General features: G+C 43.3%; 1 protein-coding gene across 1 annotated transcript; it reads right to left on the reverse strand.

The window, feature by feature from the left end:
- Positions 1-26,130: 26,130 nt before the first annotated feature.
- Positions 26,131-46,221, reverse strand: LOC115090119 (cytochrome c oxidase subunit 7A-related protein, mitochondrial-like). Its single transcript, XM_029598838.1, has 3 exons — positions 46,052-46,221; positions 30,361-30,510; positions 26,131-29,159 (listed from the first exon to the last, which is right to left on the reverse strand). The coding sequence occupies exons 1-3, from the start codon at positions 46,217-46,219 to the stop codon at positions 29,019-29,021; spliced, it is 459 nt and encodes a 152-aa protein (XP_029454698.1). The 5' UTR covers positions 46,220-46,221; the 3' UTR covers positions 26,131-29,018.
- Between the last annotated feature and the right edge of the window lie 25,868 nt (positions 46,222-72,089).

Below are 72,089 nucleotides of genomic sequence, written 5' to 3' on the forward strand. Positions count from 1 at the left end.
CCTTTATTATATGATCAGTATCACACCCTAGCGTCACTGCTATTTCTCTTTCCAAAAAGCCTGTCTATTTTGAACAGTGGTATCTTTATTATTCACCACTATTTCCAAATACCTATTTACCACAGTCTCCTTTCTAACCTCAAATTATTTGAATCAAATTCTCTACCATTTGGGGTTAAAAAAAAAAAAAGCTTGTCCTAGTTTTTGTTGAATTTAAAAAATACCCTTCTTCCTATAAATACAGTTTAAAAAAGATGTGTTACAAAAAAATGTGCAGCAGCTTTCCAAATTCTGTGACTAGCAAGACAAGAAATTTCTAATTTTTTTACTATGGTGTTCTAAACTCATCAACAAAATGTTTAACATTACACAAATACATTCTAATTCTAATGATCAGAATTAAGGATTGGATAATATTACCATGAATTAGAAATGTAATCTTGGAAATGGCTCGTGTACTAGTTTTTTGAGAAAATAAAAATAAATCTGAATCTTGATGCTGTTCCAGAAATTGCTACTTCTACTTAACCTGAGAGAAGATACTACCTGTACATGATGACTTTTTTGCCTTGAAGGCAAAAAAGTGCACACTCAAAAGACGTCAAGTATTGTTTCAGAGGTGATCAAAACAAACACAAACATAGCAACAAGATGCAGGAAATGTCAAGAAAAAATACACAACAGTTTCAGATGCAAGACAAGGAATGTGAAGTAGGAAAAGCTCAAGAAAATACCATGCCAAGAGATCAATTTAATATCTAAAGACATAGCTTGGTCTGAATTTGACGAAGTATCTGTTAATGAAGTGTTAACTTTAATCAACAATTTAAACCCTGCTCAGCATCCGAATGATGCAATACCAATTACAGCTTTAAAACAAATTTCTACTTTACTTGCTCCTTTTTTAGCAGATATAATCAATACTTCTCTAGTTGAAGGCAAGCTTCCAGATCAATTAAAACTAGGCATTATTAAACCAATTTTGAAAAAAATATCCCTTGATCCAACAGTGTTAAACAACTTTCGACCAATTTCCAACCTTTCAATTATTGCTAAGCTTATTGAGGTGGTACTTAAACAATTTATGGATCATATTGAAAATAATGATGTATTACACACAACACAATTTGAGTTCTGCAAACATTTTAGTACAGAAATGCTTTTTTCAGATACGGTTTCAAAAGGTTTCAAATATTTATTTATTTATTTAGATTTATATTCCGCTTTTTGCACTTTTTTTTTCAGCACTTCAAAGTGGATTATATTGAGGTACTGTAGGTATTTCCCTATCCCCAGAGGGCAACATTATCTATTAGTGCTTCTTGATTTGTCAGCAGCGTTGACACTGTAGACCATAATATCCTCATTACACGACTTACTGAAATTAGCCTTACAGAAAAAACTTTGAAATGGTTTTGCTCTTACCTTAATAACCATTCATATTGGGTCTACATCAATAATACTTTTTCTGAAAGATTTCCATTAGAAACTGGAGTCCCCCAAGGTTCATCACTTTCCGCCACTTTGTTTAATATCTATATGTTGCCACTTTGCCATTTATTATCTGGCCTACAGCTTAATTACTACATATATGCAGATGACATTCAGCTCATCATTCCAATAAATGATTCAATAGATAAAACACTTAAAATTATCAGTATGTATCTAAATATCATAAGGCAATTACTAACGCAAATGAGCTTAGTTTAAATGTAGAAAAAACTGAAATTTTGTTACTCGAACGCAAACTATCACCTACTAACCAAATGCAAATCCCTTACATTTGAAAATTTAACACTCGTATTAGGAAATAAAGTAAGAGATTTAGGAATATGGCTTGATCCGGAATTCAGTTTAAAAAAACATATCTCCATTAAAATTCAAGAAGGATATTATAAATTGTTAATACTTAGACGCTTGAAACCTCTTTTAAATCTGAATGAATTTAGAACAGTTGTGCAAGCTCTAATCTTTACAAACATTGACTACTGCAACTCATTATATCTCGGACTGCCACAAACATCGATTAGACCCCATCAAATACTGCAGAATTCTACCGCTAGAATTCTTACAGGAACAAATAGAAAAGATCATATAACTCCCATTCTGACTGCACTCCACTGGTTGCTGGTGGAATATAGACTTAAGTACAAAACTCTTTGTTTAATACATAAAGCCATTTATGCTGAACATGTTCATTGGATGAACGTAGCCATATGCATTCATACACCACAAAGAAACTTACAGTCAACCAACAAAGGCTTACTATCAATCCCATCTGTTGCATTGGCTAAACTTACTTCGATCAGAGAAAGACCTATTTCAATAGCTAAGCCAAAGTTATGGAACACTTTACCTGTTGAGCTAAGACTCCAGAAAGATTTGAAACTTTTTAAAAAAGCACTGAAAACGTGGCTTTTTGAACAAGCATTTGGAACAGTTGCTAGCCAGTGATTATTTTTTGAATTATATTTTGTTTTTTATTCTTAATTATTGCCCTATGTATTATGATTTGCATTTTATTCAGTAATTAATTTTATTTTAATTAATGGGTAATCATACTGGGGTAGATTTTAAAAGTATGCACGTAACCCTTTCAAAACCCCCGTGCGCACGCTGAGCCTATATTGCATAGGCTCGGTGGCGAGCGCAAGCCCCGGGACGCGTGTAAGTCCCGGGGCTTTGCTAGGGGGGCATGTCGGTTGGTGTGTTGGGGGGCGGTGCGACGTTCGGGGCGTTCTGGGGAGCATGTCGGGGTGTGGTGCCGGCCCGGGGGCATTTCATGGGCATGGCCAAGGCCTCCGAAATCACTCCCGGGGCGGGGAATTGCGCGGCAGCAGCCGATCAGCGCGCGCGAGTTATGCCTGCCTGGGGCAGATGTAACTTTCACGATAAAGGTAGGGGGGATGTAGATAGGGCTGGGGGATGGGTTAGGGAGGGGAAGGGAGGGGAAGGTGGGGGGAGGCCAAAGGAAAGTTCCCTCCAAGGCCGCTCTGATTTCAGAGCGGCCTCGGAGGGAACGGGCAGCTTGCGCAGGGCTCGGTGCGTGCAAGGTGCACAAATGTGCACCCCCTTGCATGCACCGACCCCGGATTTTATAAGATATGCACGGCTATGCGCGTATCTTATAAAATCCGGCGTACTTTTGTTTGCGCCTGGTGCACGAACAAAAGTACGCACGGGCGTAGATTTATAAAATCTACCCCACTGTTTCTAATTATTAAGTTATTCTTTTGTAGTTTTATTGTTTGTTTTATTTTGATATTAGAATATGAGTATTTTTATATTTGTATGATTGTAATTTGTTTTTTTACAAAGAAACCGTAAACCGGTGTGAAGGTCAATACCAAACGACGGTATATAAACCTTGTTAAATAAATAAATAAATAAATACGTTACACTTTCTGAAACCTTCTGTTTGAGACCATATCTTTTCTTTAATCATGGTCATTTTAATGGTATAAATTCAGTTGTCCATACTTAATTTTGTAGTATACAGGAGGTTTCAATACAGTGTATTTCATGTAGAAATGTCTTTTACAAAATTGCCAGCCCAATATGCAGGTAAACATACGTGCATCTGTCATATTTGTACGCAAGACAACTGAATGGAGGCATTCCTGGGGATAGGGTTTGGGAAGAGTTTGGACTTATTTGCATACTTTTGGATTTTCAGAAGTATGTGCATAGATTTTCAAGAAAAAAGTCTGCACTCATTTTAGCAAGTGTATGTAAATGCGGGTGGGATAACTTTTAAAGAGAATTTATGTTCAGAAGTTCACTGAAAGTTGGTGTAACTTGTGCGAATTAGCCAGCTTATGTAAGTGCAGAAAAAAAAATTAACCCTTAATGTTTTAATAACTTTTTGTAACAGTCTAGGTATGTTGTCAGCACCCTGAAGATTACAGACATTTAAATGCACTACTATGACAATCAGATCCTGCTTCAATAGCCTACAAGCATCTTAGGAGTCATAATAAAGCTCCTTTGATTTATTCTCTATTTCTGACCAATCCCTGATTTTTTGATAAGAAAAAAAGGTAAAAACACCTAGAATTTTTATCATGTGATTAAATTTATATAAATGTAAGTGAGAAATTTTGAGAGAATTACATTTTATTATATCAGTAATTTATTGTGGACATTAAATACCATTATACATTTATACTTTTCCCCTAGTTCACTATTACTGGGGAACAATAATGCACAGCCTAGAAGGCTTTGATGTGATAGTAGTCAGAAGTAAAAATGACTGATTTTTTTTAGGTTCACTTCTGGTTCATGATAAATACAGTTACTGAAAAACAAAGGATTAAAAATATTCCGCAAGATAAATTACCATTAGTTTTGTACCTGAAGGCAAACTATGAGTGAAAACCAATGAGATCACTACTGCTGGTTTCACATTGTTAGCATATTTGTTGAGGACTGAAATACCTGAAATAAAATCACATGACTTTTTTCCTCCTCACTGCTAACCTTCACTAACAATAAACCATTTACCTTCTACATTATACAAACATATAAATTAAAAAATTGTTGCAAAACAAGTCCCCAAAATTCTAAATATTTTTAGGAGTTTACAGCAATCATGTTCTGGGGATGAACAAGTTTCTATGGTTTTATAGCAAAATCTGTGATCACTTCTGGATGAAAAAGTGGATCATTTCTGGCTTTTTCTTTAGGTAAACAATTAAGTGTATCACTTTAGCTACGATAGTAATGGGGCTGTCACAGCACTCTTTGTATCTGGGTCCATGTCCACTACTGGTCTATAACTTTTATAAAGGTCTGTAATAATCCCTGTTGCAGAAGACTGGTGGGAACTTGTGCCTGGACTGGGTATCGGGGATGAATTGACAGACAAAACAAATCAATTGTGAAATACTCATTGATCAACAAATTTAAAAGAATTGTGCCTTTTTCAATAAGACTTAGTATAGGCACAACTTGCATTCACATAGTTTGGGATCTTCTTGAGGGCCTTTACTGAATCCAATCCAAGTGGATTGAAGATCTGCATTAAGTCTTCTTTACTCACCTTATCTGGATAGTAAGAGGAAAGGGAAACCAAGACTAGATCATCCTGCATGTGGGCCTCCCAAACTCCAGGGGCTCAATAACATTTTAATCATGTCAGCATGGAAACTTGAGGAATCCTGCCACATGGCGTGGTTACCAGAGGTGGTACTTGGTCATGGAGAGCTCTTCTCTGAGTACAACTACCAACAAATGATTCAGAAACAGGGTGCTACAGGAACAAATACATGCTTATTTTGACTCTACAGTCTTAAAATTAACTTGTATGATATAAAGTACTTTGACAGTAGAGTAAGCAATGAAGACGGCACTAGTCTGGGATCAAGGTAGCAGCCTGCTGCTATCCGGGCAGAAGATTCAGTATTTTAAAGGTATTAGGTGGTTGGGATAGTTAAGGTTGGGGTGGGGGTGTGTGGGGAGAATAGGGGAGGCACAGGAGTCCTGGATCTCCTAAATGTTGGTGGAATCGATGAGTGGGGGGAGGAGGGAGCTGGGCTCAGACCCCTCCTGCTCATCGATTGTGTACAAATTGATATCAGATGGGTTTAGTGGGATGGATGGGGGAGACTGATTCAGGCTGCTAGGCCCGTGAGATAATTTTCTTTTTAAATTAGGATGGCACTTAACTGGCTATATTCTTTTGAATATATTCTTTTGAATTGAATTGAATATATTCTTTTGAATATAGCTAGTTAAGTCTAAAGTTAGCCAGCCACAAGAGGCCAGATAACTTTAATTTAAGCAGCTGTATTCAAAAGGTAGCCGGTTAGGTTTAAAGTTATCTGGTAAAAAGTAGCTGAATAACTTTAATCAGTGATACTCAGCAGGACATTTATCCCACTGAGTATCTAGGACTAACTTTCTGGCTAACTTTAGCCGGATAACTTGTCCACTTGTTGGTTTATTAAATATTGCCCTCAACGTGTTAGATCATGGTTCTGGAAAGTGCAAGATACACCCTGAGTGCAGGATGATGAGAATGTTAAAATGTGTTTTCATTTTGTTATTCTGACTAATGGAATATAATCAATGACTTGCAACTGTTAACTCGCATGAGCAATAAGGATTCAGCATTGTCACCCAATCTAACAATTGCTAAATGTCTTGAAACGCTAATTTTAGATGATGTTTCAGCATGCACATCTTTGACATTCAGCCAACTGAAAGCATTTGGAGTAACAATTTGTCGATACTGCCTGCAGTATTTTTTCAGACTCACACGCAACACTCAGGTGTATATTTATTTTTATTTTTTAAATTCAACAAAGAAAGATAATCAGAGAAGAATCTGAAACTGGTACATTCCCCCCATCTGGTAAAAGAATGCAAACCAGGGAAGTAATAATAGTGCTCACTGTACAACACCTATAAAGTATACATATAGGGAGGGTAATTTTCAAAGCGATTTCTGGGGTTACAGTAGTGCTTTATCTAAAGAAACAGCCCTTTAGAAAATTGTGCAATCAATATGCAGTAGGGGCTGCCTGGGCCAAGCCAGGGTCCCTCCCACTCCCAGGAACATTCATTCATTCATTTAAAATCACTTATAGCCTGTACCCTCCAAGGTTTGGAGTGGGTTACATAAAAGCATTCACAATAACAACATATGTTGGGGCCAGGGTCTGCCTTCCTCTGCTCCCATTTAACCTCTAATTGCTGATCCAGCTAAAATAATAGCATGGGCCACAGCAAAGCTCACTTGCTTGGCTCTGGTGCCTGAATATTTAAAATGGTGATGGTCACCTAGAGGATGCTGGTGAAGTGACATTACTTTGGTGGCTGTCTCCTGTGTAGCCAGCACCATTATGCTGTATGGGCAGGGTAGGAACTTACACACTTGCTTTATGATTTTAAAAAGTGCTTAAACTGCCTTGGCAAAATTATGCGCACCAAATAGCAGGTATAATTGTATGCACATAAGTTTTGCCAGGATAATTTTCTAAGCAAATATAGTGTGAAGGCTCACCGCCCGTGCTGCCCTGAGTGTCGCATTACTGCTTCCGGTTCAGGCCCCTCGCGAGTCCCGGATATCCCTGGAGTTCGTCAGTCACACAGGACTCCCTGGGTTCAGGTCTCCGCAGGCCCTGGTTTTGCTGGGCTTCTGGGTTCTCCTTGTATGGAGTGGGGTTGAAGGAGTCCCCCAGCCCCCCAAAGATAACACGGAGAGAGACAGATTCCTCAAAGCATTTTTTATAAAGCAAAATAGCTGAATCTATTACATTTGCTCCATCACCTCAGGAGCTGAACCAATGACCCTGCCCCCGCTCTCCAGCACTCTAACCCCTTGACACACGTGCTGGAGCAAAGGTACTGTTTGAGCCCCCCCCCCCCCTCCCCCGGCTCTCCAATGTGTTACATTTGCTCCGTCACCTCAGAAGCTGAACAAATGACCCTGCCCCGCTCTCCAGCACTCTAACCCCTTGACACACGTGCTGGAGCAAAGGTACTGTTTGAGGCCCCCCCGGCTCTCCAGTTCACCAGCAAACACCCCTGCCCTAACTTCCCTTAGGGTACAGGTTATATGTTTCCCTTTTCAGTCTAGGCTGTATCCATGAGAGAGCTGGAGGATTCCTCTCCCCCGGAACCTACCTCCATTTCCTTCTCCCCTCTTGCTTCCTGGCACTGGCTTTTTTCTGGCCATTGCCACCACCTAGGCACGCCCTCTTCCTCTAGCTCCTTAGGTTTACCTGTGTCTGACTCATTAGGGTCTAAGTCTGCCACTTGCTCGCCTCCAGGCTCTCCCTACAGGTCAGGTGATGGTTCTAGGAACCTGGGATTTGTAGTTTCTCGCCTTCACCTGCTCCCTCTGCTGTCTGGTTTTCTGCGCACCCTGTGGGATGCAGGGGCGCACTAGTTGTTTTTCTTCATTCTGAAGGGAGGATGGCTCTCGCCTTCCCCCCAGTTCTATTTCGTTCTAGGCTGAAATAGGCCCCTGCTGTCTGGCTCTAGTATTACTTGCTGCCTTATGGTGACTTGCCTGTTCCTGCCCCTGACAGTGCTGCACTGCATCACACACCCTCCCCCTTAAAAAGTCTCTGTGCGAGATATGCAGTGTTTCCCCTTTGAACACAAAAACTACTCTTGGAGAAGAGAGTATACTATCCCTTCCTCCACTTCTCATAAAATGTTACAGTGCAGAGACTCACCTTTGGTTCAAATCACCACAATAGATACATATTTTTGTTTTGAAAATGAATGTAAACTTTCCATCTTCAAAGCTCAATTGAACAGATAAGTTCTGCAGACTCACCTCAAGTTCTGTGAATTACCTTAGCAGATGATTTTCAAACTGTCCACATTAGAACGAAGTCTGCAGGTAGTTTTTACCCATAGACATTGAAATTGTTGGCTCAGTGTGCTGCAGCAGTCAAAAAAGCAAACAGAATGTTAGGAATTATTAGGAAGGGAATGGCGAATACAATGGAAAATGTCATAATGCCTCTGTATCGCTCCTTGGTGAGACCGTGCCTTGAATACTGTGTACAATTCTGGTCATCGCATCTCAAAAAAGATATAGTTGCGATGGAAAAGGTACAGAGAAGGACGACCAAAATGATAAAGGGGATAGAAGAGCTCCCCTATGAGGAAAGACTAAAGAGGTTAACTTAGGACTGTTCAGCTTGGAGAAGAGACGGCTGAGGGAGGATATAATAGAAGTGTTTAAAATCATGAGAGGTCTAGAATGGGTAAATGTGAATCGGTTATTTACTCTTTCAGATAAAAGAAGGACTAGGGAACACTCCATGAAGTTAGCATGTAGCACATTTAAAACTAATTGGAGAAGTTCTTTTTCTCTCAACGCACAATTAAACTCTAGAATTTGTTGCCAGGGGATATGGTTAGTGCAGTTATTTATTTATTTATTTATTTATTTAAATCTTTTTCTATACCGTCGTTAAGGTGGGTACCGTCACAACGGTTTACAATAAGGCACAAAAGTAATGCTATTAAAATCTATCAGTTTACACAGGTGCCATACGGTTCGGTAACATAGTTTTTAGTTAATGCTAATTGATAAATGAGTGTGATCACTATCATGTCCAGGTCAATTCTATAGCAGTTTTGAGTCTAGGACTCATTCTATAGATGTAACTTATCCTTAGTGATGAATTCAGTTAAAATCTACACCCTTAGTGATTTCTGTTTGTGTGGATGTTTCGTATCTTGCTCTTCCCTGTTTTGAACCTTGCAGTTCCCTGGATTCTATTCCCCTTTCTCTTTTTGAAAGGCTTGTTTAAATAGCCAAGTTTTTAGATTTTTTCTAAATGTTTTGTTTTCTCTTTGTAGTCTTAATTCCAAGGGCATGGAATTCCATAGTATGGGTCCCGCTAAGGATAATGCCCTCTCTCTTACCTGGGTTAGTCTTGCTGTTTTGACTGATGGAATAGTTAGAAGTGCTTTGTTGGCTGATCTTAGATTTCTGTTGGGGATGTGTACGCGGAGGGCTGTGTTAAGCCAGTCTGCGTTTTCGTTGTGTATTAATTTGTGTATGGTGCATAGTGTTTTGTACTGTATTCTTTGTTCAATGGGTAGCCAGTGCAACTCAGCCAGTGTTTCTGTAATGTGGTCTCTTTTCCTTTTTCCAGTTAATACTCTTGCAGCCGTGTTCTGCAGTATTTGTAGTGGTCTTATGGAGGTGTAAGGTAAACCTAGTAGAAGGGTGTTGCAATAATCAGTGCTTGCAAATATTAGTGCTTGTAGTACTGCTCGGAAGTTTGCGGTTGTTAGAAGTGGTTTAAGTTTTCTGAGGACCATGAGTTTGGCGTATCCTTCCTTTACTTTTATGGATATATGTTGCTTTAAGCTTAGTTCTGTGTTGATTATTACTCCTAGATTTCGTACTTTCTCTGCCAGTATTATTTGTTTGTTGTTATTGAGTGTGATTGGGTTGTGTGAGATTTCCATGTTTTTTCTTTCTAAATGAAGGAATTCTGTCTTCTCTATATTGATTACTAGCTCCATTTGGTTTAATAGTTTTTGATAATGTCTAGATACATGTTCGCTATGTTTAGTGTTTTCTCAATTGTATCATCAATGGGTAATATGAATTGAATATCGTCTGCGTATATGTAGTGTGTGATTCCCAGGCCGGCTAGCAGGTAGCATAATGGCAGCATGTATATGTTGAAAAGTGTAGCAGACAGGGCAGATCCCTGTGGTACTCCTGTTTGAAGGTCTATTTTTTTTGACATAGAATCTTTGATTTGAACTTGAAAATATCTGTTGCTTAGATATGATCTAAACCAGCTAATTATTTTGTTGCCTAATCCTATTTTTTCCAGTCTATTTAAAAGTATGTTGTGATTTACAGTATCAAAAGCTGCTGAGAGGTCTAGCATCACTAGAATGTAATGTTTACCGTTAACGAATCCCCTCATGAGGTTGTCTGTCAGTGCCAGTAGGAGTGTCTCTGTGCTATAGTGTTTTCGAAATCCATGTTGTGAGGGATATAGAATGTTATTGTTATCTAGGTGTTCCGCTAGTTGCTTTTGTATAGTTTTTTCTATTAATTTTGCAATTAAGGGTAGGTTTGAAACAGGTCTGTAGTTGCTCAGGTTGAGTGGGTCGCTGTTTTTCTTCTTTAAAATAGGTTTTACGATTGCTCCTTTCAATGTATCTGGCATGGATCCTTCCTCTAAGGACAGATTAATGATCTTTGCCAGTGTCGGTGATACAGTGTTGGCTACTTTCTTTATATCTGTGGTTGTTATTGTGTCACAAGCATGTGGGGAGGGGTTTAGTTTTTTTAGCATAGCTTCGATTTCCAATTCTGATACTTCATAGAATGTTGACCATTGTTTAATTTCTCTTTTTTTCATTTTAATTTCTTGTTTTGTTGTATTTGGGATTTTAGTTTTTAGGTTCTTAATTTTGTCATTAAAAAAGTGTAGCTGGGTTTAAAAAAGGTTGGATAATTACCTGCTATTAATCAAGTTGACTTAGAAAATAACCACTGCTATTACTAGCATCAGTAGCATGGGATATTCTTAGTTTTTGGGTACTTGACAGGTACTCATAGCCTGGATTGGCCACTGTTGGAAACAGGATGCTGGGCTTGATGGACCCTTGGTCTGACCCAGTATGCAATGTTCTTATAGTATGCACCGATTTTCAAAGCAAAACTATACATAGAAATGTGGCAGTAGAAAAAGTAAAGACCATATGGCCTACCTAATCTGCCCATTCAAACTAATTCAGGTTACAATTCCTTTTACTCCTATATCTCCCTATCAGGCCTTTTCTCTAGGGTATACATATTTAGACTTTTAAGTCTGTCCCCATATGCTTTATAACAAGGACCATTGACCCTTTTAGTAATCACCTTCTCGAATGATTTTATCCAGTTTATATCCTTATGAAGGTGTGGTCTCCAGAATACAGTATGCCAAATGAGGTCTCATGAGGGACATATACAGGGGCAATATCACTTCCTTTTTTTCTGCTTACCATCCTCTCCCTATGCCCAAAAGCATCTTGCTAGCTTTTGCCATTTCTTTATGCACCTCTTTGGCCATCTTAAGATCATCAGAGGCAATCACCTCCAAATCTACTCTTGTTTCATGTTTAGAAGAATTTCACCCCATACTGTACTATTCCCATGGGGATTTGCCACCGAAATGCATGACCATTAAATCTTAGCAACCAGATTCTAGACCATTCCTCAAGCTCACTAGATCCCTCATCAGGTTTTCCACACTTTCCTGAGTGTTTACCCTCCTGCAGATTTTGGTATTAGCTTCAAAAAGAATAATAGTTTTTCCACAATATCGCTTATTTAAATGTTAAAAAGCACATGTGCAAGGACCGATTCCTGTGGCACACCACTAGTAATACCTTTCTCCTTAGGGTGAACTCCTTTTACCACAACCCTTTGATGCTTCCCACTCAAGTAGTTTCAAATTCAGGGCCTTATTTTCCAGATGGATCGCACGCGATAAGGGATGTTTCATACGAAAAGTCCCTTATCGCGTGCGATACCAAGATGGGGATGGAGTTGACCCTGAAAGAGAAGGAGTCAGGGCATCACCGGGGCCTACTCCGCGAAGACGCCGCGGATGTCCTAGTTCGCACCCAATAGCTACACCTTCTATGGTGGCGCTATTGGGTGCGAAACCGGCAGTGATTGCACCGCGGCGGTGCGATCGCTGCCGGCTAGCACAGGACCGCCCCCCGCCCCTTATTACCTAAAGTATCGCAGGCCTGCGATACTTTAGAAAATGAGGCCCTCAGTCAGTTACTTTAGGGCTATTACCAGAGGTGCTCATTTATTTATAAGTTGCCTATGTGGTGTGATGTCAAAACCCTTACTGAAGTCTAATTACTCTTCATCAGAGGCTTTTCCCTGACACAACTCTCTGATCATCTAGTCAAAGAAATGGATCAAATTTGGCCGACAAGACCTTCCACAGATAAAATCATACTCTCTTGGATCTTGTAATTCATTAAATTCCAGAAACTTCACTATTCTCTATTTTAAAAGCAATTCTATTAATTCACTCAAACACAGAGGTTAGACTAAGCAGCAGAAATTCCCAGCCTTCTCTTTCTACCAGTTTTGTGAAGAACAACCACATCCACTTGTCTCCAGTCTTTTGGAACTACTCCCAACTCGAAAGAAGCATTGAAAAGGTCAGCCAGTAGAGTTTCTAGAACTTCTCTAAGTTCCCTTAATGTCTACAGATGTATCCATTCTGGTCCCATTGCTTTATTTACTTTTAATTAAGTTAGTTCCTCACAAACAGAGGCTCATCTACATATCCTACCCAGCAGTCTCAGGCAGTGGCGTAGCTAGACAATTTGGCACCCGGGGCAAGAGACTTCTTCGGCGCCCCCTCCCTCCATCAATGATTTGCATCTTGCGTAAAAATTGACGGTAACATTGCAAGTCAAGGGGGTGCAGGGGGAGGAGAAGGGGCAGGGAGCTATGTATCACCCCTCCGGAACCTGCCAGGTCTGAGCCGGTACCAGACATCTTGCCGGGCTTCGCTTTTGGCGCTGTTTCCAGGGGCGCGCCTCGCCGTCGGGGCCGCGCACGGGCTTTGTGTGGAGAAAGACGCAGCTGGAGTCTCACCTACCTCATCCAGCTTTCCTCGGGCTCTCGCCTCTTCTCCTCTCCCAGCGGGAGGGCACCGCTCCCTCACTTCTGCCCGCGCTCACGCCTGGGAAGAATAGGGAAAGTCCTGAGAGAAAGGAAACGAGTAACGCAGCCACCACCGCAACCGCCGCTTCCCGCCTACTCTGAGCAGCCACGCCCCTCGCCGCCTCGCTCCAGCCTCTCCACACAGGCCCCGCCCCTGCCGCTCATTCTCTCTGCACAGGCACCGCCCCCTATCATCTCACTGCAGCCCCGCCCCCTGGTGCCTCGATCCGGCCTCTCAGCAGAGGCGCCGCCCCTTACCGCCTCGCTCCTGCCTCTCCACACAGGCCCCGCCCCTGCCGCTCGTTCTCTCCGGCCTCTCCGCACAGGCCCCGCCCCCTCTCACACCTAGTCCCCGCCCCCGAGCCCTGTTCCTTCCCGTGGCACAGCAGAGGGTAGGGGTGTGAGTGGTTCTGCGGTACCGGGGGGAAAGGAAGGCATGGCGGATCCGGGCACGTTCCTCAGCGGGGAGGGCAAATTAGCATACACATTTTATTTTATCAGGCGTTTTGGCGCCCCCTTAGACCCGGCGCCTGGGGTGCTGCCCACCCCGCCCACCCCTCACTACGCCACTGGCCTCAGGAAAGGACTCCAGAGGTCACCATGAGTGAATCCAGACTTCAGGCTCCACAGCCCCAGCTTCCAGAGGCCCTGTATACCTTGCAGAAGAAGAGCACTGGAAGGCTCAACTGCACATCCTATCCAGCAGCCCCTGGAAGAGGTCTCCAGAGGTCACCACGTGAATCCAGTCTTCAGGCTCTACAGCTCCAGCTTCCAGAAGCCCACACCCCTTGCAGCAAATATGGACTGGAAGAGAGTGCCTAAGCTCACAACTCCTTATTGTCAATTTACTACAAGTTGTAGTAAAAAAGAATTTAATTCAAAACAAAAGTCAATACGTTTTTTCTCATTTCTTTCAACAGGTACCAGAAGCTACCAGCAAATGCATGATGGCCGGGAAACATCGTATCGCCAAACCTGTTGCTGCTGTTACCAGTTCTACTACTGTCCAGACAGATTTATTTATTTATTTATTTATTTATTTACTTACAGTTTTTTTAATCTACTGACATTCGTAGGTACATCATGCCAGTTTACAAGTAACAAGGTTAACCAGAAAAAATAGTTACAAAAAACTGGAACTGTGGTAACAAGAGTTAAAGGAGGTTAAGGATTTCACGGGAAAGAGTAAATACAGAAAATTAACAGAAGGGGACAAGGCTATAACAAAAACACTGGGGAGTAAATTAACAGAATGAGAATAAGGCGATAAACAATGTGGAGAGGGGAAAGCCAGATGTGTGGTTGCAAAATCGAATATGCAAGTTTGGGAGGGAGGGGCACACGCAATGGAGGTAATATATGCAGGATGAGAACTGAGAGGGGGGTGGGATGAGTTAAGGGTAGGCTTGTTGGAAAAGCCAGGTTTTGAGTTTTTTCTTAAATTTCTGTGTATACGCTTGTCTGAGATCAAGCGGCATGGAGTTCCAGGTTGAAGGGCCTGCGATGGAAAAGGCATGTTCCTTTGTGGTATTGAGATGATAAAGCTTAGGTGGGGGAATGCATAAAATGCCTTTGTAGGAAGATCTGGTTGGTCTGTTGGAGGTGTGGAATTGTATGGTGTCATTTAACCATCGCATGTTCTGGTTGTACAGGGTTTTATGTAAGATGGTGAGGGTTTTATAGATGATACAGGAGGAGATGGGGAGCCAGTGAAGATCTTTGAGGATGGGTGTGATGTGGTCTTTTTTGCGGGTGTTAGTGAGTATCCTGGCAGCGGAGTTTTGTAGCATTTGTAGGGGCTTAATAGATGCTTTGGGGAGACCAATAAGTGAGGAGTTACAATAATCTAGTTTAGAGAGTATGGTGGCTTAGAGTACAGTGCGGAAGTCATTTTGGTGGAGGAATGGTCCGAGTTTCTTAAGGGTATTAAGTTTAAAATAAAATTCTTTCATCTTGGCTCCAATGTATTTTTTTAAGTTGAGGTGGTTATCTAGAGTGATACCGAGGTCTCACACTTGCTGTGAGAAAGTAATTGCTTGGGGCAGGATACTTGTGGGGTTATTGGGTGGCGAGATGATCATGAGTTCCGTTTTAGAGGTGTTGAGGGCCAGATTGAGGCTGGTGAGGAGGCTATTGATGTCCTGATCCACAGTGAGAAACCAGTTCAGTGTGAAAGATGTCTGCAGATCGACTCCTTCAGGAAAGAGGTGGCAGAACTGAAAGAGGAGGTGGTGAGACTGTGAAGTATCTGGGAGAATTAGGACCACATTGATGAAATGCTTATCAAAGCATCTAAGATAGAGAACTCAAGCAGAACAGAAGGTAAAATGGTCCATGAGATGAGAGCTAGACCCAGATTACTACGGCTACTAGCTACTATACCACGGCTCTGATTTCCCTTGAATTGAAGAACCGCTATACAGGTCAGGAAGAGGACGAGATGTCATCCCATGATGTGGAGGATCCAAGACATAAAAACCCCAAAGCTTTGGGCCCAGCAACCATTGCACCTAGGAGGCAAAGGGTAGTGGTTGTTGGTGACTCACTTCTGAGCGGAATGGAGGCATCCATTTGCTGACCAGACATGTTATCTCGGGAAGAGCGTTATCTTCCGGGTGCCAAAATCCAAACCATTATGAAGATTGCCAAGAATCCTTAAGCCTACTTAACACTATGCAATGCTGCTCATACATGTTGGCATGAATGATACTGCGAGGTACCACACAGATTGTAGGGGAGTGCATTCGTTTCCTACGTATTGGTAATCCGCAATGTATAGGGCCATATTCGTTGTATTCATGGGGAAGCGAAACATATCGCGATTCCCCACGAATACAACAAATCTTCGCCAAATTATTCAGCCATCTAAAGGAGCGAATTTAAACAAAACCCCCACCCTTCTGACACCAAGACTTACAAAAACTCCCTGGTGGTCCAGCGGGGGGTCCGGGAGCCATCTTTTGCACTCACACCCTCAGCTGCCAATATTCAAAATGGCGCCGATAGCCTTTGACCTTACTATGTCACAGGGGCTACCAGAGCCATTGGTCGGCCTGTCACATGGTAGGAGCAATGGATGGCCGGCGCCATCTTGTGCTACGTCGGTCCCTGTGACATAGTGAGGGCAAAGGCTATCGGCGCCATTTTGAATACTGGCAGCCAACGGCCCGAGTGCAGGAGGTCGCTCGGCTGCCAGTATTCAAAATGGCGCCGATAGCCTTTGCCCTCACTATGTCACATGGGCTATGTCAGCCCCTTTGACATAGTGAGGGCAAAGGCTAGCGGCGCCATTTTGAATACTGCCAGCCGACGGCCCGAGTGCAGGAGGTTGCTCCCGGAATTTTGGCAAGTCTTTTGGGGGTCAGGAGGGTACCCCAAGACTTGCCAAAAGTCGCTGGTGGTCCAGCAGAGGTCCAGGAGCGATCTTCTGCACTCGGGCATCAGTTGCCAGTAATCAAAATGGCACCGATAGCCTTTGCCCTTACTATGTCTCAGGGGCTACTGGTGCCATTGGTCGGCCCCTGTCACATGGTAGGAGCACAAGATGGCGCCGGCCATCCATTGCTCCTACCATGTGACAGGGGACGACCAATGGCACCAGTAGCCCCTGTGACATAGTAAGGTCAAAGGCTATCGGCACCATTTTGAATACCAGCAGCTGAGGGTGTGAGTGCAGGAGATGGCTACTGGACCCCCCGCTGGACCACCAGGGAGTATTGGTAAGTCTTGGGGGAGTCAGGAGGGTGGGGGGTTGTAGTTAATTCAATTTATGCCAGGATACAAATAAGAATTAATGCATGAACGTATCGGGGGCCCCCCTTGCTGAATGCAATGTATCTGCCCCCCGACAAATATGAATCCCGAATGCAACATATGGTATCCCTCTGCACATCCCTAACAGATTGTATCAAAAATTACTTCATGGCTCTGGGAGAGAGGGTACAGCAGATAGGTGCGCAGGTGGTAGTCTTGTCAATCCTTCCAGTTAAGGATAAAGGCTCAGGCAGGGAAGCTGAGAGAAGTGTTCATGTTGCAGAGAATCCAGGATCTCCTTGCTTCTAGAAAATGCATGGCCATGCCTTTCACTTGCTTGTAATATTGTTTATTAAAGATAAAGAATTTGTCTTTCAATGCTATGCTTGCCAGTTGTACCACAAATTCACTGAGAACAGGGGAGTAGTTGTGACTTAATAATGTATGCTATATGATTGAAAATGCTGCATTCTGGGGAATATTGGTGTAAAGGAAGGTAATATCAACCATAACTAAAAGCCATGGTTCTTCTCAAATCTGACTATTCTGAAGTATCTGTATAAATTGTGAAGAATCCCTGATGTAAGATTGATTTTCAGGTGCTATTGGATGTAAAAAGGAATCAACATATTTGGAAAGCAGTTCAAGTAGTTACCCTATGCCTGAAACAATTGGACATCTAGGAGGTAAAATGAGAGATTTGTATATCTTTGGAACTAATAAAAAACAGGTGTGTTAGGATATGCTTCAAATAAATAATCATATTGTGATTAGTTTATTTTTTAGCCCTTCATTCAAAGTCTCCTTAATGCGGAACTGTAGATCTGAATTTGGATTCTACTGTAGAGGCATGTAGAAGCTGGTATCAAATAAGTGGACAGATGGACAGACTGGATGGGCCAAATGGTCTTTTTCTGCTATCATGTTTCTGAAAATCATTTGAGATTTACCTCACTTCCAATTCAATTTGTTTATGTTTTCTGTTAAATTCTACCACTTTTACATTGTCAGCCTCCACATATTCCTCTCCTTCAATTCTGAATTTCACAATGCCAGTTTTGCACCCTTCCTATCACTAACATATCTAAAATAAAAGTCTTGTCCCCCCCCCCCCCCGTTTTACCATATTAGCTACTTTTCTCCATTTGCATCTTTGCTCTCATGACTACTTTCCCAGCTTCTCTTATTTTCTTCAGATATAGTCTGCCTTCTTTTTCCTGAAATTTTTTGTATTTCATCAATACTAATATTTTTGTCCTTAACTTTTCAGCTATTTCTTCAGAAAACCATAGTGGCCTCTTTCCCCTCTTACCTTTATTACTTTATTTACTTTACTAACAAAAAGATTAGTTGCCCTTACAATATCTTCTTTTAGTTTTGCCCACTGCTCTTCTACTTCCCCTAGATTTTCGCATCCACCTATCAACTCCTTTAGATAATCCCTTATTTTAACAAAGTTAGGGGGTCATTTATCAAATGCTATAAGGCGTTTTCGCATATGTTAAGGGCTTATTGCATGCGAAAAGTGCCGTTAACGCATGCGATGCAAATCTGAAAAAGAGGAGGAATTAGGGGTGGGCTTACCATTTTGTGAAGTCCTATTGCATGGCTTTAATGCCAATTTTAGCTACACCTTTTTCAGTAGTGTTAAGGCTTGATTGCATTCTCAAAGGCCAGTTTGATGAGAGAATGAGAGAGAGAAACTAACCATAATGCCCTCACCCTAGATAGGTATTTATATCTCTATGGGAGACCCACCTAGTAACTCGAGGTGAGGTTTAGGTATTAGTGTAGGGGATTAGGGGCCACTTTGACATTCAATGTGAGACATACGAACATAACAGTGCTCTCTTGTGAATATTTGATGACCCTCGGAGTGAGGAAACTCACCCAAAGATGAGATTTGTGCAATGTTCTCGCAACCTAGCTTGATATTACCCAGGTAGAGAGTCCATCAAGCTAGGATGAGATAACATTGCACAAATCTCATCTTTGGGTGAGTTTCCTCACTCTGAGAGTCATCAAATCTTCACGAGAGCACTGTTCTGTTCGTACGTCTCTCATTGAATGTCAAAGTGGCCCCTAACCCCCTGCACTAATACCTAAACCTCACCTCGAGTTACTAGGTGGGCCTCCCATAGAGATATAAATACCTATCTAGGGTGAAAGTTATCACAATTTGCAGGTGTGCAATAAACTGCCTATTACCATAAAACACACCCTTTTTTCTATTGCATGCGGTATTTAGTGCATTTTGATAAATCCAGGCCTTAGTTTCCTGAATTCTAGGACCCTCACCTTTGAATGTTCCATCACCACCTGCATTTTCATAATGAATCACACCATTCAACGATCATTGGATCCCAGATGATCATCCACTATAACATCAGAAACATTCTCCCCATTGGTAAGCATGAGGTCTAGTACTGGCCCCTCCCATTTGGGTTCTGTTACCAGTTGATGGAACAGTTCTCCTTGTATAGAATCCAGGATCTCCCTGCTTCTAGAAGACACTACAGCCAGGATGTCCCAATTAACATCCAGCACAATGAAATTACCTATAGTACTTCCCCTTTCATAGCTTTCTTGTGAATATCCTATACTCCTGGGGGAATTCTGCACTACCGCGGAACACAGAATTTGCACAGGCTGCGCGCGCGCATGTTATAAAATCGGGAGTAGTTTGTGCGCGCTGGGTTGCATGCACAAATCTTCGCCCGCGTGTAGCTACTAAAATCTGGCCCACAGCGCACATTTTATAATGCGCCCAGCCACGCGTGTAAACCTCGGTATCCGCACAAATGCTGGGGCTTGAAAAAGAGGCGGGCTGGGGACTGTGATCTGGGTGGGGAAGGGCAGGGCAGGACAGAGGCCAGACGAGACAGCGGCCATTAGCCACTGTTCGGGGGAAGCACACGCCGGCCGGCTGCCAGTGCACTTAACTTGCTTCTGCTCCGGAGGAGCAGTAAGTAATAAAATAAAAAATTTAGGGAAAGGTAGGTTAAGTTTAGGGGGTGGAGAGGAGAGGGGAAGAGGGAGGAAGTGTAGGTAGGGGGGGAGGGTAGGGAACTGGGAAGGCCCGATTATGTCACTGTGCATTTTACAAAAATTTGCCCCCCATGCATGCACTGCCTGCACTTGCACGTGTGGGTTTTAAAATCCGGCGCGCATCTGTGCGTGGCCATTTGATTTTATAACAAGTGCCTGCCGGTGTATTGTAAAATCAGCATGTCCTTGTGCGTTCCCTAGGAACCACACCCACATGGACGTGTGCATTGCTTTGAAAATCTGCCCCATAATACATTATATATATTTTTTGTATATATTATATACTTGTTCCTATCCTATTCTGGTCTCTTATGTTCCTAACTCCTTTTCACGTTTGAAATATACAGTTGTTACATTTTGCTTCTGTTTTTGTTAAGACACAGTCTCCCAATTTGTTACGATGTAATTTCCCTCTCTTCCTTCCTGAGTTTTACTGTAAACCGATGTGATGTACCATACGAATGTCGGTATATAAAAGTGTTAAATAAATAAAATAAATTAATATATTAAAGTTCCAATTCAATAGAGGAACATATATAGGAGAAAATGGGTAGATAGTTCTATCTCATGATTTTGTGCATTATAATCTTTTATTTTTAATGTTTTATTTTTTTTACATTTTACTCTGAAAATTATTTTTAACCAGCTTTTTAACTGAGAAAATGTGTGGACATTTTCTAGAAGTCTGTAAAAGACAATGAACTATTATTTAATTTAATCTTGTAAAATAAATTTGTAAATGAAATTTAATATCACCTTTCTGGACCACAAGCTCACTCAAGGCAGAGCACAATCTATAATATTCTACTGTGACAAGTGAAAATACACTAAGCACAGAGATGTACTGGAAGCAGCTCCCAAGAAGTCCTTGTCAAATATTTTTATGAAAACCAAGAGCATTTTTCACCCAGCAAAGCAGAGTTGTTAAAAGCTCTTTAATAAAATCTGTTAACACATCACTGTTATAGAAAGTTTTGTTTTATACTGTAATAAAGAAACCACACCAAGAAATAAAGTAAAATATTTTATTCCTAAAGCCTTCTAAATCAATGAAGAACAAACCACAGTCCTCTATCTACCCTGATGGATCCCACTGTTTAAACCAAGTTGTGAAGAAACTTGATAATTATGGGCACCAATGTAATAAGCTATTCGTTCAGAGAGTGCACTGAAATTTAGCATACGGTTTTACATACACGCTAAAAAAGTTTTTACTCTATGTAGTAAGCAAAGGGTATGCTAATGCATGGGTGTTTAAACCACTCTGTAGGTTAGTCTTGAGAACCATATGGTCATGAGACAAACAGGATTGTTTTCATTAACATTATCAAAGGCCAGTCAAAAGAATGTTGTTGATATGTTCCATGTGGTTTGCCACATGAAGTAGTGCCCCATGCAATTGTGACCTATGACATGGGAAAATGTCCTAAGTGAGAATCTTGTAGGTTCTTTATTATAAGATAACATCTCTTGTGCAAGACAATTTTTAGATGAGTATTACCACTTACAAACACATCTTATGTTCTAATCATCATGCTCAAACTTATGCAAAGTAAGACCCTTATTTCATAAATATTGCACAAAGTATTTCTTATTAACTCAGAAGCAGGAACTTTGGTTTACATTCTTTGTCACAATATCATATGCAAAGTCTTGAGTACAAAAAGCATTCAGAGGAAGATACTGTCTAGGGAAATGAGAATATGTTAAAAAGAAAAGAAATCCTAGCATTTCTGCTTTGATTCTCTCTTGTTGACTTTCTGTGTAACCTTGGATAAGTCAATTTATTTCTTTGCACTTCAGTCCTCCAACTGTAACTGAGTAAATTTAATAATAAATATACATATATAGGGGCAGAATTTATAAATCTGCGCACACGCCTACTTTTGTTCGCGCACCAGGCGCAAACAAGAGTACGCGGGATTTCAATAGATACGCGCGTATCCATTAAAATCTGGGGGTCGGCGCATGCAAGGCTGCCCAAAATCGGCAGCCTGTGCGCGCCGAGCCGCGCAGCCTGCCTCCGTTCCCTCCGCCCTCCCCCCACCTTCCCCTACCTAAGCCCCCCCCCCGGCCCTATCTAAACCTCCCCCCTACCTCTATCACAAAAGTTACGCCTGCTCGAAGCAGGCGTAACTTTGCGCGCTCCGGGCCGGCTGCCGCGCTCCATGTTCTGGTCCGGGGGCTGGTCCAGGGGCCGCTGTCACGCCCCCAGAATGCCCCTGGGCCGGAACCACGCCCCGGACACGCCCCCGAAATGCCGCATCACTCCCGGCATGCCCCCGAAATGCCACGTCTCTCCTGGCATGCCCCCCGACATGCCCCTCCATGCAAGCCCCGGGACTTGCGCACGCCGCCGAGCCTATACAAAATAGGCTCGGCGCGCGCAGGGGGGGGGGTTGGGGTAGGTTTTCGGGGGGTACGCGCGTACCCCTTTGAAAATCTACCCCAGATTGTTTCTACTTTGTGCTGTTTGAAAACAGTCAATGTAGTTCAGTTACCAGAATGTTCCAGACCATCTAACCCAGAAGAGAATTTCAAATATAGACTGGTATCCATTACTATAGTATTTATCCAAATTAAAATTCATGAACTAGCCTAATCATGATCCCTAAGCCTATCAGATTCTAAAAGAGTGGTGTTAGAGAGCAAAGCACTAAAGAGTAGAGCCTGCTTTCCTTAATAGCCTGTTACATCTTTAGCCTATGACAATGAACTTTGAGGTCTACTTGAAAGATGTAATATGATTCAAGTAAGCAAAATAACATCCTTCATAATTTTTGTGTTCAACAGAAATATTCTTGCCAGAAGAATAGCCTATTTCTTAGAGCAGTAAACTAAGAACCAGGGAAGTAAGGGTTTCGAACCCCACTTCTCCCACCGACACTCCTTGTGATGCTGGGGCAAGTCACTTCACTCTCCATTTAATCAGATACAAATTTAGGGCCTCATTTACTAAGCTGCCATATTTTTCTTTGAGGTGAAAATACTGCAGGGTTTACTAAATTGTGGTACACAGGACTGTAGCTTAATAAACCCTACGGAATTTTCCCGGCCAGTAAAATACCACTAGAGAAAATATAACCACCCAGCTGCTCTTGCAAATTTCAAATGATGGCGGCCCCAGACTGTGGGGACACTGTGCCTTAAAAAGGTTGATCAGCCCTAAGTAACACTCCCCTCCCAAGCATGGTATGATCTTGGGGGTCTAAGTAGACCCGTGTCCCATCCTCCCTCCCACTCAGGGAAGTGACCTAAGTTGCCAAATGAAAGTTTTCTTTTTTGTGTTCAGTCTTTTTATTGAGAATCATACATTAATAACATAAAAACAAGAACCACAAAGGAGGATTCAAATCATAAAGAGATAGTAAAGTGATACATATTAGCATAAAATAATCAAAATAATCTCTATATAGCCAAGAAATCACCTACTGGTTTCCAAATAGCATAAAGTTTGGCCCTCCACCCAAGTTTTCCAATAGTTAGCGATTCATATTTGAGAAACCAAGCAAGCAGTATTCCATCAAAAAATAACATTCAGGAGACTATAATCTTTCCAATTACATAATACAGTGTGTAGGGCTAGAGGTAGAAGAATGTCAAGCAGCTTCCAGGAGGAAACTGTAAGGGGCTATTGTATTGCTTGAGATCGAAAGACAATTTGAAAAGAGATAGGAATCTGTAAGGAAGAATTTTACAATATAATCCCGTACTTGGACCCAAAAGGGATTACAGTGAAAAAGTACATCATCCAAAGTACCTTCCTGGCCATCACTGTGCCAGCATTTGCTGGAAGCCCGTAGCCCCACCTTATACATTTTTATAGGTGTTCAGGTAACTATATGCATGAAAAAGTACAGGGATTGAGTGAGACTTGAGAGAGAGGTTTTCATTACAGCTAATCAGATTTCATGCCAAGGAAAAGTATCAGAGGCAATAGATAAATCTTTCTCCCAGACTTTTTCCAGTCCCAGGCATCTGAAGGAAGAAAGCTTACATTACTATTTGTAAAGTAAGGAGGCTTCATGGCACAAGGTATAGAATTTGGAGATTCCAGAAGATGCTCCAGTCAAATCTTACTGTGTTCCCATGTTTTAGTTGGATCCATCTATAGCACTGAGAGGGAGGCAACTCATATTAGATGCAATTACATGAAAAGGAAGCAATTTTCCAGCCTCCGTAATGCCTTAATGTCCAAGGCATTAAGGCATGTTAAGTCAGCCAAAATGTCCAGTTAATAACTGAGGGGCCGATGCAATAGTGTGCCATGCGTGCGTTAAAAAAGTGGGCGCTGAAAAGTCAGCGCCCACTTTCAGCGCATATAATTGCATCAGCCCCTGAGTGATTCATCTGTAATTGAGGGCTATGCTATAAGGAGGCATACATATTAGAATTCCAGCTGTTTTGGAGCAGACCATCAAACCAACATAAAGCTTTGTGAGTATGCACTATCGTCAACATGGATCCCATGGACTGAGGGAGTTTCATTCCTGGTAGTTCATTCAGTACTAGAGGGGAGGCCATTTCACATTCAAAAAGCATCCATTGTGGAGTGAAGCTTAATTCCTCAGCTGGGACAATGCATCAAATGCCCTAGCAAATGTAAAACGCATTGTGCTATACATAAAAATTCAGGAAACCCAACCCCATCTTGCTCCTTTTCCATTTTCAATGTATTCATTGCAATACGAGCTGACCTTCCTTTCCATAAAAAGTTAGCCAATTTTCTATCTAGATGCGTATAGAACACTTTAGGGAAAAGGGAAGGAGACATGCTTAGAAGATTGTTCACCTGCGGGGCTAGATTTATTTTAATGGAATCAGGTTTCCCCCACCAAGAAAGAAAGAGTGGGGATCACGTTTAGTTGCATCATCTACCAGTTTCAAATGCGGTTCATAAGATCCTCAGACATTAAATATGTACCAGGGAAAAGAAAATTCCCAGCTACTTGAAACTGCCTGGTTTCCATTTACAATCTAACCCAGAGACAATAGTTTGTAAACAGTAATTATTCAATGGCAGAACTTCTGTTTTATCCCAATTTACTTTATATCCTGAAAAAGTAGAAGAAAATACTTTTAACTTCAAAAGGCTGGGGGAGAGGATTTTGCCATAGTCTCAAAATGGAAAAAAATATCCTCATAATACTGGAGTAAAGCATGTCTCCTAACAGAAGTTCTCACCGGGATTGTGCGAACGGTTTGATAATGACTAGAACCAGGTACATTTTAGGGATATGCTCTCATTTAAAAATGACATTAAAATACTAACATTTGTTGTTTCATTTTGTGTTGTTTCTCACTCATGATGAGATGTCATTGCTGTCATTTAGCAAGACTAGTGGCACTAAGAACCCACTAGGGATGTGGTATCATTTGAAATGAAATTTCCTGGGTTGTTTGTTGTTTTTTGTTGTTGTTTCATTTTCATTAGTAATGAACCCCAGCCAAAAATCATTTGTACCTCCAAATTTGAAAAATTCAAGCCCCCTCATGGGCCTGTCCATATGGCCCCTACCCCAAACCTGAATGTATCTTACCCCCATCCATGGGGCTGCCAAAATCCAAATGGAACAGGAGCACTCTGCCCATCTGGATCCCAATTTTAAAATGTGCTGGCTGGTCCTGAGCCAGTCACTGCTATTTTGAAATAGGGACCTGGTGGACTAGCCCATAACCAGAGGACAGTGCCATTTTGCTGTATCTCTGGCATCATTTTGAAATAGGGGACCCGGCAGGCAAGAGCAACTGGGGATTGATCCTGCCCCATTTCAGTGCCTCATGAGAATGGGAAATATACCTCTATAGTGGTGGGGCATGTGCAGGCAGGCCGGTACGGGCTTGAATTATTTAAATTTTGTGGTGCTAGGGTTTTTCTGCAGGAGGAAGAAGGGCCCACGACCCAAATAAATTCCGTAAAATGCTAAAAACCTGGCTTTTCCACCAAGCCTTTCCTGACTAACCTTGCTCCTATCCTCCTCTCTCCCTGTGTCCCCTGTAACCTTTTTGCCCCCCCCCTTGTAAATAGTATCCCTCCTATACCCCCCACCCCACCCTGTGTATATAGCTCCCGCCTTACACCCCCCCTTCCCTGTGTATATAGCTCCCTCCCTACACCCCCCCTCCCCCCCCATTTTTTAACTATTGCCTCGGGCTCCCTGTTAGAGCCCTCCTAACTCTTGTTTATGCTGTTATGCTGTTGTTATCCACTCCCACATCCCTGTTCTATGTATTTTCTACCTGCTGTTATAATGTAAACCGATATGATGTGTATTTTAATGTCGGTATAGAAAATCTGTTAAATAAATAAATATAGTGCTGCATTTGTACAATCTTTGTCCCACAATGCGCTCTATCAAAGAGGTCTCGTATGTTCCATCAATGCTCATGGCACGCCTGGCTGAGACCAGAAAAAGGGCATTTTTTGTGCCTGCATCAATATTTTGGAATGCCCTATTAGCTGATTTGCACCTTACAACTTATGCAAACATTTTTAAGACCATGCTAAAGATGGACCTTTATCATGAGGCTTTTGAAAAATAAGGGCCTGTTACAGACTTGATTGTGTCATATTTTGTGGCTTATTTTAATTTGTAAAGGCTTTTTTATTTTTATCAACTTTTTTTTTTTTTATTATGAATGTATACTTTGTGAGTTACCAAGAACTGGCACCAGGAAACTAATAAATAAATAAATAATGCAAGCTGATGAGTCAACTGTCCAAAAAGGGATGAACCAATATCACTTGCAGATAGTTGTTGCCACTACCGTCATGACCTTGGTAAAGGGCAGTTGAGAACCCAAAGGAAAAAGCCTGAAATTGAAAGTGATGGCCTAAGACACAAAAATGAAGACTTTGAAAAGAAGGTCTAATGGAAATAGGGAGGTAGGCCTTTGCCAGGTTCAATGATGCCAGAAAGTCTCTTTTCTTACTGTCATCATGTCTGAGCGGAGGGTCTCCATTCTTAAATGGGGTACCCTCAAGCACTTGTGGAGCCCTTTTAGATCTAGGACAGGATGAAAGGTGCTGTCCTTCTTTGGCACTACAAAATAAATTGAATTTGCTCCTTGCCCCCTCTCCTGGAAAGTGCTATAGTCTTTGTAGGGTTCCTATTACTACATCTCTTTTGATTTGTGACATGCAAGGGGAAATCATAAATATATTTGGCACTGGGGAGACAGTCTCAGGTACGCATCCCCTCAAAATTATATCCAGTGTCTCTCCAGAGTCAAATGTATTTATGATTTCCCCTTGCATGTAGCTACAGTCCCATTCCAGAAGAGGGACAAGGAGAGAAAACAGGAAAGCATGGGGGTAGGAGGAGTGAAGAAAGGAAATAAAGAGAGATGAACCTCAAGGTTTCCTTTTATTATTTTTAAAGGGCTGGGTCCTCTCGGATCCCCTATCCTTAGATTTGGAATCCCATTAGGAGGGATCTGCAGCTACCTAAGGAGGCACGGATCAGCTCTTAGGCGCCTCTACAGAGTCCTTCCCAGTAAGCAGCTCCACTGATGGGAATCTTCTCTGAGAGGCTGTTGCCACAGAAGCTAAGGGCTCAACCAGGCCAGGCTGAACTCCTAATCTGTCTACAGGTTGTTCACAACTGCACGTGACATAGTCCCTTGGCAAGGGTCTACAGCCATTCTCCTTTTATAGATGAAAAGGAGGTCATAAAGGGGGTGTTCCGGCAGTTGAGGAGTGGGGAAATCCCAAGCATAATGGACTGGTCCAGCAGGAAGAAAAGAGGTATTCTAGAAGGAGGAATTAGGGCGAAGAATCTGAACACATACTTTCAATTTTTGAAAATATTTGCACAAATCTACAGGCACACATTTACACTTGCTACGAAGCAGGTATAAATGTGTACGTGTAAGCCACGGAAAGTGCACATCTGCTAATTTGTGGACTTATATGCATAAATCCATTTTGAAAATTTGGGCTAACGATTGCATGTATTTTCTACATGCCGACTTTGGCCGAACACAGGCTGCATAAAATTATCCTACATGCAGAAAACATTTTGTTGGAACAGAAATATTTTATGCATAGAAAGTATTGCTTGTGCACCAAAATCATGTTTTCTGCATACGATTTGTGCACACAAAAATTTTTTGTGCAAAAAACATTTTGGAAGTAATTTTCAAAGGAGTTATGTGCCTAAAAATAGCACATTATAGCAATTTTCAAAATCCTATTTGTGTGTGTAAAACATTTTGGCAATTCAGCCCTATGGAATATATTTTCAAAGGAGTTGCACTTATAAAAGTAACACTTTTCAAAAACTCATTTGTGTGTGCAAGTCCTTTTGAAAATTACCTTTGTATGCATATAAATCATATTTTATGTGCAGAAAATATGATGTGCATAAATCATGATTTTTATGAGACTTAAAACATGAATTAGCATACCATTAGCTTACATCATCAGAAGTAACTTTTTTTTTTTAGCACATGAGTCAAGAAAATATGTATTGAAATTCAGCACATTTTTTTACTCATGGTTTATTACATTAGGCCTACGGTCGGCTGTTGTAGCCCTGGTGCAGCAAATGAGAAGAAAGAAGACAAACAGCAAACAGTGATACATTGATTTTAGGGGAATAATAAATTACAAAAATTGATATTTTTTAATTGTAGAATAAAATATTTATTTCAATTTATATATTCATCATAAAAGAATTATAGTATGATCTAAAGTTTTCAAAACTTTCAAAGACCCTTTAGCCTTCTCCTCTTTTCAATACTTATTGTTCATTTCCTTATTGTAACTAAATTTTCCTGAAAATGTTTTAATTCATTTTACATGTCCTTAATAGTACATCTTTGATTACTTTCCATCTGCATGCCAACAAAACATACACAATAAAATCTGTTTGACACCTAATTTTAGAAAAAAACATTAGAAATTGTTATACCTGGTTTCACGGTTGCTTGACAAGGGTATAAATTAAAAAGTGGTTGAACATGATTTAATTCATTGTACCATTTGCACACCAAGTGAAAATGTGGTTACAGAAGAAGAAGAAATGTCCTCTTCCTATTTCTTGTGAGGCAGAGCTGCTATGAAGAGAGCAACCACAGAATAGATGGCACCTCCAATTGTCAATGCCATGGTAATCCGGTAGAGTAATCTATCCGAGTAGCCTCCTTTCAGGTGAACTGGCATCCCATCTGGTCTCTAAAATTAAGAACAGCCATCAACCACAGGGGTCATTTTAAAGGCCAGAAGTACTAAAAGGCCTTTGTGTCCATGAAAAAGATACTTAGTACATCTGGTCTTAAGGGTCCTATTTTCTCCCATGCTATCCCTATGTCTAAAAAAGGAACTCAAACTAAGGCCTGGATTTATCAAAATGCGGTAAGTACCGCATGCGATAGCAAAAGGGGCGTGTTTAATGCTAATATAGTATTTATCGCAATTTGCGCTAATTACCTGTGCGAAGAGCTAAGTTAGTGCAAATTGCGATACCATTTCAGATTCTGTGATAAGTGCCAGACCTGTTGTATTTCCTGCGTTCAACCACTGGGGGACCATTTGTAATGATCCCAGACGAGAGAGAGAGAGAGAGAGAGCAGTCACGGCCGCTATCGCACAGCCTAACGCATTTGAAAGAGGTGTAGTTAAAATCTGTGTTATGGCTGTGCGATAGCTCTTCGCAGACAGGCTAACCCAGCCACTCTCCACCCCTAACTCCTCCTATTTTTAGAATTTGCATCGCACCATACGATATGGTGCGATCGCATGCGGTAAACACGTTTTCGCATGCGTTAAACACGTTTTCGCATGCGTTATGGGCTTTTCGCATGCGATAAGCCCTTAACGCATGCAAAAATGCCTTACCGCATTTTGAAAAATGACCCCCTAAGACTTCTTTCTGTAACAGAGCTGCCACCAAAAGAAATGGATGAATTGTACATCTTCTGCATAACCAAATAAATCCACCAGCTCACTTCACATCAACCATGACCAGTGGATAGGGAAATACTGATCTTATTTCACTGCTGGCTTGAGCTGGATACAAACTTATATACTGATTGATATATAAATAGATATAGGTATAAATATATCAAAGTTAAACAAACTTTAAATGAATACAGCAATTCCATTTGCATCTCTCTTTTTCCATATGTACTGTGTAACTCTTCACAAGCAAATTATTGTATGAACCATTGCACTTCTGAATACAAAGTGAACGGAAGAAAAGGGAACAGAAGAAACTATAAAATATCTGCTGCTCTTCCATAATCAGGAACCAAACAAGTATCATGTTCAACTATATAATTCACATGTAAATTAATGTGTTGTTAACCAAACCTTGAATGCACATCATTAAAATGTAAGGAAATCATGTGAGTAGGACAACTTGCAAGACATATACCTGGAAGAATTTCTGCAGCTCCGGGACTTTGTTTTTTCCCAGGTAACTTGGTATTTGGTGGGAACCATGTGAGCCATGTTCTATGGCTGGTCTAGTTGGTGTGGCAAATATCAATGGTGCTGGCTCCACTGGAGTGGCAGCTTTCAGCCCCTACAGATGTACAATAAAAATTAACATCTGCCTCATTTATTAAATGTTAAAAAATGAAAAAAAAAGTTTGGAAACACTCTACTGAAAAGTGCTATACAGTAAGGGGTAGATTTTAGGAGGTGCACGTGGGAGTAGATTTGTTCGCACAACCCGGCACGAACAAATCTAATCCCGATTTTATAACATGCACGCGCTGCCGCGCACGCATGTTATAAAATACAGGGTCGGTGCGTGCAAGGCTGCGCAAAATCGGCAGGCTGCGCAAAATTGGCAGCCTGCGCGCGCCGAGCGGCGCAACCATCCCCCGTCCCCCCCCCCGAGGCCGCCCCGAAACCGGAGCGGCCCCGGAGGGAACTTTCCCTATGGCCTCCCCCACCCTCCCCTCCCTTTCCCCATCTAACCCACCCCCCCAGCCCTAACTAATTCCCCCCTACCTTTATTTTACAAGTTACGCCTGCCTGAGGCAGGCATAACTTGCATGCGCCGGCCCGCCATGTTCCGGTCCGGGGGCTGGCCGCGGCCACACCCCCGGAATGCCCCTGGGCCGGAACCACGCCCGTGGCCCCGCCCCCGGAACGCCCCCCCCATGAAGAGCCAGCCGCGACATGCCCCCCAGAAAAGCCCCGGGATTTGCGCGCGCAGGGGGTGGAAGGGGCAGCTTTTCGGGGGTTACGCGCATAACCCTTTGAAAATCTGCCCCTATGTAAAATCAAGCTACTTCATAACATTAACAGCTCTAACAAATAGTCTAAATAATTCAGTTGGCAAGCAAAATGATTATGATTCTTTAATTCTCTTTTTTTCTTTTTTCATTTTATGGAGGTATTTAAAAACTGTTACTTCATCATTGCCAGCATTACTAAATAAATCTAGGGTCTGCAATGTGAACCCTTAACAGAAACCCCACACAGATATCAAACTTATTTGGCAGCTATCCTGCCATACAGAATTAGCTGCTGAGTAGTGAACTCAGGGAAAAAGATACAAAAAGTAAACAAAAAGAGAGCATGCCATAAACAAAATGAACAACTTCATTCCTTTAAAAAGATTTAAAAAACAAGGAAAAAAAATATTTGGGTACATAAAACAAAAGACTGTGTGGAAATGTAGCCATAAGTAGAAGCAATACAGCCAATAAACACAGAAGTTCATATTGCAGTATTCAGCAAGTACTGTTCCTTAAAAGAAAACTTTGGGTATTATGTGAAATATATAAAAAAAAAAAATGCATGGCAAGTTCTGTTTTAGTCTCCATGCTAATTTGCAGGCTCACTTCTAAGACTGCCAAAGGGGTCAAATAGTGGTTTCAGTGATATGGAATTATTTGTCCACTGCAAACTGAGCACAGTCAATGTTGAGAATATTTTAATTTATAAGCCAGCTAATATATGCTTTATTAATAGATTTATATGGAATGACAGGATAACCACACCTTCCATGTGCTACTCCTTGTGAACCTATTGGTTGAAGTTCTTCTCTTGTGTTTCATTAGTCAATGCATAATAAGGTATCTGTCCTGAAGATAAGCATTTAAAGCAAGAGGTTTAGTGGGGGAAAAAATGTAGATAAATCTGTTGCAAATTGAAATAATTACAATTTCCTACTGAGATATTAGTGATTAAAGTTGTTGGAACATCACTACCACCATTAACATTATTTAATTAGGAGTGCTGCTATACTGATGCTTTTCAGAACCATATGAAGGAACCACGATATATACACAGAGGAGTGAATTTTCCAAGTAGCCTCTACTCGCACATTCCATATTTTATGAAAGTAAAATCTACAAGCATATTTTAACTTTCACGTGAACATACAAGCACATAAAAAAACAGGCAGTCAAGGGCACTGCGGGATGGGGCCAACACTTATGGCCCTAAGTTGCTATTTTAAAAGACACACACACATACATTTACCAACGTGCTCGTATATTTTTTTTACACCTGCTAATTATCTGGCATATTTATTGTGTAGTACTAACTAGGTGGAAGGTTTGGGTGAACTGGGAGAAAGTTCAGGCTGAAGAACCAGGAAGGTTTTGATGATGTGAAGGAGGACTGGGCAAACAGGAGGATTTAAATCTGGCCAACTCACACACACAAATCGGAAATATGCAAGTAAGTCTTATTTTACTTTCATATGTAAAATATACTCATGTATATTTTTAAAATAGGTAGAAAAGGTACCTGTTTGCAATGCATGTAAGCCTACATAAGCACAAATGTTGCAGGATAGAGATGTATACATTTTATAAAGTATGCAGGTTATAAAATATTTGTGTATATCTACTTGCAGCCACCATGCACATTTGTTTGAAAGTTATTCACATGGGGCCAGATTTTCGAACCTACACGCGGGCGTAGATTTGTGTGCGCAACCCGGTGCGCGCAAATCTACGCCCGATTTTATAACATGCGCGCGCAGCCGCGAACATGTTATAAAATCAGGGTCGGCGCACGCAAGGGAGTGCACACTTGTGCACGCCGAGCCCTAGGGGAGCCCCGATGGCTTTCCCCGTTCCCTCTGAGGCCGCTCCAAAATCAGAGCGGCCTCGGAGGGAACTTTCCTTTCGCCCTCCCACCTTCCCCTATCTAAACCCCCCCCCCACATTTATTATTTAAGTTGCGATCCCCCAGCTTAGTGGGCCTTCAGAGGCCTCTGGCCACGCCCCCGCCCCACCCCTTTTTTCAAGCCCCGGGACATATGCGCGTCGCCAAGCCTATGCAAAATAGGCTCGGCGCACGCAGGAGTGGGTTTTAAAGGGTTACGCGCGTATATTACGCACGTAACCCTTTTAAAATCCGCCCCATAGGAAGTACTTTTCAAAATGATTTACACATGTTTAAACTGGGTTTTGCGCACATAAATGGATTATGTGCGTAACTCCTTTGAAAACTGACTCCACTGGGCTGAATTATCAAAAGGTTTTAAACGAGTAAATGGCCTTTAAAAATTTGCTAAAATATATGCTACTTTTATACATGTAACTCCTTTGAAAATTACCTCTAAAGTGTGTGCACAGCACAAACGAGTGACCTTAAACGAAACAGAGGATGTAACCATAGCAGAAGCTGAATGTATTTTATTTTTAAAACTGTAAAGACAAGCCAGATATGAAGGAGCCAGCTTTGAATTCTGAGCCATATCTTCCAATCCTGATCCATTGCTGATATCTACCCACCAGTTTCATAGAAATGATTAGAAAATCCCAATTTAGAAGTCCAAAAAACCCTGCACTGCTTCTTCCCTGTTGACTATAATGATAAACAAATGAACAAGTAAAAGGACGAATGACTGTGACTTACAAAATGAATGAATAAACCAAATTTTTTGACTCTGCAACATTATCTTTCACCTCTAGAGGTGAACCATCCAAGATGATGTCCATCAGACATGTTAAGAACAAACTGATCAATGGACTTCTACCTTTGATAAATCAAGTCCTAGCCACATCACAAAGTTTCAAAACCCTGCACTAGGCAACAGTACAATGCATTAACCAGTGCTGAGCGGCGAGTGGAAATGCAATATCACTACTTTTAAAGCTTTGCTTCTAAAAGTATTTGACCTGAAAACCGATTTAAATGCCTGCTGTGAAATACTTTTCTGACTTTGCTACGCGATAGCTTTGAGGTGATCTAAGCCAATTCAAGTGGCTTCTAAGCCCCTGAGGCAGCTCTTTGAGCGAAACTCGGCCAGAGTCGGGCAAGATTCAATAAAGTCCTGTTTTACATCGATCCAACTACTTGTGCTCATTGCTGTCAACATTCACAAATGCCAAAACCGGATTACATCTTGGCATCATTGTGGACAATACTTTGAAATCCTTGCCTCAGTGTACTGTGGCTGTCAAAAAAGAAAACAATGTTAGGAATTATTAGGAAAGGAATGTATTGTTTCATGGTGAGATCACAGCTAGAGTACTGTGTGCAATTCTGGTCACCACATCTCAAAAAAGATATAGTTGAACTGGAAAAGGTATGGAGAAAAGTGACCAAAATAATAAAGGGGATGGAAAAGCTCATCTATGAGGTAAAGCTAGAGGTTAGGGCTGTTCAGCTTTGAGAAGAGATTACGGAGGAAGAAAATGGGTAAGTATGAATCTGTTATTTACTATCTTAAAAAATACAAAGACTAGTGGACTCATTTGAATCGGAGAACATAACACACAATTCAGCTCTGGAATTCATTGCCAGAGGCAGGGATGGATTTAAGATTTTGTTACCCCTAGGCGATAATGCCTGGTAAAGGTATGTAAGGAGGACCACATCACAGCTTGGCAAATGTTGACGGGAGACAACAATCTAACCTCCGCTCATGACACTGCCTTAGCCCTAGTGGAATGAGCCCTAACCTGACTAGGCAACGGCTGCTCTGCATCCAAATGTGTGGCCATAACTACCTCCTTAATGCAGCAGGCTATTGTAGGAATCTATCTTCCTGAGAGGTATAGAAACCTCCAAATACCTCAAGATAAGCCTCTTGACATCCAAGGGCCATAACAGGCAATAGTCCTCCGCATCTCTTTCCCTGTCCAGAGAAAGCAGGGAAATGGACTGATTCAAGTGAAAATCCGAGACCACTTTTGGCAAAAAGGAAAGAACAGTGCGCAGCTGTTTCGCCCCCGGAGTCACTTGTAGAAATGGCTCCCAAGACAAGGCAAGGCCTGACGTTTGGATATTCTACACACCCAACTGCTGCCACAAGAAATACTGTTTTCAAGGTTAGTAAACTCAAGGAAAGGTTACGCATCAGTTGAAAAGTAGGGCCTGCTAAAAAATCCAAAACTAGATTAAGACTCCACAAGGGCACCAGCAACCGCAAGGGAGGATGAAGATGCTTCACTCCTTTCAAGAAACGGGCCATATCTGAATGAGCCGACAAGGGTCCATCATTCACCTGACCTTGGAAACAGGCAAGAGCCACCACCTGTACCTTTAGAGAATTAAAGGCTAACCCTTTACTCAATTCATCCTACAAAAATTCCAAAGTCAGCAGGATCTTAACCAAACAAGGAAGAATTCTTCAAACTTTACACCAAGCCTCAACACTTGCCAAACTCACACATAGGCTAAGAAAGTGGAGAACTTTCTCGCTTGCAGCAAGGTGGCAATTACTGCAGTAGAATATCCATGTTTCAGCAACCTAGCCCTTTCAAGGGCCATACCCGTAAGATAAAATCGAGTCAGATTTTCATGAACAACAGGTCCCTGCCATAGCAGATCCCTGTGTGCCGATAACCCGAGGGGAGAGTCCACCAGGAGCCTTTGCAGATCTGCATACCACAGTCTCCTGGGCCAACCTGGCTTGACTCTTGATCTTTTGAATCATTCTGCCCAACATGGGCCACGGGGAAAAAGTATTCAGCAGCATGTCCTCTGGCCACTCTTACATGAGGACATCGATGCCCAAGGACTTTGGATCTCTCCTGCGATTGAAGAATCAAGAAACCTTTGCACTGCGAGAAGTCACCAGCAGGTTCAAAAATGGAAGGCCCCTATCAGCTGAAATACCTCGTTTGACATTCCCATTCTCCTGGATCCAGATTGTCTGCTGAGAAAGTCTGCTCTTACATTGTCTTTTCCTGCAATGTGTGAGGCTAAGATCTCCTGAAGATGCACTTTCGCCCATTCCATAAATCGGGCTATTTCCTACAACATCTGCTTGCTTTTGGTTCCTCCCTGCCGACTGATGTAAGACACTGTCATTGCATTGTCCAACATTATCTGGACCACTCGACCCTGCAATTGGTCGAACCACAAACATGCCTACCGGACAGCACGGGCTTCCAGCAGATTGAGAGACTCTTCTGAACTCTAACACCCTTGTACGTCAACTCCTGACAGTGAGCTCCCAAACCCAGGAGGCTGGCGTCTGTCATGAGAACTAGCCAATCTGAAGAATTTAGGGAAACCCCCTTTCTTAAATGATCCACTTGCAACCACCACTGCAGGTGAGTGAAGACCTCCATTGGTAGGAGAAGCCAAATTGAATAGTCCTGAGACTGCGAGTTCCAACGAGACAACAGAGCGCACTGAAGAGGACGAATATGTGCCCTCACCCATGACACCACCTTCAGGGTTGTTGCCATCTGAGCACCTGTAGATAGGACCACACTGTCGGGCTTATTGTGTTCATCAAAAGATGCACCTGCGCCATCAGCTTCAGAATATGGCCCTCCAGCGTGTCGAACCAAATACCGAGATGACTGAAGATTGCTCTTGGCCAGGTTTACCACCTAAGCTAGCTCTTCAATAAGGAGATCATCTTGTGTGACACCCAGAGGCTCTCCTCCAGACTCTTGGCCCGAATCAGCCAGTTGTCCAAGTACAGGTGTACTAGAATCCCATCCTTTCTCAATTCCACCACCACCATAACCTTGGAAAAAGTTCTGAGCGCAGTGGTCAAAGCAAAAGGTAGCGCTCACAACTGATAATGGCGTCCCAAAATTGCAGAACGCACAAATCTTTGATGCTGTAGCCGAATGGGAATATGCAGGTATGCCTTGGAGAAATCCAGAGACATCAGAAACTTCTCCCAACTGTACTGCCATTATTACTTAGCGCACGGTTTCCATGCGAAAATGGGTCACCCGTAAATGAGAGTTGACCCCCTTGAGATCCAAGGTGGGGCAAAAAGAGCCCTCCTTCTTGGGCACAACAAAATAAATGGAATATCAGCCCATATTTTCTTGAGACGTGGGCACTAGAACAACAGCCCACAGACTGAGGAATCTTAGGGGCGGATTTTCAGACTCCGCGAATAGGCCTACTTTTGTTTGCGCTCCAGGCGCAAACAAAAGTACGCTGGATTTTAGTAGATACACGCGGAGCCGCGCGTATCTGCTAAAAACCTGGATCGGCGCGTGCAAGGCTATCGATTTTGTATAGCCGGCGCGCGCCGAGCAGCCTACCCCCGTTCCCTCCGAGGCCGCTCTGAAATCGGAGCAGCCTCGGAGGGAACTTCCTTTTGCCCTCCCCTCACCTTCCCCTCCCTTCCCCTACCTAACCCACCCACCCGGCCCTGTCTAAGCCCCCACCTTACCTTTGTCGGGGGATTTACGCCTCCCAGAGGGAGGCGTAAATCCCCGCGTGCCAGCGGGCCTCCTGCGCGCCGGGCCGCGACCTGGGGGCGGGTACGGAGGGCACGGCCCCGCCCCCGGACCGCCCCGGGCCGTAGCCACGCCCCCGTACCCGCCCCCAAAATGCTGCCGACACGCCCCCGAAACGCCGCGACGACCGGGCCCGCCCCCGACACGCCCCCTCGGAGAACCCCGGGACTTACGCGAGTCCCGGGGCTCTGCGCGCGCCGGTAGGCCTATGTAAAATAGGCTCACCGGCGCGCAGGGCCCTGCTCGCCTAAATCCGCCCGGTTTTGGGCGGATTTAGGCGAGCAGGGCTCTGAAAATCCGCCCCTTAATGTACACTCCACTGCTTGTCTCTTCTGTGGAGTTGCAGGGGAGTCACCATGAATACACCTTTAGGAACATTGAGAAACTCCAGCGCATAACCATCTCGTATCACCTCCAGAACCCACTGGTCTGATGTGTTTCAACCCTCCTCCGATAAAAGAGAGGCAACCCCCTATCTCCTGTTCCCAGGGGTGGGTCAGCACACCTTCATTGGGAGGTTTGTGGGGCTCCACTACCCAAGCCTGTACCCTGTCTAGGCTACCTGGGATAAAAGGACTGAGACCTACCCAAAGGTCGAGCCCTCTGAAAAGCCACTCCTCTGTAGGATCGAAAACGTTTGGATCTCCTAGTACAACCTCTCATGTTGAAAAAACACAGCGTCTGTTTCTTATCCTCTGGCAACCGAGAAACTTAGGATTCACCCCACTGATTGGTCATTTTTTTCAGCTCGCTCCCAAACAAGAGCAAGCCTTTAAAGGGCAGCTTCATAAAGTTAGACTTGGAGGTTGCATCAGCCAACCAATTTCTCAGCCATAACTGATAACTGGCTGCTATTACCAAAGCCACCCCTCTGTCTCAAGTGTGGACCAAATCGCAGCCTACATCTGCCAAAAAGGTGGCTGCTGGTTCTATCACTCCCCTGGAATTCACACCAGAGTCAGAGTCATCAACCTCCTGAGAGAGAAGCAAACAAGAGCGAGCCACCAAGGAACAACAAGAAGCTATCTGCAGATTCATTGCCATTGCTTCAAAAGCTGGTTTAAGGATGGTCTCAATTCTCCTATCAAGTGTATCCTTCAAAACTGCTCCCCCTGCTACAGGAATAGTCGTCTGCTTCATAACAGCACACACAAGCACATCCACTTTTGGAAAGTGCAATTGTTCTCATGCAGCCAGGTCCAGGATGATAGTCCTTCCAAGACTCGTACCCTTGTGATCCCGAATCAGCTGAAACTTCTCATCTGACAACATCCACTCTCCTGGGTCCAGACTTTCCCTGCTGAGAAAGGCTACTCTTATGTTATCTTAGCTTGCAATGTGCGAGGCTGAGATCATCGGGAGATGCACCTCTACCCATTCCATAAGATGATTTATTTCCTGCGACACTTGCTGGCTCTTGGTACCTCCCTGCCGATTGATTTAAGCCACAGTCATTGCATTGTCCAACATTATGCAGACTGAGCTACCCTGCAGCCTGTCGCTGAAATATAAACATGTCAACCAGACCGCACTGGCCTCCAGGTGATTGATGTTCCAGAGAGTCACTTTGCACTCCAGCTCCCTTGTGCCATCAGCTCCCGACAGTGAGCTCCCCAACCAAGAAGACTCGCATCCATTGTCAGAACTAGCCAGTCTGGACAGGATAGCGAAACTCCCTTCCATAGATGATCCGCCTGCAGCCACCATTGCAATTGGGCGAAGACCTCCATTGGCAGGTGGAGCTGAATTGATTAGTCTTAAGACTGCGGATTCCACCGAGACAACAGGGAGCGGTGAAGAGGACTCATATGCGCCCTCGCCCACGGTACTACTTCCAGGGTCGCCGCTGTTAAGCCAAGGACCTGCAGGTAAAACCATACGGCTGGGTGCAGAGTGTTCGACAACAGACGGAGTTGAGCTAGTAACTTCTGAATTCAAGCTTCTGGCATGAACACCTTGATCTGCTTCGTGTCGAACTAAACTCCTAAGTATTCCAGTGACTGAATAGGCTGAAGACTGCTCTTGGCTAGGTTCACCACCCAGCCGAGCTCCCACAACAGGGAAATCACATTGCGAATTACCAGGCAGCTCTCTTCCAGCGACTTGATGCGAATCAGCCAGTCATCCAAATATGGGTATACTAGGAGTCTATCCATTCTCAACTCTGCTGTAACTACCAATACATTGGAACAGGTTCTGGGAATAGTGGCCAGACCAAGGGCAGCGCCCGAAACTGAAAGTGGTGTCCTAGAATTGTGAACCGCAAGAAGTGTTGAAGTTCTAGTTGGATGGGAATGTGGAGATACTCCTCTGACAGATCAAGAGAGGTAAGAAATTCCCCTGATTGCACGGTCATTATTACTGAGTGCAATGTCTTCATGCAAAAATGCTTCATTTTCAGATGACAACTGAGGCCTTTGATGGGACGAAAAATGCCCTCCTTCTTTGGTACAACAAAATAATGGAAAATCACCCTGTATTTTCTTGAGATGTAGGCACTGGGACCACAACCCTCATACTGAGGAGCCTTGCCAGTGCAGTTTCCACTGCACTGGCAAGGCTTTTCTTGTGGTGAGTAGCAGGGAGACACCATGAACAGGTTCTGAGGAACACTGCAAAACCCCAGCGAATATTGCTCTTGTATCACCTCCAGGACCCACTGATCCGATGTGATTTCGACCCATCTCTGATAAACGAAAGAGAGGCGTCCCCTATCTCCTATTCCCGGGGGTGGGTTGACTTCATTGGGAGACTCGGGAGGTTCCACTACCCGAGCCTGCACCTCTTCTGGGTTATCGGAGATGAAAGGCTGAGACCCACCAAAGGGTCAAGTCCTCTGAAGGTTGCTCCTGTTCCGGGTTAAAAACGCTTGGATCCTCTAGCACGCCCTCTCATGGGAAGGGAGCACTGCGCCTGCTTATTATCCTCCAGCAAACAAGGAACCAGAGATTCACCCCACTTACTGGCTAGTTTCTTCAACTCACAACCAAACAAAAGCGAGCCATTAAGGGGCAACTTAGTGAGGTTAGCCTTGGAGGTCACATCAGCCGACCAATTTCTAAACCATAACTGACGCTTGGCAGCTACTATCGAAGCCACCCCTCTGGCTGAAATGCGGACCAAATCACAGCCAGCCTCCACCAAGAAGGCAGCAGCTGGTTCCACAACTGTACTGGAGTTTACACCAGAGTCATCAACCTCCTGGGAGAGACGCAAACAAAAGCGAGCCACCAAGGAATAGCAAGAAGCAATCTGCAAGGTAATTGCCACTGCTTCAAATGTTCTCAGGATGGGGTCTGCGGGTGTCTGCTGGGCCAGCAGGAGATGACATAGGCTTAAATGCAAATCCTGCTTTTGGCTGGGGGGGGAGATGGGGGCAGAGGTAGGGTTTGCATCTCAGCAATGGATAGGGCAGGGGCTTGGTTATCCATACCCAATCTGATGTATAAAATTGGGATGTGCTAAGACACATACACAGGCTCCCTCTCCCTCACACATACATATGACAGACACTTGGTCTCTCACACTCATTAGCACTCTCTCCTTCACACACACACACACACTTGCCCTCACACTCACTAACATTCTCCCTCATAAATACACACATATCCTCGTTCACTGGAACTCTCTTCCTCACACAAATACACATACTCACTAACTCACACTCACCGGCACTGGCTCCCACACACAAACACTTGCTTTCTCACAGCCACTATCTCACACACATGCTCACTCTCTCATACTCACTGGCATTATCTTCTCCTCATCCCCCCCCCCCCCCCCACACACACACACAAACATTTCTCTCCCACACTTTTTCTGTGATGGGACAGAGAAGATGTGCTTGGGCTGCGGCCACTGGGCCTCTTTTTTGGGAGGTGCTGTCAGCTCTGCTTGTCCTTTTCATTGTAAGCATGGGCAGATACGAGGGAGTAGAATTGCTAGCTGGCTCACTGGGCCTTTACTTAATAGGGGTGGGTAGGCGGAAGGGACTGAAGGTGCAGGCGGCCCCACTGGGCCTTTTCTTGGTAGGCGCAGGCTGTGAGAGGAAGTGGAGGTGCTGGCGTCCTCACTGGGACATTTCTTGGTAGGTGTGGGTAGCAGATGGAAATGGAGGTGCCAGTGGCCCTGCTGTGCCTTTTTTTGGTAGGTGTGGGAGGCAGGAGGGCGTGGCAGTGCTGGCGATCCCGCTGGGCCTTTTCTTGGTAGGTGCCGTGGCGGAAAGGAGTGGAGGTGCCAACAGCCCCACTGGACATTTTCCTGGTAGGCACAAGCATCAGGATGAAATAGAGGTGCTAGCGGCCTCACTGAGACTTTTCTTGGTAGGCATGGGTGGCAGATGGAAGTGGAGGTGCCAGTGGCCCTGCTGGGCCTTTTCTTGGTAGGAGTGGTAGAGAGTGGAGGTGTCGACAGCTTCACTGGCAGGAGGGAGATGAGGTGCCAGTGGGCATTCTGGGCCTTTAGTTGTTATGTGCGGGTAGGAGGAGAGGTTCCATCTCCTCTGACCCCCGCCAACGCCCAGTGTGGCCTGACAAACTTGCTTGGCTCTATCTCCTCCTGAGACCCTCGCCTTGCCACCTCTCTTCTCGCAGGCCACAACCAGACAGGGGGAAAGAAGGGCAAGCAATCAAAATTAAAAAACTCTGAAATTTTGAAATGTAGCTCTTAGTTTGATATCCCACAGGGTTCAGCCAAACCGGCAGCACAGCAGACAGCAAACAAGCAGCAAATCTCACCCTGCTTCATGAAAGAACTGCCCTTGCCATCGGGTAAGGGCTGATTGCAACAATATCTGCTGGCTGGGCATTGGGTGGCAGTTCTTTTAGTCACAGCATTGACAGCAGGCAGAGCAGCAGAGGCTTTTTTTTCCACTGCCGGAGGCAGGAATGTTTTTAAATCCCTGTCGCCCCCAGATATCTGCCGCCCTAGGCACAGGCCTATTGTGCTAGTGACAAATACAGGCCTGGAGGGAGGATGCAGTAAAGACAGTTAATGTAGCTGTGTTTAAACAGGTTTGGTCAAGTTCCTGGAGGAGAAGTCCAGAAACTGTTATTAACCAAGTAGGGCTTGGGGAATGTAATTTCTTATCCTTGGGCGTTAGCAGCATGGGATCTATCTACTATTTAGGATCTTGCCAAGTCCTTACAACCTGAATTGACCATTGTTGGAAACAGGATACTGGGCTTGATGGACCCTCGATCTGAGACAGCATGACAATTATGTTCTTATACACATTGGGAATGAACTGGTCCCGCTAGTCTACAAGTATATTTGGCATTTAAAACAAATACAGAAACTGCAGAGCTCAATGGGAAACACCAGATGAAGTAATGGAAGATTATAAACCAATATTCCTTGTGATGTTCTTTGAAGATCTTAAGAAAAAGTTACCTGAGTAGCATGATATTTAAATAATTACAGTATGCTGTCAAATTTTTTTTTAAGTCAATATACCAGACAAAATTCCAGCAATATTTAATTGCCCAAATCCTTACTAGACATGTATATATCAGTCAGGGGAATTTTCTTATTGCTTTCTAAGAATTTAGGTATATTTAGGGCTCAAAAGTTTATTTCAGTTTATATTCTGCTCTTCCTCATGTCACTCAAAACAGCTGAACACATCTAACTTTTAAAATATTTAAAGGGCATCTTTCACAGATCAAATACACTTATTAAAAAGATAATGCAAAACTCCTCCTTTTTACAGAACCTTTTACTTCAAACCAACTTATTTTTAAAAGTAACTAATATATAACATTTTTCTCCTAAGCAGAATAACAAAATATATGTGAATAATATATAATATCGAGTTACTGAAAAAGAACTAACATTACTTACTTGAGTATGGATTTATACTGAAAGCAAGAAGTAATTTGTTTCTGACATTGTGTTTAAGAAGATTAAATTGACACTAATGAAACTGGTTTACTTCGTCTCCTTAGATTTTTAAAAAGTATGTAAAATGGAAATCCCAGAATGACTATGCAATTAAAAAACCCTCCTTTCAGCAATAAAGATGTACTATTAGCCAGTCATAATAGGCAATACCAGCAGGACGATGCCTTCTTTGCCTTGTGCTTAATCATCGGCTAAGGTACAGCTATTTATATTCATAAATCTTTTACTATTGAATTCACATTCATATTTGTTTTCCTAGATGCAATACTGTGCAACATTTGTAAGCCAGCGAGAAGTACCAGAGTTTATTCTTCCATCGGCCCTCTGATGCAGATATCAAAACACAGCCAGTGTCGGGCCATCTTTCTGGATTTACAGATGGATTTCATTTATTTATTTATGAACTTTTAATATACCGACATTTGTAGGGCACATCACGCCGGTTTACAATTAACTCAAAGAAGGGAAAGTTACATTTAATGGGGGTGGGGGGAGGGGAGCAGGCGAGAAAAGGGAGAAGAAGGGCTGGGAACGAGAGGCTTAGTAAGATACTGAAACAAAGATAGGAAAAGAAAGTGGAGAGGAACCAACATAACTAAAAAAAAAACCTTACTATATTTACATCATGGGAGGGTATATAAAGAACTGGACTGTATATATAAAAGTAATGTAGGGCGAATTCTGCAAATCAGGGAGGGCAATGTCTAGGTTTGGTTTAAGGATTTCTAAAATAAACTTGCATAAATAACATACATAAAAAGTGTTCTTCCTAAAATAGCTGTACCATAGCCGATGAATAAACAAGGCAAAGAAGGCATCACCAACCCGAAGTGCCTATTATGACTGGCTAATAGTATGGTACATCTTTAATCGATGAAAGAAGGGTTTTTTTTAATTGCATAGTTTGACTTTGTCCTTCAAGTTTGACACATATTTCTCTATCATTGCTATAATCCCAGAATGACACCACCTTTCACTGAATCAAATCAGTTTTGCATCCGTAACCATAAGTAACTGTTTCAATTTATGGAAATCAGGCCATATATTTAACACCTATAACTAGATTTTTATTAAGGTACCTTTTATTGTACTATGGTTCTACCATGACATTAAACACCAAGCAAAAGTCTGAATCTAAGTCCAGAAATAGCTACTCTCAATACCTCATTTTTCCACTTCACTACTCTTCCTCTGTTAGAGCATGGAAAGATACAAATCTGCTCTTCTAGTCCATTAAAAGTGCAAAACACAGTGTGGCTCTTTGACAATCAGCAATAAATATTGATTGCCTCCACAGTGCACAACATACTCATTCTTTTAGAAAATTACTGTATCAATTATTAAGAGAGAGTAATAGGCCTCTCTTAATAATTGGAAGAAGGAGTCAAAACCTTGGCATTTGGTTTCAAGTCATTAACCTAAACGCAGGAAATGAATTATCTAAAAAAAAAAAAAAAAAGCTGCATAAAACTAGCACTGAAATTTAAATTTACATCAGCAGCACTCACTAAGGTAACATTAGAAAAGAAAAAATGACATCTGCTCAATTATTTTGGTCAAAGTTGAACTTTAAATTAAACTGGATCTGTGGCACTGCCACAGTTTAGCAACAAAGGAGATCAACATTCTGGCATCTTGCCTAACAAAATGCAAGCACAGAGATGATACAGGCAGGACTCGGATCGTCCTGTTGCTGCACGGGTGTCTCCCGTCACTATTAAGAATGGTAATCGAAAAGTCAGCTGCCGAGGCAGCTTCCCTTCCTATCTAAGATCAGGCAAAGGGACCCGATCTCATTCAGGCAATTAAATTGTGCACGTTGTGAAGAGAGAATAGGCTAGATCTGTGCATTTTCACTGTGCTCTATTAATGGAGGGCTCATAGCTTCAGCTGAAGCACAGACATGCAAACTGCAGTATTACAACACAAATTCAGGGAGAAATCACAACCAAAGAATCAGATACCACACTCCCCTTGACTTTATTTATGTTTTAAGTTTAAAAAAATGAATTTTCTATTTCAAACTGATTTTTGTCTACACAAGTAAACTGAAAACAAACCACGGATTTCACTATTCAATTTTAGCCAAGGTTAATTAAGTAAGTCTATGAAGACCTTTTATATAACTATGTCGATTCCCAAGAAATAGCACTCTGATTAGATCTGTAGAACGTATGCACAAGTTTGGCATACTATGCTACCCTTACAAGTTTGTCAGGAATAGGAACGTGATAATTGCACGTACTGAGTGTCAAAGACTAGAGAGAGCAAGGTTAGCTAAGGGGTCAAACGCTCACAGCTGCACATTTGAAAGGTAACATGCAGGGGCCAGGATCCTCTTTAAAACATAATAATAATGCAAAATCAAAGAAAAGGAAATGAAAAGAAGTGCGGATCCCTGCTCTTGCTTGCCCCCCCGGGCTCCATAGGTTCACTGCGGCCTCCCCCAAGGCTCCTTGCCGTCGGTCAATTGCGACCTTGTAGCGGCTCCGAGGGGAGTGGGGCAAAGAACTGGCTGGCAGCGCTCACCTGGGGAAAATAAGCCGCGCGAGCTGTGCAGCCCGCCAGCCGCTGCGATATCCCACTGAACTTGTAATACATAGTGGGGCAACGGAGCACAATCAAATGCCCTTCGCAATAATCGCACACAACCCCCGGCCCACAACAAATCGTATTTGCGTGTAGTCGCTCGCGCATGCGTCACACGTTAGCCACATCCTGAGGGCCTGCTGGGAAATGTAGTTTACTGCCACTAGAAAGCTGTTTCTCAGCGCTGAGGGTTGGTGTGGTTGATCGAGTAGTGCTATATTAAACTTTAGAAATTAAAACTGCAAGTGGGATAACAGTTTAGCGAAAAGAGAGAGCTAAGGACCGGGAAGGAGAAAAATTATAGCGTTAGGAATGGGAGAAACACTCGCTTCCCAGATTAGAAACAGGGGTGGCGTGGCCGACTGCTAAAGTAAAGCTGTTGGAAGCTAAGGTCTGCAAGCTTTGATGGTTTACCGTAATTGTGAGCATCAGCAGGAAGACAACGAAACGGGTGAAAGGCGGGAAAAAGACATTACCATCTTCACATATTTAACTAAATAAAAGCGCGTTTAAACCAGGAAAGCTGGAAACCCGGTACAGTTTCCTGCAGACATGCTATAGAATACGAAGTAATATTTAGATTACTTTCATGTTATAGGTAGATGTTATCAGGTGATACACACATGTTCAGTAATGTAATAAAGTACAACATAAGAACATAAGAAAATGCCATACTGGGTCAGACCAAGGGTCCATCAAGCCCAGCATCCTGTTTCCAACAGTGGCCAATCCAGGCCATAAGAACCTGGCAAGTACCCAAAAACTAAGTCTATTCCATGTAACCATTGCTAATGGCAGTGGCTATTCTCTAAGTGAACTTAATAGCAGGTAATGAACTTCTCCTCCAAGAACTTATCCAATCCTTTTTTAAACACAGCTATACTAACTGCACTAACCACATCCTCTGGCAACAAATTCCAGAGTTTAATTGTGCGTTGAGTAAAAAAGAACTTTCTCCGATTAGTTTTAAATGTGCCCCATGCTAACTTCATGGAGTGCCCCCTAGTCTTTCTACTATCCGAAAGAGTAAATAACAAATTCACATCTACCTGTTCTAGACCTCTCATGATTTTAAACACCTCTATCATATCCCCCCTCAGTCGTCTCTTCTCCAAGCTGAAAAGTCCTAACCTCTTTAGTCTTTCCTCATAGGGGAGTTGTTCCATTCCCCTTATCATTTTGGTAGCCCTTCTCTGTACAAAATGTAGAGAAAATATTGTTAAGCAAATATTTTATATTCTACACAGTAAATTATTTCATTTTGTAAACGTATGAACTGTATTGATAGATCATTTCCAGTAGATGCCTTCGTGCAGCCTCTGAGTCTCAAGAAGAAGTAGATAATAGAAAAAAAAAAAAAAAGGTAAAAGTAAGAAGGATATTCATCTCCTGACTTCAACCTCAGCCATCCCCTCCTTCGGCTGCTAATCTCTCGACTACAAAGCAAATGCACCCGCCCTCCTTTTGACCAGGGACCCTCTCTGCGTCACATTCCTCTTTCAGATACCCATAAACAAACAAACCTCCAGCATCCATCAATAGGACTACACTCAACCTCCAGCTTCTTCACTCGGACTACACTCTATCTCTATCATCCATCACTCGGACTACACTCAACCTCCAGCTTCTTCACTCGGACTACACTCAACCTCCAGCTTCTTCACTCGGACTACACTCAACCTCCAGCTTCTTCACTCGGACTACACTCAACCTCCAGCTTCTTCACTCGAACCGCACTCAATCTCTATCATCCATCACTCGGACCGTACTCAACCTCCAGCTTCTTCACTCGGACTACTCTCTATCTCTATCATCCATCACTCGGACTACACTCACTCGAACCGCACTCAATCTCTACCATCCATCATTCGGACTACACTCAAACTCCAGCTTACTTCACTCGGTCCTCTCTCAACCTCAACCTCCAGCATCCATCACTCGGACCACCCTTTGTGCAGCCCCTGAGAACAGAACCTGCTTCATTGGCCACGTCATTCTCCTTTCATATCTTGTAAAGATCTCAGCGTTTCACCCTCAAAACTTTAGGTTTACATAGGCAACAAGAGTCAAGACAGCTGAGTCAACATCAACAACCAACATGCTAACTGGTTTCCCAATCCCCTTACATCACCATTTTTGCCATGGTTCATACTCCATTCCTATCATCAGGAAACAACGCAATCATCAAACTAAACCTCTACCACAACATTACAACCGTCAACAAAGGCTAATTCCAATTATGATTTCACCTATCACTCAATTCCTGGGCCTTTCTCTTCTATCCCTAACACTTTTCAACGCACAATCGCTTTCGAAAAAAACTCACATCTTAAATGATTACCTTACAGAAGTAAACCCAGATATCTGTGCAATCACAGAAACATGGCTTAAACCCACAGATATAGCTCTTTTAAACCAACTACCTACTCAACTTTACAATTTTTTTTCCATCCCTAGACTCAAAAGAAAGGGAGGAGGTCTGTTCCTAGCATCCAAGAAAGAGCTAGGTTTCACTTTACAATATTCAAACATCACATCGAACATAGAGTTTGCAGTTTTTAAATCCGAGCATCTACAAATTGGCCTAATCTACGCTCCTCCTGGAACTATAGACTCTGACCCCTCTCCGGTCATTGAACTTACCGCCAAATATTTCAACCCAGATAAACCTGCCATTTTATTGGGAGATTTCAACATACATGTCGATGCTTCACCACAAACAGCAAACTGTGTTACCCTACTTTCATCACTCAGCTATATGGGTTTCACACAAATAATAAAAAGCCCAACCCATAAAGCAGGCCACACGTTGGACCTTATTTTCATTAATCAGTGTATCTTGCCCCCTGATTCACCCTCTTGTTCTCCTGTCCCTTGGACGGACCATCAAATTATCAACACGACACTCAAGCTCTCAGGACATCTTCCCACTTCATTCCCAAAAACCACTATCCAATTTAGGAAACCCTGTTCCACAGACCTTCTTAGCAACCATCTCTCTAATGAATTATCTCAACTTGATCTCTCCAACGCTTCTACAGCCATATCTTCATGGTGCAACATCACCAATAAAATTGCAGATCTAACCTGTCCTTCAATCACCAAAGTAGTACAACCTTCGCCTGACAACAGAAAACCCTGGTTCACCACTGAATTGAAGCTGCTTAAACAAAAACTAAGAAATAAAGAACACACATGGAGAAAAAACCCATCCCCCACAACATTAGCTGTATACAAAACCACTCTCAATGCCTACAGGATCAACATTCTTAAAACTAAGAGAGACTTTTTCTCTAAAAAAATACATCATTTCATCTTTGATTCGAAAGCACTCTTCTCCTACGTTTCTGCCCTCACTAAACCAACCCCTCCTACCATCCCAGATGATCAAGCTCTCAACAAAGCCTCCGAACTAGCTGAATACTTCAAGGAAAAAATTGATAAATTGACTGTTTCTTTCTCTTCATCTAGTTCTTCTCCATCTCCACCTAATACTCCACCAAAACTAAATACGACTCTAGAAACTTTTGAAACCACATCAGCTCTTGAGATCGAAAATATTCTCAAGAAAATGAAACCATCCTCTCATCCCTTAGACACAATTCCAAACAACCTCCTCATTGCTATAAGGAATACCATTTCAAAGCCAATTGCCGATATCATTAATTGCTCTCTTTCCCAAGGTCTAGTTCCTGACCAACTTAAACTAGCAATTCTTAAACCTCTTCTTAAAAAACCAAATCTTCCGGCCACAGATCCAGCTAACTTCCGCCCAATAGCCAATTTGCCAATGATCGCCAAAATTATGGAAAAGATAGTCAATAGACAACTATCAGAGTACCTGGAAGAAAACTACATTCTTGCACCTTCCCAGTACGGTTTTCGTAAATCGTTAAGCACTGAATCCCTACTTATCTCTCTCACCGACAATATTCTAACTAATATGGATAAAAAACAACCTCACCTCCTTATTCTTTTAGATCTCTCTGCGGCTTTTGACACTGTCAACCATTCATCTTTATTACAAGGTCTGATAGACATAGGCATTAAGGGAACAGTACTCAGCTGGTTCAAGTCCTTCCTGGTTAATAGACAATTCAAGGTAAAGATAAACAACAAAGAATCACACCCGGTCCCAGCAAATCAAGGAGTCCCTCAAGGTTCCTCCCTCTCTCCAACCCTTTTCAACATTTACCTTCTCCCTCTCTGTCGTCTTCTTAATAATCTAAACCTAACACACTACATTTACGCGGATGACATCCAAATACTCATCCCAATCTCAGAATCCCTACACAAAACCTTGATTCACTGGAATAATTGCTTGCAACTAATCAATCATCTTCTATCCAGTCTCAGCCTTATTCTCAACAACAACAAAACCGAGATCTTAATTATCAATCATGACGTTAATAACAATCTAATATACCCAGCTGTCCCACTCATTTCTACCACTCCTATAATTAATCACTCACCATATGTACGTGATCTAGGCGTCATGATAGATAATCAGCTTAACTTCAAAAAATTTATAAGCACCACCACTAAAGACTGCTTCTATAAACTTCTTGTCCTGAGAAAATTGAAACCACTTCTCCACTTCAATGATTTTCGGATGGTTCTACAAGCCATTATTCTAACAAAAATCGATTATTGCAACTCGCTCCTTTTTGGTCTCCCTACCTCATCCATCAAACCCCTCCAGATGATTCAAAACTCTGCAGCTAGAATCCTTACCAATACAAATAAAAGAGACCATATAACCCCCATACTAAAACTCCTCCACTGGCTGCCTATTAAGCAAAGGATTCTCTATAAAGTATACACAGCAATTCATAAATCTATTTACAACATATCCCCACTCCACTTAAGTACCCAACTTCGTTTTCACTCTTCATCTAGACCTATCAGAGGAGCTTATAAAGGCACACTCTTTGTTCCTTCAACAATATCCTTACATCAGAAACGTACCATCTCTTTAGCAGGACCCGTCCAATGGAACATGCTCCCGCCAGACATCCGTCTTGAGATCTGCTTCGCTTCCTTCAAAAAGAAAATTAAAACCTGGCTCTTTAGCCAAGCTTTTCCAGAACTTTGATTATTTTTTACCTCCAGCTATCAAGTTTTTCTCACCATCGCAATCCCTTCTGCAGATCACATTTATCTTAGACAATTACGCCTTATTTTATGATTTGGTTTCTCAAAGAGACTATACAATTTTCTCAATGTTATTTTTCGAACCTGTTTTCCATGTTTTCCAAGTTCTATAACCTTGTTATATGTACCGCCTCTTGGCGTAATTTTTATGTTTCAATGTAAACCGATGTGATCTGTATTTTAATACAGGAACACCGGTATATAAAAATCTAAAAATAAATAAATAAATAAATAAATAAATAAATGCCCAGTAGTACAGCCTTCCTACTTTTCCTAATTAAGAAGACCTTGTGTTTAGATGCTATATTAATAGGCCATGACTCTGTAATTCTGTGGCCATAGAAGGGTACCACAAAATCCAGCCCTTGTCTCAGGAGACTGAGACTGGGTCCATCCAGAAGCAGTGGCAGGTGGCACACCTCCCCTCCTCACTCCGTGCTGATACCCCTCCTAACCCTGCTAGCAATCCAGACTTAGTAGTCAAAGAAAGATGGTGGTGGCACAGCACAATGGACTATTTCTGACTCATGGTCCCAGGCAGTAGAGAGAAAACTGCCTGAAGCATTGTGCTGTGCCACTACACCACCACTGTCTTTCGGCAACCACAAAATCTGGATCAGTAGTAGGGTTGAACGGGGGAATAATTATTATAATTGTGAAGTAAGGGGTGAGGGGTGGGGATAGAAGGTCCTTGAGAGGAGAGGTTTAATGTGTGTGTGAGTAAGCGGATCAAAGGGTATGGTTAGGGATGAGCGAGTGAAGGGATCAGAGGGGATGTGGTGTGTTTGCGAGGGGTGAATGAGCGAGGGACTCAGAGTGGGTGTGGAGGTGAGGGAGTGAGTTGATCAGAGGGAATATGGTGTGTGTGTGTGATGGTTGAGTGAATGAGGGGAATCAGAATGGTGTGAGATATGAGAGAGTGGATCTGCCATCATTACTTACCTAAACCAGATTCCCCCTTACCAGATCCAGGATTCCTCCTCTTTCTCCCACTTCTCTCCTTGATTCCCCTTCTCTCTCCTCCCTCTGTTTCTGATTCTCTCTATCCCCCCCCCCCCCGCCCCCCCGATCCTTCAACTTCCTTCAGCATCTTAGTTGGGTCCCGGCATTGGACCTGGTCTATGCCCAGATGAATCTTTAGTAAGAAGAATGTTATTCCAGTGAACACTGAATACGGGGAAGCCTGGTGACTGTTTCACTGTTGTTAGAACATAGAATTTGCTATGCCGGGCCAGAACAAAAGGTCCATCAAGCCCAGCATCCTGTTTCCAACAGTGGCCAATCCCATTCATTAGAAAGTACCTAGCAATCCCAAAGAGTAGACCCAGTTCCTTGTTCTTCACTCCAAGTGATAACTAGTGGCTTTCCTCAAGTCCACTTGGCTAACAGTTGTTTATGGAGTTTTCCTGCAGGAGCTTGTCCAAATTCATTTTAATTCAGCTATGCTAGATGCCTTGGCCACATCCTCTGGCAAGAAATTCCACAACAATTCATGGTTGGGTTTTATTCTCCATTTCTTTTCAAATAATTCCTAATGCTTTTTTGAATAACACAACACTCTCAACTGAGGATTTCAACTTATTGTTCACAGAGACTCCAAGTTCCTTTTCCTGGATAGATACCCCTAAAACAGAATCCAGCTTTGTGTCCCTAAAGTTAGGGTTATTTTTCCCTACATGCATCATTTAGCGCTTGTCCACATTACATTTATCTGCCATTTATAGAAAAATCTGTTTATTATATAAGACAATAACATCAGCTCAGCAGAATAATAATCCACATAATTTTATCCACAATAGTAACTAACAATGAAAAAACTATTTCATACTTCCGAAACCTTTCCCCTCCCTCTCCAACCCCCCTCCCCACCCCTCAAAAGCACTGATCAAACAGCTAAAGAGTTTATTATTTCTCTCTGGATCCTGGAATGCAAAGCATCAATAAACACCTTCCAAGGCTAGAAGAATTGCTTTTATCACTTTAGTTTCCTAGCCTTGCGAGGTCCTTTTGCAGTTCCTCACAGTGTAGTTGTGTTTTAACTACTTTAACTACTTTTCAGATTTGACCATGTCACTCATTGCTACCCTTTCCAAATTATTAATGAATAAATTAAACAATACAGCACAGATCCCTGGTGCAGTCCACTATTTATCATTCTTCACTATTTATCTTTGGCTAGTTCTATTGTTTGTTTCCTATTATTTATTTAGTTAACATATGCAGCCCAAATCAATCAAAGTGGTTTAGAATATTCAACATACATAATTAAAAACAATATACAAAACAAAAATATCAAAAACATACTCATCATTGTCCACATTCTAAATACCATACTTTTTACTCAACAAAATCATTACCAAACCCAGAGACCAGTTGGGTTTTCATTGTTGCTATAATGAATATGCATGAGATAGATATGCATATAGTGGAGACTCAGGTATGCAAATCTATTTCATGCATATTCATTATAGCAATTCTGAAAGCCCGACTTGATAGGTATGCCTCCAAGAGAAAGTTTGGGCACACTGATTTAACCAGTTAATCCAAAGTAATACATCACCTCCTATCCCATTACTTTTTAGATTTCCAAAGATTCTTTCTTGAAGAACTTTATCAAATACCTTCTGAAAATATGAATACTCCTTCTGAAAATCTGGCTCCCACTCCAAGCAGAGCATTTAAAGGTATTGGTGTGTGTAGGATCCAGGAGGGTCCAATATGGCGCAGCACATTGGGATGTGGGTGGGTGGGTCGACTAGAACTGCACACAATACTCAGTAAGGATGTGCAGAGGGAAAAAGTTTGGTTTAATTCATTTTGGGGACACTTCAATTCATTTCATTAATTTGAAAACAAAAAAATGTACTTGTTACATTCATTTTTGCTTTACAATGACCTGACCTAATTGTCAAGGCCTAGGCCCAGGTCCAATGCCGGGACCCAACTAAGGCTGGGTCCCGATGCTGAGACCTGAGTCTGAGCCTTGGCTCATCATCAGGGCCTGGCTGAAGCTAAGTCCTGGTTGCCAAGGCACAGGCCTAGGCCCAAGGGTACTACGGCCATATAACAAAAATACACCATTCTCTCTGGAGGAAGGCACAATAGTAACATCATTGTGGCATGTCCTCCAGGCGGAGGATGTCATTTTTATTCACTGGATCAAGAAAGAAGACCCTCAAAGACTTGCTCCTGTCCTCTCGGCCTAGTCCTCACGTCTTTACCTGTGCCTAGCCTAGGACCAAGCACTGATAATAGGACCCTGTCTTGGCTGTGTCCAAACATTAAATCTGGACCTAGTCCTGGCCATAGGTCCGTGTCTTGGTGATGGGACCTGGTTTCAGACAGGCCCCAGCATTGACCTCAGGATTAGGCATCATGCCTGGGCCTAGTCTAGCCTAGGTCTGTGTATCAACAAAGGAACCCTTCCTCATCCAGGCCTCAGCTTTGGACCTGAGTCTAGGCCTTGGGCCTGGTCCCAGCTCTTGGTGAAGGGACCTGACATCAGGCTTGGGCCTAAGTCTGGGTTTTGGGGAACGGGTTCAGGTTTTGGTATGGATCCTCAGTGTTGGGCCCAGGCCAGGGGTCTCGGCATCGGTTCTGAGCCTAGGCCTGCCCTTGGTGACCATGAACTGCCTGGCATTGGGCCTAAGCCTAGGCCCATACCCAGTGTCAGGGCCAGTAGACCTTGAGCGCTGGCTGTGGAAGCTGCAGACTGGAGCTCTCTAGGGAACGCCATGCTCCCTTTGATATTTTACATAGATTTTGATAATGGAGAATGAGCAACAACAGATTCAGCTCCTGCTGCAACAGGTTCAGACACTACACACTTAATATGAGGATATAATCCAGTTATGGCAACAGAAGTAGCAGCTAGAGTCTGCACACATGCTGCATGAATAGAAGTGTATATTGAAAGAACCTTTTATTGTGAGAAAAACAATCCAATGCAAATATATACTTATTTCTCACTGTAAAATGGACTTCTGGAGCACAATTACTATGTGAGTTCAGCAACCATCATACTGCACAAGGTTCCTGGATTGTGTACTGGGTAACCTGGAAGAGGTGAAATGCTTCTATGTGCAAAAGATTTAATCATTGGTTGCTTTGAGATGTTTTGTCTCTTTATCAAGCTAGACGTTTGCTTAGCTTATTAAGTTAGTAGGGTACTTAACTTATATACGTAGACAGAGAAGGATGCTCTGTATTGACTGTTGCCGATATCGTTCCGTTTAGGGGGGATTCTGACTTAGAGGCGTTCAGTTATAAAATCTTATCAAGATTTGTGAGGGTGATGAGTGGAAAACGACATTTAATAATCGGGATGACTAGTATGAGTACTTGGTCATGCCATTTGGTCTTTGCACACTTCAGCTGTGTTTCAGCACATAGTAAACGAAATCTTCAGGGACCTCCTACAATCGTATCTCCTAGTATATCTGGATGACATCTTTATTTACTCCTGCTCTCTCACTCAACATAGAGAGCACATCAGAACCATCTTGTAATAACTTAGGGAGAACCAGCTGTATGCCAAATTAGAGATGTGCTTCTCTGAGCAAATGGAATTACCCTTTTTGGGCTACCTTGTATCTAGCCAAGGTTTCAAGATGGATTCCGATAAGTTGGTTGCTATTCAGAAATGGCCTCAACCAGCCCTGTCCTTTTCCTCTCCTCTCCTGGCCTCCTCTGACTGATCTTCCCTACCTGGCTTCTGACTCTGCTTGCTCACTGCCTGCCTCGACCATTACTTGAATTCTGAATGGTCCTCATTTCCACCTGACTCGACCCTTGCCTGGATATTGACACCATCTGACCGCTGCGTTCCTTGATCCTTGGACTGCTTCTCCGGCTGTGGATATCCATCTAAGTCCTACCAGCCTCCAAACTCAATTGCTCAAACTGTAGGGAAAGAGGCTGGTATAGGTGAAGCTTCTCTCTGTCCCAGCTTGTAAAGAGTCTGCTTGCTGTTGGCATGAACCCAGCCCATCCCCATGATCTGGTTAGTACCTACCATGTAACAGTCCAAGAACTCGTAGTCCGTGACAAAAGGCAAGCTTCACAAGGAGTTTCCCTTTGAAAACGAACTTGCGGGCCCAGTCTGTAAGCTCTGTGGGAAGGTGCTTTATTTTTCTCTCCATCAGCAGAGCCCAGCAAATCATAAAACTGCCTTTTAGAAGAACTGATGTTCCTCTCTTGTAGTGTGTATTTGGATTCACAGCACTGCACTTGTGAATATGAAATATGGCCAGAATTACGGTACTTGAAAAGAGTGAAATGCTTTTTTATTTTTTTGCAGTACCAGCTGTAAGTGGTGTCATGTTCATGGTTTTCAGCGTTATTTCTTTTTGGGTTGCAGGAGACACACATCTGCTACATACTTAAAGTAATGGATTTATTCCCTTGTTTGAGTTATAATTCACTGATGTGAAGCCAAAAAAGAGTATGTTGTTTAACACGAGAGACTTGATAATGTATGTAAACTAATCATATTTTTTAATGTTCTCATGCCAAAATCAAGGGCTGTTATTTTTATCAGTTCTGACTATTGAATGACATGTCTATCTATATATGTAAAATAGATTCTTGTGTAGTGTACTCTGTTGGCTGAGAATGAGGCATATAGCAAAAAAAAACAAACCAAAAACCCTTTCATTTAGAGGTGAAAACTGGATTAACAGTACAATTGTAATCCTTTTTTTTTGTTGGCATTTGGGGATGGGTTAGGTCATATTTTCACTCACCAGTGTATTAGCCTTTACTATAGCTCTCATCATTCTCTGGAAGCAAGCTGATTCCTTTCTTTAAATCATATGTGGAAGCTAAACCTCCTTCCCTATATGGACAAAGGACATACTGAGTTTCTAGGTATAGCATGATGCAAAAGAACAGGGGTTTCAGCTTCAGTAAAGCAGGTAAGGATAATCGACTATTGTGATTCTCAGCCCAGATTTCCAAATTGACCTACCTGTGAGATGATGATGAAAGCAGCTCTAAGGTCCACTTCCATCAGACAAGGTAGACCGTTCAGGATCACTGAGCTTCAATATTGTAGATGCTAAGATCTTTTTGACTGATCCAGTAACCTGCATGGAAAAACCCTCCATGTGTTTTCTTGTTACAAATATAACTCCTCTTCGGGTAACTCCCAAAATGCAGGGGCACACAACAATCCCAGGGGCCAAACTTATCTCCTTAGACCTCGGATTCTTCTTTCCATAGACAAAACCTGTTGACCACCAGGGTTCTGGGGTTCTTTTGGCAGGGAGGTGAATAAGCCTCTGGGGTCCTAGTCTCACAGGGGTGGAAACCGTTGAGCAATCTCTCCAGTTCATCTCAATCACTCTCATCACTGTATTTCAAGGAGTGATGAGAGTGATTGAGAAGAACTGGAGTGTTGAGAGCGACCTGTCAAGACATCAAACGTACTATGGTAGATTTGAAAAAAGAAGGCTGGAGTGGTGTTCAAATAAATATTTACTGCAATTCAGGAAAACTTGATCAGAGTCCAAATCACAAAAGAAGTACAACAATGTCTTGATACAGGAAAAAACAGAAATCCAAGTGTATTGCTCTTTCTCAAAGTCTTCATTCAGAGTCAGTGTCCCTTCCTAGAAATAGAAAAGTAAATACAACTCTTTTCTTAAGTGGATAGGAATTTGGTGATAAAAGGATTCCTTTAATAACAAAAAAAATGGAAAACAAAACTCTCTCACTTCTCTCTTCAACTGTATTTCCCTTCAGACTGGTAGCAGGTAGCAGGGCAAAGCAGAACCCTATCCTATTCTCCTCAGGCAGGAATGACTTCCCTTCTGAGATGGAGCAGGTCAAGGAAAAAGAAAGTTTATCTCCAAAAAGGTAAAAAAAAAAACCCCTCTTCTTCTCTTCCAGGACTATCCCTCTACCAGGTATGTGAGGGCACTGGTAAGCAGGGCAAAGTCCTATCCCCTCTGGAACAAGGTATGATGCCTAAAGTTGGGGATCACCAAAAAATCTCCTTCTTACTCTTCAAAACCAAAGAAACAACCACATCACTACACATGCCCAGCCAGGTTTTATAGGCAGATATTGACCAATCCCAGCACCCTGGGTGAGGGAAAACCTTAGGGATGGTATAAAAAAATGCCAAAATTCCCCTTAGCGGCAAAGAAGAGAAATATAAGTAGTAAAGGAATGAAGTACCACTTACACAAATGTGACACTCGCAGAGTCGTAAGCTTAAACAAATCTGGTGTATGGTTTCCACCAGAACAGATATGCAATGAACTAGTTTGTCCTGTTTTGCATTTTTGAGCAAAAAGTGAATTCAGACATTAATTCTGCAATTTGTTTACCACCTTTCTAAGTGGAAATTAATAAGATAACCAGATAAAATTGCAAAGTTAATAAAAAAAACAACATATAAAACAAAAACCCATAGTAGAATTTAGATAATGTTAAAAATAAAAATACTTAAACATCATAATGAGATATACAAAAATCAATCTTAACAATGTTAAAATATAAATATCTATGTCAAAAATTGAAAAAACAAAGCAAGACTATGTAAAAAACAACAAACAGGAAATAAAACAAAGTAAAAAAATATCAAGGGAAAGCTAGATATCAACTGGATCTATGGCATAACACCAAGAATTAAATCTATATAAATAAAAATGTTAAATAGTTTGTACGTTGTCGCTAATCTCGCCAACCGCTTAACCGAATGCGTTCAAATTTGCACACAACATTCACTTGCCATACGGGAAGGATCTTATACACTTACATTACATATAGGTCACACCTGTGACAGGTAATACAAGTTTAAAAATTGCTTACACAAAACAGCGACATCTGGTCGCCGTCAGCGCAAGTGCAACCTCTTACACCTTTCACATACACTCACACACCACACACCACCCCCACACAGGGCTATTGTCTTTCATTCACACTCCCTCATAACACACAGAAATCCACACTCATCACACCACACACCCCCACCCACACGCCTGCCAATGTCACTTACTTCACCCACCCTCCCAAACACACCAAAACACGGATTCCTGGCTGCTACATTGGGAAGCCACGCATTTCACACACCCTCTGAATTTAAATTAAAGTATCCTCTTCCACCCACCCACGCACTGCACTCCGAACACACACTACACCTGAAACAAGTCCGTGCTTCTCCGCCGGCACCACAGGAACGGTCCGGGACACATCGCATTCAGTAGGGCCGTCGGATGCCAGCAACAAAAATGGCGCCGGTGGACCTTGCCCTTACTATGCTATGACGTCGGTACACAACAATGACGTTGGTATACCATGTGACATAGTAAGGGCAAGAACCCGTCGGCGCCATATCCTCACCGGACATTTGCCCTTACTAGGTCAGGAATCCTGACGCATCCCTTTCACCGGTGAAGTTTTGCGACATGGCAGCCGGCGGAACAAACCCTAGCACACACCCTCGCCACCGGCTGGCAGTTTACACGGGTAGCCAGGAAGGAGCATGGTGGGGGACCGTTCTTATTTTCCGCCGCGCTTTTTTCACATGGGGGGGGGGGCCACTCATTCTCCACATCTCCCGAGAGGGGGGCTGTAGCGTGGGTTGCTCTATTTCGCCGGGTTGGTGGGGGGGGCCAGGAAGGTGAGCTTGCATATTTAAACTATTCTTTGCTGGTGCTGTTTATTTGGGGTTAAAAAAACCAAAAAACACACAAACTGTAACCTTTACTGCTCTGTTCTGTTTTTTCAACTTAACCAGGCTCAGCCACAGCAACGTGTGATTGCTTTCAAATTTGGACACAAGCTTCACCTCACATACGGCAAGGTTCTTCTACACTTACATTACATATATGTCACACCGGGGGCTGGTAAAAAAGTTTTAAAATTTGGTTCCACAAAACAGCGACATCTGCTGGACGTAAGCACAAGCTCTTACACCTTGCACAAACGCTCACACCCCACACACACGTGACCAATGTTTGGGACTCACACACCCTCCGACCAGACACAAATCCACCCTCCCGCACACCCCCCCGCACACATGCCAATTGTACTTATTTCACACACCCTCCCAAAACACACAAAAACCCACAAAATTCCAGCATGCTACACCGGGAGGCCACTCACATGCCACATGTTTGCAATTCCCACACCCTACGAACTCACACAAAAACACCCTCCTCACACCCCCCACGCACATGACTTTTCTACTTACTGCCCACACCCTCCGAACGCACGCAAAACTGCAGAATAGTTCGGGCTGCTCCAGCCGTGGCGGCCCTGCTACTGGGCCTCTTCCTCTTCTCGGGCCGCTGCGACTTGGGATTTGCGGCAGCCCGTAAGCGCTGCTCCTCTTCTGCACGCGCTGATGCTCCTCCTCCTTCCTGCCCACGCGGCTCCGGCAACGTTTACTTCTGGGGCTGCCCAGGCAGGAAGGAGGAGGAGCATCAGCGCATTTAAACGTGATCTTTTTCTTCGGGCCGTGGTGACGTGAGCCTCACCACGGCCCTGCCGATCTGCCTGTCGCAGCGCCACATAGGCCTCCCTGCGCCCGGGGGCATTGGCTCCCCACGGGATACCACTGCTCGCGGCATCCTAGGCCCAGGCCTCGTGCTTCCACTGGCCCTGCCCGCAGGTTTCTCTTTGGGCCGCAGCGCCAGCAGACCCTCTTCTTGTCTTTGGCCGGGAAGTTTAAAAAAAATAAAAATCATGAGATGGGAGCGACCGGCCCACCGGGGGAAGCCCGATCCCCCGATAGGCCAAGCCGCCCCTGCCTGTAACTGACCTTCTTGGTTGGAAGCTGTGCCTTGAATATTCTGTGTGTGTAGCTGATGAGACGCTGAAGTAAGTTTCTCCAAAGCGTCTTGCTGCTCCACAATGCGTTGGGCCAGGCACAGTATAGCCTGCAAGGCATTGAGTTGTGCCGTATTTATTTTATTTATTTATTTAAGGGTTTTTTATATACCGAGGCACGTTTGTAAAACATCACCTCGGTTCACAATGTAACATAACTTAGCAACAAGCTTTACAATGATATCATTTTTTAACAGGAAGTGGGATTAACAATATTGGAGGAGATAATACAAAACTTATATACATATGTACATATATGTTTAACAAGGGAGTTAATCATAGCAGTCATATTATTAGCAAGGGGAAGGTAATAAGAGTGGAGGGGAAGGGGGGGAATGAAACCCACGAAGGGTCGGGAGTAGAAAGAATAAATATATTGTGCGTGAGTCAGTAGGATGGTCATATCATAGCTTTGAGGGGAGTCTGTTCATTAGTCAGGGTATGCTAGTTTGAATAGCCAAGTTTTTAGATTGTGTTTGAATTTCTTGTGGCAGGGTTCCTGGCGTAATTGGGAGGGCATTTTATTCCAGTGGGAGGTTCCTGCTATAATGAATGATCGCTCTCTAAAAGAGGTGTGCTTCATGAGTTTAGGAGAGGGAGTCTGGAGTTTAGCCTGGTGTTGCATTCTTGTTGGTCTAGTCGTATCCATGGAGTTAGCAATCTGTTAGTGTTCGTGGTAGTTGTGGGTGGATCCTTGGGCTGGAGGCAGATGACCACACCCCCGGGGGAAGATCCTGAGAGGGACCACCGGTTAGGCTAAGAGTATGGAGACAGACACACACTAGTTCTTTTATTAAACAGTATATTGAACCACCAGAGGTGGAAGTAGTGAGCTGGAAATGCCCAGCTGGGCAGTAATCCCTCAGATACTGGAACAGCTATCCTGGATACTGAGCTGTAGAGAAACTTGAATATAGTGAGTAGGCAGGGTATGCAGAGTTCAGGAACAGAACCTTGATGGTAACACTCACACAATCGTCTCATGAAGCAGCCCAGGAGCTGGAATGGATTAGGCCCTCGAGGAGCAAGTACCTGGTTCCAGGGAAAGCTCTGAGAGAGAGATGGTAACTCACTGGTGGTGTAGGCAGCGATGACTTCCAGGCAGAAGTGGTATTCAGAAGCGAGTCAGGGAACAAGGGCCCTCGAGGAGCGAGTACCGGTTCCTGACTGTGATCTGAAAAGCAAAGAGAAAGTGAGGCCCCCGAGGAGCAGGTACCCCTGGAAAGTCCGAGGAGGCAGAGTAGCTAGGAGAGAACCTTGAACGTATCCAACTCCTTGCTAACTCGATATGTTAGCATTTTCAGAGACCTTAAGTATCCGGTGAAGATGATGTCACCTCAGAGGGACGCCCCTGAGTTTCGCGCCATTGCTGGTACTTCAGTCGGGGCCGCGCGGCGTGCCTGCCCTTAGGCTGCTGGGAAACATGGCGGTGTGCAGCTTCTAGCCTGGCCTGGGATGCTGGAGGAGAGCGGCAAGAGGATGCCACGGCAGCCAAACTTCCAACAGGCAAAGAGGGAGTCGCCAAAGAGGTAAGGTGGGCATAGTAGAGACGTCGGGCAGCGACGGTCGCAACACTGGCTGGCTCTGCAATCATATCTATAGTAGCCAAACATCCACACTTTCACACTCAGTCTGATCTCTACCATTCATTCATATATCCAAATGCTCTCTCATGGCGACTACATCTAAGTTTATCAATATCACCTCCCTAAATGTTGGGGGATTTTCCCACCCTATCAAGCGGAAGAAGATTTAAACATATTTATTTAAAATCTTTTCTATACCGTCGTTAAGCTAGATACCGTCACAATCCCTTCATATTGATGTCGCTTACATACAAGAGACCCATCTTACTGCGGTGGAATCGGCTAAATTAAAGCAACAATGGGTCGGCCAGGTCCTCTATGCCGACCCAGGTCCTCTATGCTCCTGCTCAACAGAAGAAACATGGTGTTACTATCTTACTGCACAAACGGCTGGATCCTCAGCTCACACACCAGGCTGCTGACCCAGAAGGTCGTTGAATACTAGCTCAAATTACCATAGCGCAGTCCACAAAAACCCTTCTCAATATTTATGCTCCAAATGTAGATGATCCTCTTTTTTGTCAAACTATTTTCACTAATTTGCTATTGTTGGGCTCTTCGTCCTATGTCATCGGCGGAGATTTCAATCAACCCCTGGACCCTTTCCTTGACAAGAAGACCTCCGCCTGTCCTAATATCTCCTGCTAATATCTCCGCCTGTCCTAATATCTCCGGATTTTAAAAGCCCTGCTCGCGTAAATCCGCCCGGATTTACGCGAGCAGGGCTTTTAAAATCCGCCCCTATACATTTTATTCCTTTCCACATTCCTCATATTCTAGGATTGATTACTTTCTGTTATCAAGACCATTGCTTCCTACAGTGCATTCAGCGTCCATTTTCCCTATTATAGTCTCAGACCACACCGCTGTAACACTTCAACTTGAACTGTCATTGCCTCTGGTGAAGGACCATCAATGGCCCTTTAACCCTACATTATTAACTGACTCCGCTTTCATGGACACCCTTCGTACAAAATTCACTGATTACTTCCAGACTAATACGACTTCAGATATCTCCTCATTAACTTTATGGGACACTTTCAAGGCTACTATATGGGGTAAAATCATCGGCTACACCATCCATACACGCCGTGCACAAGCTGCTGCTACTTCACAATTACAGACTGAAATAGCTGCCTTGGAATGAGCTCATATTGCTTCCCCAACTCAAACTTCGCACTCTGCCTTACTGAAAGCAAGATATCAATATAGTTTTCAACTGAGCTCTCAGGTTAAACTGGGCATGTTTCGATCTAAAGCCTTCTGTTATGCAGAGAACAACAAGTGTGGCAAGCTGCTTGCCAACTACTTAAAAAGAAGGACGGAGAAGAAACGTATAGCTACAATTATGTCTTCAACGAATCAGCCTTTAACAACGGATACTGACATCCTTCAATCCTTCCGGGACTTCTATGATAACTTATATCAATCCAAATCAATGGCCTCTTCTGAGGAGATTGGTCGATTTCTCTCTTCAATCTCACACCTGTTCTTGACTCCTTCACAAGCTTCCACTCTAGATGTTCCTATAACGCTGATGGAGATAGTATCGGCTATTGGATCCCTATCCTGAGGAAAAGCACCTAGTCCAGACGGCTTCACCACTGATTTTTTCCAAGCTTTTAAAAAGGACCTCACTTCACACTTACATACTTATTATTCTTCCTTACTTGCACATGTCGGTTCCGTTACTGCCTTCTCTGATGCCTGTACAGTGGTGCTTCCAAAGCCAGGGAGGGATGCCAAATTGGTGGCTAACTATAGGTCTATCTCATTACTGAATACTGATTACAAAATATTCGCTAAAATCTTGGCTACCAGACTATCTCATTCTCTGAGCTCTCTCATATACCCTGACCAATCTGGTTTCATTAAAAATCGTTTAATTGCCAATAACATCCGACCTTTTTTACATATACAGAATCATACTTCCACTCTTTCGACACCGGCTGTGGCTGTCGCCCTAGATGCCAAGAAGGCATTCGATAGGATGGAGTAGCCTTTTCTCATCTCTGTCCTCCGGTGGTTCGGCCTTGGGCCGCTTTTTATCTCATGGATTCAGTTTCTGTACTACTCCCCGTCCGCCTATCTTTACATAAATAACAGAATATCCCCTTGTTTCCATCTCAATAGAGGAACTAGGCAAGGATGTCCTCTTTCCCCCCTATTGTTCAACCTGGCTTTGGAACCATTACTCTTGGCTGTTAGACAATCATCCGCTATTGAAGGCTTTACTGTTGGAACTGAAACATATAAATTATCCGCTTATGCAGACAATGTCTTGTTATTTCTTAATAATCCGGAATCCTCTATTCCTTCTCTATTTCACCTAATCTATGGTTATTCAAAGGTGTCTGAATACAAAGTAAACTGGCATAAGACTGAGCTGTTACCCCTCAATATGTTGGGTTCTCTAGTAGATCTATCCCACCTTCCTGTCCAAAAGTGACCAAGGGCCTCAAATACTTGGGGATCCATTTCTACACCGATTTTGTCACCACGGTTAGCAACTGTGAATCCTAGGTATTACAGCAAGTGCAAGATGCCTCTTTACGTTGGTCTCCTCTGCACCTATCTTAGTGTGGCAGATTAGACACAATTAAGATGGTACTAGCACCTAAAATTACATACTTACTTTCTATGATTCCAGCTTTTTTCGCTAAGGATTTTTATACACAAATAGATCGACTGTGTTGCGGTTTTTGTGGAATAATAAGAACCCTAGAATAGCATTGTCCAAACTGAAAAAAAAGTCCCAAGAGGGAGGGGTTAATTTTCCAGATTTCTACTCCTATCATCAGGCATTTCTACTACAAAAAGGTTAGCAATTTTTCAAGTCCCATGCTTCCCCATCCGATATCCCCCGCTGGCTTCCCTTAGATCTCCATTTGCTACACCCATACCCTGCTGAATTCTTTCCTGCCACTTCTATCTCACCTAGACATGCACTTAACCCTATTTTACGTGCTACTCACAAGGTTTTTCTGGCATTTGACAAGATTCAGATACCGGATTCCAGCCCTTGGAGCATACCTTGCTTTGCGCCGATATGGAGCAATTCACTACTTCATATTGGTGGCCGTCCTATCAGATGGGCCTTATGGGAATCCCATGGTATTTGGTTCCTCTCCTCTATCATGCAGGACAATGCTATTCTGTCTTTTGAGCAGTTGCGTCAGCGTTTCTCCTCTCCAACATCACAATGTTTTGCCTGGCTTCAACTCCGCAACGCATTACAAGACATTTCTACAACGGCCTTATGCGGGACAAAGTTGCCGCCGGCCCTTAAGATTTACCAGACATATGGTGAGTTAGGACATTTAGCTTCCCGCATTTATAAATTACTCTGAGCTTCCTCTGCTGCTTCTCATTCTCTTACCAGTTTATACTCTGTATGGTCCTCTGAATTCTCAGGTACATCGCTCAAGGCGAACTGGTCCTATGTGTGGAAGGTTTCCAACCACATTTCACTGCCCTCTAGTCTGACTCAAACGACCTTTTTTGTGTTACATAGAGCAGTTCGGACACCATGGAAGTTGCATCGAGCTGGCCTGATCACCTCTTATAATTGTTGGTCCTGTAAGACTAGTAAAGGCACGATGCTTTTTTACTGTCCTCTAATATCCTCCTTCTGGAAGCAAATTTGGCGTACCACCTCCTTAGTGCTGGGCCTTTCTCAGCCTATTACCTATTCTCTGGTCATATTAAAAAGAGCTGACCATTCTATTAACCTTCCTGCCCCTTTTTGTAAATTTCTTGATTTTCTATTAACTGTAGCAATCCACAATATAATGTCAAACTGGAAACGCAGTGACTTGCTTTCGGGAACATCTGTGGTGGAATTCAGTTTGTATTTACAGTAAGTATGAACAGCCAGTGGCTATAAAACACAACCGCTTGACCACTTGGAGTAGGGTGTGGAAACCGCTCAATGATTACATATCTTCATTGCAGTAGATTGAATGGTTTTTCTCTCTTGTTTTGGCGATCATGGTCTTTTTTTTAATGCCAACATTTCGCTGCTTCTTTTTCTCTTCTTCTCCAGAAGTCATGACGTCAGAACAGGGGGACGCCCCTGAGGTTCGCGCCAATGTAGAGTTAAAGATGAAGGCGTCGTGCGCGTGCCCTAGAGGTACCTTGAAGGAGAAGGGCGGGAGGTAGCACCAAAGCTGCTCCGGGGATGCCGGAGAGAACGGCAAGCAGACACTGCAGCGGCCATCAGTCCAAGGTGAGCGGGAGGAGCCGAAAGTAGAGAGAGGTAGGTGGGGCGAAGCCGTTGAACACCGACGGACGCAACACTATGAAATTGCTAGTCAATAAGATTTCTGCAGTAAACAGCAGTGTATTCAAACTGTGCAAGACTTATGGTATGTTTCATTATTATCCAAGCAGTACATGTTAATTTCTATTCTGTTTTTTCAATAAACAAATTTAAACAAAAAAAACAAACTGGAGGAATTATATTATTACTGATCTGCACAGATTGTTATTTTGGATATGAGGAATATAAGACAAAATTTAATAACTTTCTTAAACAATGAAATCTCTTTTTATCTAAATAAAAAGGTTAAATGTTGTTTAAGATTTGCATCGTAAAATATCCTATGGGTCACTAACTTTAATCTAAAGTATCTTACAGATCCAGTAGAGGGCAGTGTGTAATTTTATATAATAAAATAACACACTGCGGCGTGTGCAAAGAGGTGAGAGATTACGGAAATCAATTTTCATTCATTTCCAAGTAGTAGAAGTTACCGTATGTGATGTACACTGAAAAGCATTATTTTCATATATACCTCTGCAGAATAGCCTCTCTGACATTGTTATGGAGAAAAATTTCTAAAGAAATCTAGAAACAGAAATTACACAGCTCTAATGCCAATTTTGTAAATTGCGTGCCTCAGTGCATTGTTTCATGTCAAAGGTACTTTTAACTGTGTTTAGGGGAGGCGTCCTAGATTTGCCTGCAGGAGAACCAGATGCAAAGTTCCCATGGTCCCTGTAGGCAATTTTTAAAGGAAAATTAGTTGCACAGTTTTCATTTGAGAATTAATGACAAGGGCTTTTTGAAAATTGTCCCCTAAACATATGAAAATGGATTTGCAATCATACTGAAAAGATTTCATTCTTTTTCTCATTTTTTTCTCTCTAAATAATCCTATAAATTAGGACAGATTCTGGCCAATTTTAAAAGCCCTGCATGCATAAAAGTTGGGGGTTACGCATGTGGATGGGCCCTGCATGCACTGCACACATTTTTTTAAAGGACCCAGCCACGTGCGTATCCCCTGATACGCGCTCAAGTGCTGGGTCTGAACAAAGGGGCGGGGCAGGGCAGGGGGGGGCGGTCCAGACAGCACCATTAGACAGAGGAGCAGTAAGTATTACAATTAAAAATTTGGGGATAGTTAGGATAGGTTTAGGGGTTGGGGAGGAAAGGGAAGAGGGAGAAAGGATAGGGTTAAGGTTAGGGAGCGGACTGGGAAAAACCAAAACCGCATCGCTGCATGTAAATGAAAAAATACCCCCCTCCCCGCGCGGAAGAGGCCACCTGCCTGCACGTGCGTGCGTGGATATTAAAATCTGGCTTGCATGTGCATGCAGGAATCTTATTATATAACATGCATGCTCCAATGCGCGCATGCTATAAAATAGTAACTTCCTTGATAGTTGGCCATCAATAATACTTCTGGAGCTTCAGCAGGGTACGGCGTTGATCAGGATGGCCAGCCAGCTTGGAATTGTGAGCCCAATAGAGCACTTTCTTTCTGAGATGTGTAGGCACGATGGTTTTACCAGCGAGCACAGAATGGGTAGGACCCAAGATGACTTTCTTCAGGTCGATTATATGCTGAGGTTCTTCTGGAACATCCTCTGAGAGAAAGGAGCATGACAGGGCATCAGCTATGGTATTCTTGTCTCCGGGGTGATATTTGAGCACAAAGTCAAAATGGTTAAAAAATAAGGACCATCTGGCTTGTCTATGGTTAAGACGTTGCACATGGCGGAGGAGCGAGTACCAGATCCCTGGGAGCAGAGACTTGTTGGCAAGTACTCACGCAACAGTTCCACATAGGAGATGGCACTGGCACTGGAACGAAGGCAGGCCCTCGAGGAGCGAGTACCTGGTTCCAGGGAAACAGCTCTGAGGAATAGATGGTAGTAGTACTCACAGATGGTGTCTGTAGCGAATTCTTGCAAGTAGAAGAGGAGATGGACACAGGCAGTGAGTCAGGGAACATGGGCCCTCGAGGAGCGAGTACCGGTTCCTGATAGTGACCTGAAAGAAGCAGAGAGGCCCCCGAGGAGCAGGTACCTCATTAGCAGAAAAAAGTCCAATAGAAGTTGGAGGCAGAGTAGCTGGGTACGGAGAGCGAAGGCCATCCATAGGAAATCCCTTGCTAACTTAACGGCTAGCAATAAACAGTAGGCTTAAATATCCGGGCAGCGTGATGTCATCACAGGGGGACGCCCCTGAGGTTCGCGCCATAGAGGAAATAAGAATGAAGGCCGCGCCCTAAAGCACCTGAGGAGCATGGCGGGTGGCAGCGCTCAAGCCAGTCTGGGGACGCCGGAGAGGACGGCGGGCAGACGCCGCGGCAGCCAGACATCCACAAGGAGCAGGAGTAGCAGAAAAAGAAAGGTAGGCGGAGTGAAGCCGTCGGGCAGCGACGGTTGCAACAGGGATCAGCTTGAGAAACATTCTACCCCTTTTCAACCACTTTCCTCTGCCTGGAAAAATGGGTCCCTGGTCACCATCCTAGATGGTAGTGTCTGCTGCATCCGCAGGTGATGCAGCATACTAGAATTTGTCAGATGCCCCATTTCATTCCCTTGGCAGATATCTTTTGCACAATATTTACACTGAGTGAAATACAGGTCCTCCCTTACTTTATAGTGCGTCCAGATCACACATTTCTTTCGTGATCTCTTCTCTACACCTTTAGGGGTAGATATTGGCACTGAAGCTGAGATAGAGGGTGAACCTTGGGAACTAGTGCCAGGGGCATCAGACATACTGTACCTATGCTGCCTGCTCTACCTCACTATCATGACTACTACTAGTTTCCTCTAACTCCTCCATCGCTGAAGTGGAGGGTAGGATGCTAGTAGTACAAGTAGTGTTATGAACCCTCCTGTAGCAGTGCTATGGGAGGCTCCTTACCCCTTCCTGGAGGCCGCTCCGAAGCCGGGGTCTCGCCTACGAACTATCCAGGCTTTGCTCCAGGGCCTGGGAGGCCTCAATGTTCTTGGGGCCTACCTGAGGCTGCTTGTGTCTGCATGGACTTCCTGGTTTGGGCCACGCCCTTCTCCCTAGGGGCCGGCCCGCAGCACTCCTCCATAGTTATAGGGCCAGCTAGGTGTGGGCCTTCCAAACTCCTCCCAGGGAGTCGCCTGTCTGCAGCCCTATAAAAGGACTTCAACTTCCAGTCAGCCTTGCTTTGCATCGGAGTTACTTTGTCTCTGGAAGCTCCTGCTGTCCAGCGCTCTGACAGGCCTTTGTCTTCTTCGTGGAGCTCCTCGTCTCGTCTGTGTCTAGAATCATGTCTTCATTGCCTGAGGTCCTCATCCAGATGTCCTGGTGTCTGATCTTCCTGATGTCTGTTCCTGCAATGTTCCAGCTCTCCTAGTTCTCCAGGTGACCTCCCTGAGGGTAAATCAATTCCGTCTGGTTCCTGTTCCGGTCACTGGAGCCTCTGCCAGCTGGATTCCTTTCCTGCGCTCGTCCCGCTCTCTGCATGGTCCGTGACGAGTCTCCTTAGGCTGTGTAGGGCGCGCAGTGGGACAGGGAGGTCTGCGACCAGCCCATTGGGTCCGCCCATGTAGGTGGGCTGTGTAGGGCGCCCTGAGAGACAGTGCTAATGTCTTCCTTCCCAGCTTCTCGTCTTGTCTGGACTTCGTCAAGTTCCTCATCTCTGATGCCGTTGCATCCACCCTGGTGTCATGTCTTCACTTCAACCCTTGTCTGTGATGCCATCGCATCAACCTTGGTCTCATGTTTTCGTGTCAAGGCCTCCGTCTGCCCTTATCCTCAGGCTGGCCTGCTGCTCCATGCCGATTCAAGCGGCAGGTCCGAAAGGGCTCGGAACAGTCAGAGGACCGTTCCCCTACCAACATCATCTGTTGTTGGCTCTGGGAGCTTGCAGGCCTGACAGAGGGTAAGACTGTGTTCTGCCATGCTGGGACACGCCATCCACCCTCGGTTCGGCCCTGGATCCATCTAGGGTCGGGCTGAGGCTCAAGGGCACACAAAACACCCCCGTTTCTAACAAGTAGTAGATAATCCTTCAAACCTTTCTTCAACTAATAGCTCACCACTACTACTAACTTCTTTTTAGGGCATTCTGTTTAAGATGATTCTTTTTCAGATTCCGATTCTGATTATACATCGACAGCTGTAACTAAGAAAGTGTGCACTGCTGATTTTAAGGGTCACACTTCTGCTACCTCTGCTGCCATACTACTGCCTGCTGCCTTGGATGGCTCTGCCACCATTTCCCTCATCTGCAAGATTAGACAACAGGGAGAAAAACAGGTAGTGTTGGCACATAATCTCCAAATTTAAATTTCTTCTGGCTGGATCTACCTGACTAAGCCTCTCTTTCCATTTTTTCTTTGGAGAAGCCCCTTTTTAAATTAGGTGCAGGACTCCCTGTCTTAGTACTTCCTCTGCTGCCAGTGCTAGCAACATATTTCCCTTGGACTCTGCCTTTCCCTGAAATCATGGAACTAAGTTGCCTCTGAGTACCTACTGCGAATTAAGATTATAAGGATTTTATCAAGTTGTTCTGTAATTGACTGTGTGTATACAGTACACCATTGACTGTACCTCTCTGTGTATGAATGTGGAAAACTATGTAGATAGTCATACACAGAGACATTGTGCAGTGTTGTGCTGCTGTACACTAGTGCACAGTGAAGCCTGCTCTATCAGTGGTCACAGGCCGCACAAGCCAAACTAGCAGCCTGCCTGATATGCTATCTGTGCTTGCTACAGCCTCACAGTAAGCACTGCAGTGCTGCTTATCACATGGACAAGACAAGCATAGCAGTGCCACTGCATACCCAAAAAACAATTGGCACTGGCTAGTCTGCTGCTTTACTATCTTAGGGTAAGAACACAGTTCGTCAGTACTCTTTTGTAGCAGCTGGCTACCAAACAGATTGTATCAACAGCTGAAGTGAATTTTAAAGTTTTGAACAAAAAAGACAACACTCTGTGTTCCTTCCAGAAAAAATCTAAGAAATGTGCAGTACAGCACTCTTTGCATATGTCCAGACTCCAGGATCAGTGTAACTGGATCCACAGAGCAGCGATATGCTGGAATAGAAAAATTATTCACTTTGCTATGCTGTCTCGGTGGTCTCCTTGCTAATTCAAGTCCTGCCCAGTGCCC

This window comes from Rhinatrema bivittatum, chromosome 4 (genome assembly GCF_901001135.1).
Source record: "Rhinatrema bivittatum chromosome 4, aRhiBiv1.1, whole genome shotgun sequence".
NCBI classification, from domain to species: domain Eukaryota; kingdom Metazoa; phylum Chordata; class Amphibia; order Gymnophiona; family Rhinatrematidae; genus Rhinatrema; species Rhinatrema bivittatum.

Excerpts from the sequence above, each read along its gene's own strand:
- LOC115090119 (XM_029598838.1), bottom strand. The coding sequence starts at position 46,219 with ATGCGCGAGCGACTACACGCAAATACGATTTGTTGTGGGCCGGGGGTT. Across the intron at positions 30,511-46,051 it reads GCGCGGCTTATTTTCCCCAG|GGGCTGAAAGCTGCCACTCC; the intron begins GTGAGCGCTGCC and ends GTACATCTGTAG. Across the intron at positions 29,160-30,360 it reads AGCTGCAGAAATTCTTCCAG|AGACCAGATGGGATGCCAGT; the intron begins GTATATGTCTTG and ends TCTTAATTTTAG.